This window comes from Aotus nancymaae, unplaced genomic scaffold (genome assembly GCF_030222135.1).
Source record: "Aotus nancymaae isolate 86718 unplaced genomic scaffold, 86718_ANA_hifiasm-v0.15.2.pri h1tg000007l, whole genome shotgun sequence".
In the NCBI taxonomy this organism is placed as follows: domain Eukaryota; kingdom Metazoa; phylum Chordata; class Mammalia; order Primates; family Aotidae; genus Aotus; species Aotus nancymaae.
In genome coordinates, this window is record NW_026988418.1 from 21,957,502 (window position 1) to 22,029,590 (window position 72,089).

At 37.2% G+C, this 72,089-nt stretch overlaps 1 protein-coding gene across 2 annotated transcripts; it reads right to left on the bottom strand.

Annotated features, from left to right (window-relative positions):
- Positions 1-12,457: 12,457 nt before the first annotated feature.
- Positions 12,458-57,173, bottom strand: MYSM1 (Myb like, SWIRM and MPN domains 1). Of its 2 annotated transcripts, none has more exons than XM_012442759.3 (20): positions 57,095-57,173; positions 51,590-51,668; positions 49,056-49,126; positions 46,834-46,911; positions 46,719-46,742; positions 45,502-45,577; positions 41,398-41,496; positions 38,364-39,127; positions 33,890-34,020; positions 32,936-33,039; positions 31,492-31,569; positions 29,688-29,776; positions 26,795-26,849; positions 26,447-26,497; positions 25,661-25,735; positions 24,824-25,012; positions 23,680-23,812; positions 19,138-19,243; positions 18,907-18,961; positions 12,458-17,864 (listed from the first exon to the last, which is right to left on the bottom strand). In XM_012442759.3, exons 1-20 carry the CDS (start codon positions 57,160-57,162, stop codon positions 17,706-17,708), a joined length of 2,484 nt encoding a protein of 827 aa, XP_012298182.1. In that variant the 5' UTR covers positions 57,163-57,173; the 3' UTR covers positions 12,458-17,705. The 2 variants fall into 2 exon arrangements, with proteins under 2 accessions (XP_012298182.1, XP_012298181.1); XM_012442758.3 differs by having other exon boundaries at positions 18,907-18,964.
- Between the last annotated feature and the right edge of the window lie 14,916 nt (positions 57,174-72,089).

Consider the following 72,089-nt stretch of genomic DNA (forward strand, 5'->3'; position numbering starts at 1 on the left):
ACACAAGCAAATCTGGTTAGCAAATTATCTCTGAAGTCCTGCCCAAACTTGTTTTCTGTGCTGCCATGCACTGCTCACATCTGCTGCAACCCCTTCTATGCCCAGCTTCCCCCATCTGACAAGCCTAGTCCAGCCCTACCTCTGCTGCAGCTCTGTCTGCCTCTCCCAGCCCCCCAGCTAACTCCTGCACCCATAGTCAACACTCTGGTTTATGTCTTTCCATTTATCTTTCTATATAGATACAAATAGATCCCTTTTAAAGATAAATGGCATCATAGGATACAGTGTTGTATTCCTTATTTTTCTCATATGTCTTTTCTTTCCACATGAGTTCAGGTTGTTCAAGATCAATTTTTTCCATACATGATCTGTACTATTCTGCAGTCGATATTTCCTTAATTCATTTAATCTCCTTTATTTTTCTTTAGAGTCATTTGTTAGCATTTTATCATTCTGATCCTCTTAGCAGCCCTTTTGACAGAGGTATTATTATTCTATCACATAAAGATGGAGAGTGGAGGCTTAGGCAGTTAATTCTTTGGCATTAGCTAACAACTCTACAAGAAAGGCTTGACAGGAACTATCCAGAAACAACACTCAAGACTTCAAAACATGCTCCTTACTGGGCACTGCCTTTGGCCAGAGGGAGCTGTCTCACTCTCTCCCAGCAACGGCGAGGGATCACCACCCGGCTGATGCCCGGATATAAAGTCCCTGCCCTTTCTGCCTCAATTTGGACAACTCTGAAGGATCCTCTCAACTGCAGGACCCACTGTAGGATGGGCTGAGGGCTCAGTTGCAATTATATTGCAGTTCAGCTTCTTCCTCTTCCCAATCCTGCTGTTTTCACTTCCTTAGAGTTAAATATCCTGAGAGTACCTCCCAACAAACCTGCATGCGATCTCAGACTCAGAGTGTGTCTCCAGGGAACCTAGTCTGAGATATTTAGTTATATAGCTATGTATTTACTCTTTAAATAGCACTCTCTATCATACTCTCTTTGTTCATAGCACTTTCCAGTACCTGATACACTATATATTTATTGGTTTATTCATTATCTGTTTTCCTGTCTTCAGAATGTATGATCTGTGAAAACAAGGACTTTGTTGTATTCTCTATTGTATCCCCAGCACCTAAAATAATGTCTGATACTAATTAACAATAGGGAAATTATTAAATTGATTGAATAAATGAATCATTTGAAAATTGTGGAGGCAGCATAGAAAAGTTGATAAAATCGTGCTCCTTGATAGCAGACAGGCCTGAAATAGAGTGCTAGTTCAGCCCCATTCCCAGGGGTAATCTTGGGCAAGTTTCTTAATCCATTTGAGCCTCAGTATCCTCACCTATAGAATAAGGTAAACAATAGGACCTACCTCATAGGGGTTTTGTGATAACTAAAGGAGGTAATGCATACAAAGCCTTTGGAACAGAGCATACCTATAGTAAGCTCTCAAAACTGTTAGATGATGATGATTATAATTCTGAACAGATCCCTTGGAAAAGGTTATTATAAAAATTACAATTCAAAATTATTTTTCTAGACCATTGGGTTAAAATACTGGGGAAAAATACAGTTAGACAGTGATTATCTCTTCAACCTGCTGCAGGAATATTTTCTCTAATTGCAATAAAGATTTTATTAGCTGGGCCTGCAACACACAGTCCAGGACACAAAAAGCCTACTGGACAAATTACCTCCTGTACTCACGGGGCATGGAGCCTTCCATCAGAGCAACTGGGGTCTAGGGCATGTCATCATTACTTGCAGCAGCCTGCAATGGCAGGTGTAATTTAGTAAACTAGGGAAGTTGGAGAACTGATTTTAAAGCTGGATGATACAGAATTAAGAATATGGAAAGAAGGCTTGTCTTTGGGTCCTTGTTACTCCATCTGCTGGCCATGGCATCCTAAACTGATCATCCATCAATCCATCAATGTATCCATCCATCCATGTATCCATTCATTCATGTATCCATCCATCTATCCATCCATCTATATATCCATCTATCCAGCCAGCCAGCCAGCATTTACTATGCACTTACTATATAACAGATGCTATGCTAGACCCTGGAGATAGAGATGAGCCATTTCAGCCCTCAAGGAGCACCTCCTCTTGTAAAAAAGAGAGAAAACAACAGTTTCACTTTTAAGAAGTAAGCAGTGGCGACAAGTCCAATGTTGCCGGAGCTTAGTCCTATGTTGGGAAATGAGAAGTCAGGGGAAGATTGTGAGAGAAGTTGATGCTAACTAAGTCAGGAAGACAGAGCAGGGATAAAATTCCAGGCAGAGCAAACAACACATAAATAGAAAAGTCTTGAGTGCCATGCTTTTTGTATTTTATGCTTTCTATTGATGTTGCTATTTAAAGTGACCCCCAAACAGAGGCTGAAGTATTGTGTAGTGTTCCTCTATGCAAGAAGGCTATGATGAGCCTTATGGAAAATTATGGGTATTAAATATATTTCGTGAAGGCATGAATTATTTTGCTGTTGACCATGAGTTTAATGTTAATGAATTAGCAATATATATTAAATAAGATGTCCTTAAACAAAAATGTGCATAAGATTAGGTCATGTATTGATAGATGATTGATGAAAATTCTGTGACTAGAGGCTCATAGGAGCCTAATTCTAATTCTGTATATCCTATAGGAGCAAATTTTCATAATTGAGTGTTCATAGTGATTTAATAGAATGGAAGTACTGTGAATAATGAGAATTACCTATATCCGTTATCTCCCACAAGACATAAACCAAGTCCCCTTCCTCAGTTTCTTTCCCTGGAGAGAAGCTCTCACATATGAGGCAGTGTTTAACTGGGTAGTGATATTTTCCCAGATTCCCTACAGGTCTAGATGAACCAAAACACACACATATTTCTTGCGTTTTAAATACGGGCCTCACCCTTATTTCCTTAGGCCTCCCTCTGTGTTGCCCACTTACCTGCTTCCCACTAGACAAGGTTTATAGTGTTTTGCACAGGTATTGAGACTCTATGACACTAGGGAGTTTTGCCTCCTAAGATTGCTACCTCCACATCCCTACTTTCCCTTCCTGATCTACCTTGCTCCATGCTCCAAGTAAATTAGAATGAGAGGTTCTCACCATATGCATAGGAGCACATTTCTGTCCTCTGCTTCACAAGGCCCATCTACATTTAAGTATGTACTTGAATGTCCTCCTATGGGCATTAGGCTCATTTTATAAAGCACCTCCATTCCCTTTGCCCCATTTCCCTTCAGAAGTCTGAACACCAGTTTGATCGCTATCCTCCCTTACATAAAATGTGTATCCGGCTATTTCACTCTTACCTGGTGGGTCTCCATTTTATATTGTGTGTTTTCCTTTCATGGATGCAAGCCTTGGCTTTCTCCTCTTCCCATCTCTTAAACAGTTTTACTAATGGAAAGGAGTTGGGATTCTATCTGATTAAATCAGGTTAGAGGACTTAAGGAAGAGTTGCCATGAACTACACTTGGTCCAAGGGGAACTCATTCGCATTTCCTGGGTCTTGCCTTTTTGGCCAGGGTTCTCTGTACCAAGGATGTCAATAATCTCTATTTGTGATAATTTTTACCCTCTGTAATTGGAGGAATTATTTCGTTATGGTGACCTTAGAGCAGACGCTTTCTTCTATGCAAGTCAGAAAAGTTCCTGACTCTGAATATGACTTGCCCACCCACCAATTTGTCAATCAGAGCTGGTGTATTAATAGATTTCTCCCTAGTTATCTATCTTAGGAAGGTTGTGAGAGAGTCATCAAAAGCTTTCCTTGCTCCCATCTCCAGCAACTCATGGGAAGCTGCACAAGGGACAGGATCCTAGCGTAGCTCATAAATAAATTTGTGCTGCTCTGAAGATTGAGATTTATTACAGAAAATAAGTATTTAATAATATTCAACAGTCATTCAGGACTTTTAAAAAGTCTTAGAAAACCAGGAATAAAAGGGAACTTTCTTAATTCGATAAAATGTCAGTAAACGTGGTAAGATAAAAAACATAAATAAGATGGATAAGAATTAGAAAGTAAAGCATCAGTATTTGAAGATGATATAATTTTCTAAAATTCCATAAAATCTATAAAATATTAGAATTAATATGAAAACTTATAAAGGTTAATATGTATAAAATCCATATATGAAAGTTAACTGCATTTCTATATACCAGCATCAAACAGTTAATTATAGCTTTTTTGACACAACTTACAAAAATGTCAAAAATTGAAGTAAACAAGAATAAATCCAACAACACATGTGTAAGGCCCTTATGAATAAAAGTATAAAGTTTAATTGCAATATATTAACAACATTGATATTAAAGTTGTTATAATAAATATAGAAATGGCCAGGTGCTATAACTCATACCTGTAATCTCAGTGCTTTGGGAGGCCAATGTGGGAGGATCACTTGAAGTCAGGAGTTCAAGACCAGTCTGAGCCACACGTAGCAAGACTCCCATCTCTAGGAAAAATTTTAGAGAATTAGCTGAACATGGTGGCACATATCTGTTGTGCTAGCCATTCAGGAGGCTGAGGTGGCAGATTGCTTGAGCCTAGGCGTTTGGAGTTACAGTAAGCTGGAATCATGATGCAGGATATTTTCTTGACTCTCACAGGACTCACACAGAGGTGTCTTGTTTACTCAGCCTGCCCTGCTCAACTGCTTGTGGGAGGGAGTATGTGAGTGAACTGGTGCAGGAACCAGAGAGAGCGAGTGTAGGAACCAGCCACTTTGGCACCAGCAGGAGCAAACTCTGTAGGCTCCACAGACAGCAGTGTGCTACCAGCTTAGTGGCCCCTTTGCCTCATTGCATGGGGTAGCTGCCTTCTGCCAGTGAGGACAAAGGGCCAGTGTGACAGCCTTTTTGGGTACCCACAGCTGGTACATCCCAAATTCTTGTCCAGTGCTCAAGACAAATGAGGTCACATGGACAAATTGAGGAATGGTTAATGTGGAGAATGTTATGGAGTAATGAAAGTGGCTCTCAGCAGAGAGGAGGGAGCTGGAAAGGGGACAGGAAGGAAAGTACACTCTCCCCTGAAATCAAGCCACCTCTCTGCCTCTCTCTTCTGAAGTCAAGTTGCTTAGTCCAGCCAGCCACCGTCTCTGAAGTCAAAGTCTCCTCCCCGTGATGTTCACCTACTTCCTCCTGATGTCTAGCTGTTTCTCTCTACTGGCTGAGTCTGGGGTCTTTAGAGACACAGGATGGCAGCAGGGTGGTCTATAGGAAGTTTTGGAAAGGGCAACATTTGATTGGTAAAAAGACATTATTCAGAAAGAACCAATCAGGAGACAGTGGGCGCACAGGGATTGAAGTTCTCACTTTTGGCTGCAGGTTTCAGGCTTTTTGGCTCAAAGGTGGAGTTCTGTCAGGAACCCGCCCCTCTCTGCCTGGAGTTTCTCTGCCTCCTGTCATTATCAATTGCAGCACTGGTCTTCAGCCTGGGCAACAGAGCACGACCCTGTCTGAATAGAAAGATAAAAACAAAAATAGGGACATATACTATCTCCATGAATCAGAAGATAATACTCTAAAAATGTCAACATTTTCTGTGGATTCAAATCATTTCCAATCAAATTCCCCAAAGCTCGAGGCAGTTATTATTTTGGTGATACTTGTCAAGCTGATTCTAAAATTAACATGATTTATTAGAGGACCAAGGTTAGCAAAAACCATTTTGGGGAAAAAAAAAAAAGTGAAGGACTTGCTACAACACCTGTCAGGACTTATTATAAAGCTCTGGAAACTCAAGTGGTGAGGAATTATTCACAGAAATTGACAGACTAAGGGAACAAAGTAGTGAGCCCAAACAGCCAGGCATCTATTGAAATTTGACACATGCAAAGGTGGCATTAAAAATCAGTGAAAAAGTCATAAGTGAGTGTTCAACAATGAGAACACACAAACACCGGGAGAGGAACATCACACACTGGGGCCTGGGGTGTGAGGGTTAGAGGAGGGATAGCAGGGGGTGGGGGACTGGGGAGGGATGGCATTAGGAGAAATACCTAATGTAGATGAAAGGGCGATGGATGCAGCAAACCACCACCATGGCACGTGTGTACCTATGTAACAAACCTGCACGATCTGCACATGTACCCCAGAACTTAAAGTATAATAAATATTTTTTTTTAAAAATCAGTAAAAAAAAAGATGGGCTATTCAACAAATGAGACAATTAGTACACACATGGGGAAAAAAATACACAAAAATAACATTATGGGCCTTAGTATAGGAAATTAGACTTTCCCACCTAAAATCCCATATGTCATATGTAAATAATAAAAATATTTTCAGCTCTCTCAAAATTAAAAAGCTATGTATGTGAAATGAAGTCTAAGAAAATTAACAGATAAGCTGCAGACAGGTAGATAATTTTGCAATGCATATGAACAACCAAAGATGTCTAACTCAAATATAAAAAAACTCCTGCAAATCAATGAGAAAAGTCAAACAACCTAATAAAATGAGAAAGAGAAATAAACAAGTAATTCCCGGGAATCGTTTGAACCCAGGAGGCAGAGGTTGCAATGAACTGAGATCATGCCACTGCACTCCAGCCTGGGTGACAGAGTCTCTAAAAAATAATGACATGAATAAATAAATAAGTATATGAACAACAGCACTAGTAATAATAATAATAAACAAAACACTAATAGTAAGTAACATTTATTGATGTTAGTTACATATTCCCCCAGGAAAGGAATATTCCATCACCCTCCACAAAAAATGAAAAGATATCCAAGCTCTCCAGTCACCAAATAAGTTAGAATTAAAACAGTAATCTAATACCATTTCCGTCCCATCAGACTGGCAAGGATTTAAAAGTCTGACGATATTAAGTGACACTCTGATGCAAGGGTAACAGGAGTGTCTATGGATAATATAACTTCAAAGAGAAATTTGGCAATCTCTATAAACTTGGAATTGCAGAAACCTTTGGCTCTGCAGTTCCATCTCTAGGTATACATCTCAGAGAGACTCTCACACATGCTCAAGGAGAGATGCAAAAAGGTATTAACAGCAGCACTGTTTGTCACATCACAAATATTGGAAATAACCTACATTTTCATCAAAAGGGAAGAATAACTAAACTGTAGTATGTTTATACAATGGCATGCTGTTAAGATGCATGAAACAAATTGACACATACCACTATGGAAAAATCTACAAACCATCAATAGGGGAGTTTTAGAGTTCAGGTTCTGAGACAGACTCTGATACTCTGAGATTTGCATGCAAGAGTTTTATTGGGAAGTACTCTTGGCAACAACACTTGTCTGGGGTGAGGGAGGCAGGATCGTTTGGACACAGGAAAAGCTGAACAGAGGCCATAGTCAATCCCATGAGCATCTCTGGGGCTGGCATGGCTCTACTGAGTTATCCTATTGAGGCAAGGATTCCAGGTATTTGTACTCCTATAGTTACCAGTCATTCGATACAGGTTGCTTCCAGGGAAGGGGCATAACCTTGGGCAAAGCAGTTTCTTTCTGTAGAGGTAGAAGGCTTAGCTGTCTTGGCAGGTGGAGAAACTGGCCCCTCAATCCTGAAAAGCAATCTGGCCATGCACCTCAGAATCCACCACAGAGAGAAAATCAGGCAATGCATCGAGAAGAGAGAAGATACATTACTAAGAGGGTTAAGATATTAATAGAGGGTTTCCAGGTAGGCTAGAGGGGAAATGCTCCTTTGACAGAAGATACAGCATGTACCACATACCAGTCTATGAAAAAGCATGTAGGTGACCTGCTGCCATTGAATGTTTCAATCTTATTGTCTTCAAGTGGCTCTTCACATATTATGGATTTTAATTGCTTAATTGCAAATATATTTTTTCAACCTGTTGTTTGTATTTTTATCATATACAAGTTTAGCTTTGTATATGGTTATATGTGTCCATTTTTTTCTTTGTGGCTTCTGATTTTTGTGCGTTTCTTGAAAAGCAAGCAATATAAGATTATTCTCCAGTACATTCTTAAGTGATATATTTCTACTCACAGCATAGGCCCAACTCCATAGTGAAGGCCAAGACAAATATTAGGGTCCCCTCTGTGCTCACACCTTCTCTATTCTTATCTGATCTGAGAGACCATTCCCTTCCCCAGAGGCTTATTGTCCACCACTGGTCTCTGGGCAGAGAAGCTGGGTTGCATTGATTTCCTGTGTGAAAGGAAGTGCAATTCACAAGTATCTTTCAAAGTGGAGAAAAGGCTTGGGTGTGAGCTGGAGCCGGACCTGTCTCTCCTGGCTCCCCTCTGCCAGGGCTGCCGATGGTGCTGGTGCTCCTAGTTGTTTGCCTGACAGAAAAATCACTTGCCCAGAGAATGCAAAACCCATTCCACTGCTGGACCTCAAATCACTAAAACACCTTAGTTATCTTTAAATGGATTCTACCCCTTTGCCTGTTTTTGTTTTTTTCATTTTGTTTTCTCCATGTATCAACCCCATAGAAGAGAACACAAGGTGATGGATGAAAATGTTTGAGCAGTTGCTACCCGTCCCCCCAACCCAGCTTGTATTGATAAAAATACTCAGGATATAAAGTGGTAATGCCGCTGACGCCTCATAATTACCCAAGTTATGTTGCACTTTTGATTAGAAAATGCAATTATGATTATAGTGTTATAATCTCACCTGCCTTTGTGTTTTTGAGAAAATTGCAAGAGCATATATCTCCTGGAGTAGGTTGCCTTTGCTAATCAGTTGATTCATGTCTCCTCAAGTGCTCATTGCACTTAAGTTAATGAAGAGATGCTGCTTCTCCGGGGCTCTCAGCTCACACCTAGACTCTGGGGCTCGTTTTTCAGAACAAACAGCTCTGCCTCAGTTATTTTCTACTCCTCATAGGAAATCCAGCATCTGATTGTCATAGAACTGATTTTCCCCAAGAATCTGCCTTCTATTCTTTCTTTTTGCATTCTTTCACTTATTCAATTATTTATCCATTCATCAAGCTGCTGTCAGTTAAGTGCCTTCTTACTCTATGCTAGGTAGTATACTAGGCACTGGGGATACAAAGTGTGAGAAGGCAGGGTCCAAGCCCTTCAGAAGCTTCATCTTAAAGTAGTAGTAGGAAAGAAAAGACACCAGCAGAAGGCAGTGTGACGGGCCCCGAGAGAGATAAGAACAGGGTGTGAGAGGCACCCAGTCAACTCCATCTGAAGTGAATAAAGACTCAAGGCAGTCTTTCAGGTGGAAGTGATGCTTGAGCTGAATTGTGAAGAAGGTTGGGACCAGAAAGGTGTGGTCCAAGCATGGGGAAAGGGGTGAGTGGGCCTGCAGGGGTAAAGCTGCCCATTTTGGATTTGTCTAATACAAGATGGGCAATTGAAATGAGTTGAGTGGCTGGGATGAAAAGCACAGGCAGGAGTGTATGTGTGTGTGTGTATCTGAGGGCAGAAGAGGAGTAGCAGGAGGTGAGACTAGAGAAGGGTACATCATAAGGGTCTTCTGTGCTTCCATGTTGGACGTGGTGTAGAAAGCTCGCTAAGCCATTAAAAAGCTTTAAGCAGAGAAGCGATGTGCTCAGATTTATGCTTGATAAAGAAAAAAATCCCTCTGGCTTCAGTGTAGAGGATGGAGGGGGACCTACTGGAAGCAGGATGATTAATTACTTTTGACAGTGCAGGAGGTTCTTATAGAGAATAGAGAACCACATCAGAGCAAAATTTCTATCCATAAGGTCCATTTCTTCTGTTGTCTAGGTAACAGATAATCCCTTGGTATCATCTACGATGTTTGGGTAAAGCATGACACAGGACCTGTGAGTGCAGGATTTCTTTTGTTGCTCAGAGAAGGTAAGGATTGCCATGAGGTGTGACCCAGGATCACAGGATAAGGAATGCACACACTTCAACTTCCCAATTTGGCTTTGACTGGGTCTGTGACTTTGACTTGGGTATCAGTTCTCCCATCTCAAAGTGGGGAGACTGAATGAAATTGTTCCTTAAATTTCTGCCAGCTCTGAAGTCAATAACATGATAGCAAGCTGCCTTTATAATTACATATGAATTTGAATTCTTTCCGCCACTTCTGGCTGCATGACGTTGAATAAGTTACTTAAACGCTCTCTAAGGCTAAATTTAAAATGGGGGTAGTAAGATTCTTCTTGCAAGGTTGTTGTGGAAATTAAATATGACACAGTAGGTAAAGCATTTTTAGCACTGTATCTATGTATAAATATATGGCTGTTACATGTATCAGTGGATGGCTGTTACTACTATACCCCAAAGTGAAGACAGTTAGCCTAGAGATACTATAAAACAAGGAAACTTATCTCTAGATCATTCAATATCAAGGAATTAGAAAAGTGAACGTATTCGTGTTTACATATTCAGCTACAAGTGCAGTCTTTTCTGCCTCTTAGGCTAGCCAACAATACCGGGCTGAGATGGTTGTGCTGATACACTATGACAGAGCACCCTCTAGTGGCCGTAGACATTAACATTTTCATTAAGATCGTTGAAGAACAAGGCTCTGTGAACATGGGTGCAAACATCGAGGATTTGGGTTTGTTACTCTTAATGCCAGTAAAACTAATCTTAAATATAATGAAGTCTCACTAGTTATATCATTTCTAATAGTAATTCCTTAGTTGACTGTTCCACAACGTCATGTTCTGAGCATTTATAAGAGCTTGCAGTTCTAAGACAATTACATTTTAAATTAAAACATAAATTATATCAATATTTGAATCTCACAAAAAATACTCAGAATTGTTCTTGATGAGACTGAAAAATAATGTGAAATCACTCAAAAAAATGTGCAATAGCACTTGGGTTAGGTGGCAGAGCTGGGGTCTTTCCTGGGGCAATCTTGCTACAAATGTGGCTGTGTGACTTTGGGCAACTTGCTTCATTTTTGGGAACCTGTTTCCTATTAAAATATTTAACTGTAAGCCTGAACAACCCTTTTTCCAGCTTTAACAGTCTCTGAATTAAGGGGAATAAGTTATCTATTTTAATATAAGGGCTCTGGCTTCAAAGAAATTTGATGTCAACTTTTCTTTATGAACTTGGGGTCTCAAATACAGTTTAAAGGCCATGTAAAGATGAGTTTCTAATATTTTACAAAATCAACCCTAGCCATCTGTATCAGAGATAGCTAGTCACTAACAAAGATTCATATTTCCTTTCCATAGTGTAGAATTTTGGAGAAATACCTGTCCAATGAGGACTCCATTTAGTGACTCCCTTTGCATCCAGGTGGGACTGTTAGGTTTAGTTCTTGCCAAAGGAATAGGAAAAAACGTGTATTTCCAAGCCAAAATATTTCCAAAGGAGTTAAGTACTAGGTGTGTGACCCTCCACTCTTCTTCGTTCCCCTTGTCCTTCAATGGATAACACTTACATGAAAGGAACCTGGGTACCTAAATTGCCTATTGAAGATGAGCTGCCCAGTAGGGTCACCCAATCAGAAATACCTGCATTGAATTTACTATTTCTTGTACTTTGCCACCTAAATTACTATCGTTTAGGTGCCCGAGTTCAAACTGGTTCTATAAACAAGATGGAATATGCCTGTACTACTGTAAGGAAAATTAGCTTACAGGAATTAAAAATTTTTCTGCAGATACTAACGAAATTTAAAGGATGCATAGTTCTTAGTTGATCTAGCAACTAAGCTTCTAGGACTCTTCTGAGAAGTATTAACTGTACAAGAAAAAAACTAATTATTTTTAATAGAAAAATGGAAACAACCTGAAGTCCAAATGAAGACAGATCAAATAAATTAAGGCAAATATATACTGCAGAATACTAAGTACTTACTGTTAGGGATGAATAGATTTCATGCACCAACATGGAAAGATGTCCTCAATGAGAAATATGGAAGTTAGAGATAGACAGTATGATTCTGTTGGGTTTTAAAAAAACTTTATAGGTTTTGCATATGCTAGAAAGACTGGAAAGTTAAAGATCAATTAATGAGTTAATACTGCTTTTAAGGTGAGATTTTCACTTCCTTTACACTTTCTATAGCCTTTAGTTGACAGAATATGTGTTGCTTTCTTAACAAACATCTTCATAGTACTCCACCCTTTAACCAAAACTCACCATTCTCATTCCTTACCTTCATACCTATGCTAAAGTCTTTCTCTCTGGACCATTGTCCCCCAAATGCCATTAAAAAAATCTGACTAGGTGGCTTCTTTTCCCCAGAAACTGATCTCACTGCTCATATTCCAGAGAATTTTCTCTCATTTGTTTAACCATCCATTATGCTGGAAGTCTTTTTGCATCCTAGTGTCTTAGCTATTCATGTTGGGCTTTATCTGTTTTCCCACTTACTAAATAAGGCTTCTTGTGGGAAGAAATTAAGATTTACTCACCTTTGCTTCCCCTACAGTGTTCTACATAATAGATGCTCCACAAATCTTTGATACATTAAAATGTGGCATTTTGTTTTGCAATTCAATGTGTATATTGCTAATAATTTAGAAAGAATCCAAACGATCACCATTTTATTTTCAAAATTTTATTTATATGGAATCTTCAGCATGTTTCAACTTAATTTTTAGAACAAGATAAAATCCAAAAGCTTAAAATCAGATATTTTATAATGTGTCACAATTAAGTATGGAGAGTTCTGTCATTTTTGAGGAAAATCTTTCATAATTCTAAAAATGCAGATATTTACAATATTTTTAAATACAGACATATACAACATGGCATATTTAAATGTACAAAATAGTTGAAATTATATTACAGAACATTCCAAAATTCAAACTAATTTTTAAAAGTCCACAAACACTGATAACATTTGGAAAAAAATAGCAACAAGTTTATCAATAACCATGCAATGTGTTTAGTAACTTATACGCAACACATAAATTGCATGTCAGATCCACAAATCTAAAGGTATATGATTGATCTATTTAACTCACTCATGCTACACTCTAAATACTATTTTATAATCCATAGGCTTAAATAAGTTTTACAGTAATCTATGAAACAGGAATATAAACTATGAAAACATATTTAACTGACTTAAGAGACTAGGAAACCTCAAAGATAGCAAATCAGACATTTTTTTCCCATTAAAGTTCTTATGAATACATTCATAAACACCAAAGGAAGAAAATAAAAACAACCCAGATATTATAACTTAATTTAACCTTCTCAAACTTCTATTTAGAGCTCTTGGCATAATCATAGCCCCCCTGGGATATTTTTTTCTTCTCCTGATTTAGTGGAGACAACATATTTATTCCCTTCCTTGTTCCAGGAAAAATTTAAGATGGCTTAGAAGACAGACTCAGAATATACTAGAAAGTATAATTATAGCTTAAATAAAAAAGGAACCAGATAAAGCAGAATTTGGGGGGAACAGCCATTTAAGAAAAGGTCAGGAAATACATCCTATAGTACAATATTCTCCCACAGTGATTTTCTGGAAATACTACAAAATATATTAATTTGTAAGAAAACTAATAATAAAGTACTGGTAAACTAGAGATACTGATTAAATTTCTTTGTTATTTACCCTGATGAAGCAGATGGTTATAAAAATGTGTGTGCTTTCCTTTGTGCTTGGATAAAAGAAGTTTTCCTAAATATCATGTAAGTGACTCCAGATTTAGTCTGTAGCTTTTGGTAAAGGTTAAAAAAAAAAATGGACACGCTTACTGAATTTCTACTGAGAATTCTATCAACTGCTGTCTATTGACTTGTGACGATGGCTTCATTTCAGGTGGTCACGTGTTACACAGCTCTTTTGTAAGCACAAAACAAAGCACCATCAATTCCAGGGCATCCTGACTGTATTGGTTCCTCCAGTTCACTTCATCAGGACCCAGCAAGAGCAATGGGAGGAAGGCAGTGTAGAGGAGGAGACCTGCTCAGGCATGTTGAGGCCACGGTCTCCTCTGTTGGGTGGAGAGCTGCAGAGGCTCTGACTGTGCTTACAGTCTGCATGTCACAGACCTCAACCCCACTCCTGTGGGCAGGGAAGGAATGGTACGGACGGAAGACTGGGAACAGCAGTAAACAGCTTCAGAGAAACATGCATGGTCTGTCCATCTCTATTCTACAGGCCTAGCTTTCAACAAATGATAGCAAGAATGGTCTTGTATCTATATGCTGAGAAAAAAGAAAGGAAGGAATGATGATGAAAGAAAGGGTTTGTGGGAAATGGGGAGAAAAGAAAGGTAGTAGGATGTTTCCCTTTCAAGTGTGGCATGAGTTTCAAATCTATAGATTAAGGACAACCAGAACAAAAATATCTGAAGACTAAAACAAATCACTGCCTCCTATCTTTTTTGAAGATCAATGGTCCCTAGTAATTCTCATGAGTTTTGATTAGGTTGGGAAGGAAGTAAGTTCAAGTCTATAGATCTGTAACTGTGGAAACTGCAGTGCTCTTGGTTGGGGTGGCAAAGGCTTCCTCAGGGATTGTGGTGTTAGGACAAGGGGACAGAATCATGACTGCTATTTTTCCAATGATACCCTTCAGAATACAGGCAGTGCCAGCTTATCCATTAGGCATAGTACCCAAGGCCCACAGTTTTTTAGTGGCCCACAAAAATGTTTTAATGTTTTTTTAGCCTCATAAGAAAAAACTGAACTTCTGGACTAAACAAAATGTTTTAATCTAAAATGTTAATACATTCATTTCATACAAATGCAATTATAAAATATCACTTTTAACTTTCTATGGAAGAAGGAGTCTAAGATGGCAAAACTCCCTAGGGCCCACAAAAATCATAATGCAGCTCTGAATACAGGGTCAAACAAATTGTAACTGAAGCAATATAAGTTGAACAGGAAACTGAAGACAATTTAAAAGGATTAGAGAAGAATGGTTCAAGGCTAAAGTAATAGAGATGAAGACTCTGAGCTTACTGATTCTGTTCCACTGGTTTTTCTTTTCTTGAATGTTACTTTGGAATTAGATTTTTAAAGAAAGCTAAGTCTAATATTGGGGAAGTGCTAGTGTCAATTTCCATTAGCCAAGCCAGAAAGAAAAAGTTCAGCTCATTATTTTATAGTCATTGTGCAATAACAAAGGCAGAATCAGGATGAAGACACCGCCATGTCTTTAAGTCCTTTAGTCCTTTCTCCACTTTGTAAACATTATTAGTGGCAGCTTTTCCTTTGAGACCCTGCCTCCTAAACTTCCTGTATCATAGTCCCACTCGGTTCTAGACTTCCTCTGTGCTTCAAGGCCCTGGCTCCATTATCCTTGGTAGTAGCCCAAGGCTGGCAATGCCAGCAACGTGTGTACCTGCAGTTGAAAAACTGTTTTAAGAATATGACAAAAGAAAAAAGAAGCAGCGAACATGATGGAGGAGAGAAAAAAGTAACCAATTTTAACATACTCAAATTATACTGTCAAAAAAACGGGGAAGGATTTATACTATTAACTGTGTTTTTTTAAATAGTAGCACTGAGATTTTTATACTTAATAGTTCTCTGTATTTTCAAACATATTTTACAAGATAAATGTACTCTATAGTCAGAAAATACTCAGTAAGTATTATTTTGAAAATTGTGTTCTCAAGACCCCAAACTCTTGACAATTATCATTCTTGAGATCCTCACCATATGGCTTAGGATGGCAAATATGGTTAAAATTGGCACACAGAGCAGGGAGACTCAGATTTGAGAGCATAACTTTTAACAATTTCCATTACTTTCCATCACCCAAACTCATCAGTATTACAGGGAAATGTCAATCAAGAAACCTAATAAATAACAACTTTTTAGTATTTGTTTCCCAATATATCATGAGGAAACAGTTCAAAAGGAAGATGAGTACAAAGGAATCAATCACTGCCTTTCATAGAATCACACAACTTCTGAGGTTGGAAGAGAATACTAAGTCATAAAATTCAGGCCCTTGAATTAATGGTGAGGAGCGTGGGGTCCAGGTTACGCGTTTTGTTTAAGGTCACACAGCAAAGTTGGTCACAGATTTAGGATAAGAGTTCAGGTTTCCTGACTTTTGGTCTCTCAGTCCTCAAAGCAATTGTTTTGTAAGCTGTACTTCATTATTTATCCAAAGTGCACATAGAAAAATGGAAAAATACTCCCTGTTTTTTAAAAAATGTATGTTAATTTGGAAACTGTATTAACTTAAAATATAAACTTCACATGAGTAGTCCAACGATTAGAATGAACAGTAAAATTTTAGTCCTGGAAGGACCCTAAGAAGTTAAGTTAGACTTCCGTTACACAAGAATTAAGGCTAAGGGAAAGTAAACTATGTCCCCCCAAATCACAAAGTTGAGACAAGAACCAGGTCACCTACAGCTGGCTCACTGCTTCTTCCAATACTCCTTATTCTTCATTGGCTATTGATTACAAACAAACAAAGCAAAAATGTAGAATCAATCTGGTTTAGATATAAGAAAACATTAGTAAGAATCCTTAGTGAATAGGTATAAGTCAATCCTCTAGCTACTAAGAAATAAACTAAAATCTATTGAATTTCAATAAATGAGGCAGCATGACTGCTTATTTTATTTTAAAATGGGCTTAGATGCAGATCATAATTCTGAGTTTCGGTGTCATTTGAAGATGATGTAAGCCTTAACAAATGTAAAACAAAATTCTAATGTTTAAAATTCTCTAGATCAGGGGTTGGAGAATAATAGCCAGCAACCTATGTTTTGTGAGACCTGTGAGCTAACAATGGTTTTTACAGTTTTAAGGAACTGTTTAAAACAAATACACACACACATACACACACACAGAAGAATGTCTCATAGAGATCATATGTGGCCTAAAAAGCCAAAATTATTTACTAACTGGCCCTTTACATTAAAAAGTTCACTGACCTCCATTACAGATTCAGAAAGTATATGAAACTGGGCTGAATATGCAACATGTCCTGAAAGGCGTTTTTGTTTTAAAAATTAAATCTCTGATTTTTCCAGCTTTATTATCATTTGCCTCTTTCTCCTAATAATAGATAGTAGAAAAAAAAGTTTGAGGGTTATGATTACCTATGTTCCAGTTAAATGAGGTTTTATCACATATACTAATGTAGTGGACACACAATTGAAGCTAATTATTTTATGTATGTCAAATTAGTCAAAAATTTTCAGATAGTTGGGAAAATGGCATATCTTATGATACTGTTGCTATACAATAAAATGGAAGCAAGATTAAAAACTAGCAATTCAGTTCTCTCTTTTGGGTTTCTCTTGTTTTTAAGATTTTCTTGTCACGCCTCTCCTGGCTCCCTACTGCATGTTGTTAGATTAATCAGTAGTTCTAAACCATATTAATTATCTCAGTGACCACCCATCCCTATCTCATTTGTAACCATAAACAAATCTCACCAGAACATATGAAAAGAATGGAAATGCTTCTAAATGAAACATGAGATACCACAATGAAACATAAACGGCTAGTTCAGGGAAGAAATGGCTTAGAGACATAGTCCAAATCCCAAGCTGAACCCAACAGTAAAGCCAAGCAGGCTCCTAAGTTTCACAGCCTAAGTTACACAGCATTGCTTAGTAAAGGACTAGAACACTGTGCTGGACCCTGGTTTGCAACACTCTGATAACCACTGTATGAAAGCAAGTCTGTAGCTCTTCCTTTTCACATGATTTATGTGGCAAAGTTTGGATTTTGTGAACTAGAGAAAAAATACCAAAGCCGTGCCAATGTTAACTAAATTACAATCACTTTAAGGTTATAACGTTGAAAGCAAGATCTACTGTGTCAAGATTCAAATGTCTTAACTGTAAAATAATCACATTAACAATTCCTTTGTACAGTTCTCTTCGGTTACTCCATTCTCTTGGCTGCTTTTATAATTGGAAAGGAACAAATTTTCTATTTCAGTCAAGAATTCTTCAGCCATAAAGCAATTGGTCACTTTGCTCAGAGTCTTCCTCATACACTCCAAAAGCTAGTTGAAAAGAAAAGTTTTATATTTAAATACATAAAAAATATGAGGGTTTACATTACTATCACTATTTTGTTCCTTTCCAGACCTCACATTTCCTAAGGCTCAAACAGAAACACTCTCCTTAAAAATGGTTGAAGATTAACTTGTGTTTAATAGTCACAGAGCTGGAATGTAGAAAATTGCTGCTGAGGAACACTCAGCTTAGTACCTTTACGATTTTACATAGAGACAAACCTGAGATTGTTTATGTGAGGCTTTCTACTTTATACATATCTGTGACTTTTCTCCATTTGTAGTTATACTTATAAAGCAAAATAATCCTGGGCACACACACACACGCGCGCGCGCACACACACACACACACTTTATATATATAAAAACACAAGATTCTACCATTTCAAAATGAGGATGCTAGCTAGAGTCTATTTCTTTGGAAATGTGCATATACTTTTCAACAACACACAAAAAAGTGAATATAACAGAAAGGAGTAAAAAATATTACAAAAAAAAAAAACTTTATGTTTAAATTTTCTATCCCCTAATTGCTATTTAAAAAAAGACAAATGTTGCTGATCTACTAGCCTTCAATCATTACAGAAGCAAAACCTAGAAGTGAACTGACAGAATTCAAAACACTTATTTCCTATTAGAAAGTTAAATAAAATGACTATTTAAATTTAATTGTCAGATTTATACCATCATTCTTAAAAATGATCAACTGTTAAGGCTAAAATGGAAACATGGCACTTTCAAATCTAATAAAATGAGGAAAATGCTCTCCATTGTGTATAATAATAATCTGCTAAGAAATTTATCAGCCGACACTGACAGATTTATTCTAAAATAGTATTTTTTCTATGTGCAAGCTTGGGCAACAAAACACATTACTAATTATCTCCTAGAAATTAATTTTCCAAAGGAAAAAGCAATAAAATATACAGAAAATTATCCACAAAGTATTAGGCATCATGGGAAAACACATTGAGATGAATAGCTTTAGAATTTGTGAACGATGGAACCAATTAAAATGAAGGCAGCTTACTTTCTGCAAACAAGTCAGGTCAGAATCCCGGTGAAAGATTTTATCCATGGGGACGCTGCTGTAGGAAGAAATATGAAAACAAACTGATGAAACAAATATTATAATCAGTTTCATAGTAAACTATCACAGATGCCATACATCACAATTTTATATTTAACTTGGGTTTTCTCTGAAACATAATTTAATGAGTAACACTGCAGATGTGCAACCATCTCGAACCACAGCACATACCTATGGGACAGCCTGTATTTTTCTATTATCCATCTTGTCTTTTCAAATACTAATCCCCACTGAGGTTCTTCTAACATCTGTTGTACTTCAAATTTGTAAGGTAAGCCTAGAAAAGCATAAAGAAGCACATTTTCATCAACTATTTCTTAACTCTCCAATCTCCTTTTAATTATACTTAAAATTCCCTTCAGTGTTTTTACAACCACAGCTTGACAGATCAGCTGAACAGCACTTTAAACATAGTGGGCATTCATTAAATATTTATTGCCTGACTGTGCTTGGTCCACCAAGCATATTAATGCCAAGCTATTAATACTAAAAAAGAAGAGTAAAAGTGCAATTTACATGACAATTCTATGCCGGGCACTATGATAGGATGATCACATAATTTATCACCCAAATCAAGAGACTTTTTGAATGAAAGAAGGTACTATTAATAATTATGGCTGAACCACAGGTTTAAATTGGGACTATTCTAGACAAACTAAAACATACTGCCATCCTAGTGACAATTCAAAAAAAAATAAAATACAGGTTATTAAGCTTACAACAACGCTGTAAGGTAGATAGCTTTTTACCACTCCCCCCAACAGGTGAGAAAACTAAAGCTGAGACACATTAAAAAACATATTTAGGCTAGCAAAGTGGCAGGACATAGATGTTAAAACCCAGCAGGTCTGCCTCACTTCTGAGCCCAAACTCATTCTGCCTCCCTTGATGAGCTAATCTAAGACTAAACAAGAAGACAGGATGAACCTGGGGAGGCAGCAACTACTTTGAGTCAAAGTTGTCATACTAAACTCTGGAGGAAAGAAAAAAGCCCAAAAGGTGGATATCATATATTCAGCTAGAAAGGAAAATATACCCAATGATGAGCTATCTTAGCTATTTCTCACATATCCTTCAAGACCCCATGTAAATGTATCTGTAGCATTTTTTAAAAAGCTCAGCTGATTGATTATCAAAGGCTGATTCTGTCATAATAACACTTAGAATGTGTACTATGTACCACCTAATATTTTATGTGAAATCACTTACGTGAAGCAGCTGCCATTAATTTTCCCCTTTTTATTTTTGATGAGGACACTATGTCCTAGAAAGGTTAGCCTGCTCATGGTCAGATATAAAAGGCAGAGGCAGGATTTGAACCCAGGCAGTCAGGCTTGAGCGTTCTGGTTTTAACTTTTACATAACACTGCCTCTCAACTGGGTTTCTACCATAATAAGGCTTTTCAAAACAATAAAATGCCAGCAAATCAGAACCCATGGGGGAAAAAAAAAAAAAACAAGGGGGAAAAAAATAGAATTGTTTCCTCACAATGAAATAAAGCATAGCTTAACTGTCAATATGCTCTAAAAAGCCACTTTTTTTCAGGTGTTTGGAAGAAGGGAAGGGGACAGGCAAGCCTGATGATGACTGATCTTTTTTTTATTTAATCGCTCAATTTTCCTCTTCTCCAAAAACTTAAGAAGAGTGACACATTATAGTACACGAGCTATTAAGCAAACTCCTCTTGGTGATAACAATCATTTACTTGACATGCTTTGATTACTTACTAAACAGGGATACCAGCTATATAATCATAACTACCCACTGAAAACCTATTATTTGCTAAACACTTTACATATATTACTGACAAACCTTACAAATATACACCTACTGTAAGCAAGGTAATAATTTTTTCTGATATTACAGACGTAACAAAGGAGAATGAGAGAGTAAACTGCCCAAGGAAAAAGAAGCAATAAACGTCAGAGCTGGGATCTGAATCCAGCTGAGTGACTCCTACTCTCAATGAAAGTTGAAAATAAAAATAAAGAGGTAAATAATGCATTTTCAATCTACGCTGATGGAAAAACATGAAAACAAACATAAAAATTATATACAGCTTTATTTGGTATTTTAAGAATTTTTTAAGTTAAAAAAGGTACTTTTAAAGCTAATAAAAGTTTTCTTTAATAGAGAATATTTTTATCGACTAAAGTATCAGAAGAAAATGAATCACTAAATTTCCTGCCTGTCACAAGTAAACAAAACATTTAACCATTAGAGATATCGTACAGATATGACCCGAGTTAAAAGTATTGTAGCATAAGGTAACCCATGGCTTCTAGAAAACCTTAATTCTTGCACCAGAGGATTTCTAAGGGCAAAGCAAAAGACCAAGGATTAAGATCTAATAGTGTTAACCATGGACAAGTCATTTACAAGACAGCTCTGTTCAATGGTAGCTCATGGGAGCATCATGGATAGTTCCCTCTAATGTTTTCAAGCAGTTTTTTCCCCCTATCTGGGCAGTTTTCTTCACATGCATGTGCGGATCTGTATTTTGCTAAATAGTCCAGGGATATCCTTCTACAAATCTCCAGAGTTCACTCTCCCTTCTGCTTTCTGTTCTCTTGGGGCTCGGTCTCGCAAACTCACCTGTCTTGGTCTCCTTATCTCCATCACCTTAATCAAGTCTGCCTGGCTCTGGGTGGGTTTCTCCTCCTTGTGCCATATCTGAAAACCCTCATAAGCAGCAAGCAAGGGTAATTTTGGGCTCTTTTCCTATCTCTTGTTTCCTATTTGTTTCCTGTCTCTTAGCAATTGTATTCCTTTGCTGCTCAATGTTGTATTTAAATACTAAGATTTTATATATTTTGTCCAGTTTTCTGGTAGTTTCAGACAGGTTCTTGTTACTTCATTTCTGCCAAAGTAGAATTTCACAAACTAAATTTTAAATTTCATGTAATTCTAATCAATTTACATTTAAAGTCACATGTGCCATGTGCCTACTGTATTGGACAGCACCAGAATTGATGTTTATTTCCAAAACCTAGCAGTCTGTGGGATTATAAAATGATTTAAAGAGAGAACAAGTTAATTGTCGTTCTGTTTTTTATAAAATTGTACTGAGCTAAAGAATAATGTGTATTATGTGCTATGCTCAAAATGGACATTCCAGACTAAATTTAATACCAGTAGTATTAATTCAGTAAAAACCCACATAGTGTTGACCACCTCCTAGATGCAAAGCAATTTATTAGGTGCTACTGGAGAAAAAAGAAAAGACATAGTCCCTGCTCTTTGGGCATGCAGTTTATTAGGACTTGCTAAACAGATAAACTGCATTAAAAGACAAAGTGACCATGAAGGCAGGAATAAAGTGTTGCAATACATAAAGAATAGAGCAACTAGGCCGGGCATGGTGGCTCACACCTGTAATCCAAGCACTTTGGAGGCCAAGGCAGGCGGATCACCTGAGGTCGGGAGTTCAAGACCAGCCTGACCAACATGGCGAAACCCCGTCTTTAAAAAAAAAAAAAAAGAATAGAGCAACTAATAGTAATAACATGGGGGCAGTGCTGGTAAGTCATTATCAAACATAGGGCATCCAAGTGAGATCATTAAGAATGAAGAGAAATTAGGCTGGGCTTGGTGGCTCACACCTGTAATTCCAGCACTTTGGGAGGCAGATAATGAGATCGAGTTCAAAACCAGCCTGACCAACATAGTGAAACCCCATCTCTACTAAAAATACATAATTAACCAGGCATAGTGGACATGACTGTAATCCCAGCTATTAAGGAGGTTGAGGCAGGAGAATCTCTTAAACCTGAGAGGCAGAGATTGTGGTGAGCTAAAATCATGCCATTGCACTCCAGCCTGGGCAACAAGAGCGAAAATCCGTCTCCAAAAAAAAAAGGAATGAAAAGAAATTAATTATTAAACAAACATTCATTTGGTATCTACTTTATACCAGGCCTTGTGCTAGAAACAGGATAGAAAAATAGGTACGATACAGTATTTATTCTCAAAGGGCTCAGATCTAATGGGGAAGAGTACAATGTGGGGTAACTGTAGTGACAGTGTCCAGAGGACCTGACCTAGAGCAGTGGTAGTAATGACAGAATAAATATCCTAGAGTTATTTAGTCTACTGTTTCCTCTTATTGTTTGCTTTCTGTCCACATTCCCTTCCTTTTCCTAGACCGCTATACTAATTCCCTATCCACCCAGAAAGGATTGGCTACAAGTAGATATAAACCTCAGAAGAATCAAGTCAGATGACAACCTATGCCAACCAAATTCTTTCCTGAGATAGAATAGGAACAAAGAAATATACAAATTGAGTTAGTCATTGTTAACCCTAAACTGGGAGGTGACAAGAGAGCTGGTGGTCATTTTTTTTTTCATTTGCATGCCATCACAGAGAAAGCCAGTCTGCATTTATAAAAACAATTTCCATGAGAACAGAGACTGTTTTATTTACTGCAGCATCTCTAGTGCCTAAAATACACACTGCCTGGCCTAACTTTTCTCCATATTTCAATCCTCTTGCCCAGTGGCCATAGTAACAAAAGTAGTGACTTGACTAGAGCAGGAGATTATGAAAGGGAAGAGGGTGGCTACACTAGGTGGCACCCAAATAGTAATTCCCTAGTTGAGGTCACCAACTCTGACATTAAATAATTTTGCACAGTTGCAAATCTTTTGATTTGTATAAGTCAAAGAAATGAGAGTAGAAGTAGGACAAAGTTATTTTTGTTGAAAACTTACGATAAGAGCCATCTGGGCTAATTTCCTCACTTATAACCAGGCAGGTAATTTGAGAATATGGTAAGGGATTATTTCGATTATAGGGACTAACAATCATTCCAATGAACTTTGCACCTCCTCTGGAGAAGTAACTCTACAATTACAAGAAAAATATAATTAGTTTCAACTATATAAATTCAAAAGCCAATGTTTATCCATACTAACATTTTAAACATCTAATGGGGAAAAGCAGGAACAAAAAGGTACATTAAAAAGTTCACATCTGGCCTGGTGTGATGGCTCACACCTGTTATCCCAGCACTTTGAGAGACAGAGGCAGGCAGATCACTTGAGGTCAAGTCGAGACCAGCCTGGCCAACATGGTGAAACCCCGTTTGTACTAAAAATACAAAAATTAGCTGGGGCGTGGTAGCACGTGCCTGTAACCCCAGCTCCTTGGGAGGCTGGAGCAGCAGAATCCCTTAAACCTGGTAGGCCAAGGTTGCAGTGAGCCGAGATTATGCCATTGCACTCCAGCCTAGGTGACAGAGTCAGACTCTGTCTCTTAAAAAAAAAAATTCACATCCAAACTGCAACTAAATCAAATGCCTTAGACATTCATTTCACACTATATAATTTTCAGGCAAAAATGTGTTCAACCAAATCCGAAATCGCCTTTTAAAAAAATTGGCCTACACAGTCTGTATTTGCCATGAACATATTTACTAATTATATTCACCATGCTATATCTGTAATTCTTATCAATATGGTAATAATTTACAAATACCCTACAGCAAACCCAGTCACATATCAAATGTAAAATCCCAGAATAAAACAAAACTTTTTCTTCAGCTATAAAAAATATATTATGTTTCTTATTACTTCAATTATATTTAGTCCTAGTCCTAGTTGCTCCCATTAATTTTTAAAGGCTCTGGGAGTATTTATCACTGTAACATTCAAGGCTTGTCTGTACTTAATAACTGACTTTCTAAATGTTTACATAAACATTTATCAACCTCACAGAAAAAAAATGCATGTTCTTTTAGAACTCCCAGTATAAAGAATATTAGAAATTCAAAACAAAAAATCTTTAAAGTTTATCTATTTAAAATGAAGCACTGAGGGGGTGTGCAATCACTTATAGAATATATCCATATAATACCTGGTATTTGGCTTGTGTGTCAATATCTCGTAAGGAAGGATTGGGATCAAAAGCAGGATGAGAATGATACCATCCAATAACACTGTAGCCTCTAACAGCCAAGGTTTCTGAGGCCTGTGTTTGTGATACAGGATCCATCTCACACTGTAGTCCTGTACTCAGACTGTTACACGGTTCTGCTGCACATACCTATAAAAAACAATTGATTTTCAAATGATTATACTAAAATCCTGTTAATTCTATTACTCTAAAGTTATAATTCTTTCAGAGATACAGAAACTTTTCAAGGTCAAGACTTTTATTTGACAATATCATAGTCAGCCTTTAACTTGCAAATGACTTAAACTCCAAAAGTCTGATTGTATGCTAGAAACTTAGCATGCATTTTTCTACTCAAACAAGGTCATAGTAATGACTAGTTTGCCATGTCAGCCCATATAATACCTGTACAAAGGTATTCTTTCAATGACACCTGTTACTTACGACAATAATTTCAACAGAATCATGCATACAAACTTACAACTACAAGTGCTAGTACATATTTCTGGCCTCTTAGAAGTTGTAGCTTTTTACTAATAAAGGCAATGAGGAGCCAAGGCCTGGCAATGTTCTCTCTTGGTGGTAAAAAGAAATAGGTGCTCAGAATATGGAATGTTAAGTCACTTCTGAGAACATATAACTTGCAAATGTAGCAAGTTATGCAATATTTGCATATTCTCATATATATCACAGGTAAAGTCTGTATTTTAATTATATTCACTGAATTCTATAAAAATATTTGGTATGGTAGTAGGACTAAATAATAACTAAAACATGTCTTTAAAAAAGAGAACTTACTTCAACTACTTTATCAGCTTCTGAGTATCTTCCTCCTAACAGACCAATCACTTCTGCCATAGAAACATGAGCATGCTAAAAGAAATGCAAGACAGACTTAACCCAAATGCACAGAATCACTTGACAAAAAATCCTAACAAAACTCACTTATCATAAGAAAGTCATGTATAAGTATAGTCACCATGCTTTTATAAAATAAAGTAGCATCAGAGAGGAACTAGATGCTAGGCTCAGTGCACAGAAACTAAGATTTCAGGTCTATCTTCACTGTTGGCTGAGAAGCTTTCAACCAAACAAACATTCTCGGACTCTACATTTTCACTTACAAAAATGAAGATATCATTTACTCTCCCTATTCAAGAAAGGTATTATGTAAGAATACAAAGTAAAAATCACTCTAAATCCTTCTACACAAAGACATCACAAACACAAAAACTGTTGGAGGTATTGGTAGTTTAGTATAAACAAAAAAACCTCCAAATTATAGGAGTTGTGCTTTGTTTCAGTAATCTAAAAGGTGGCAGACACAGATATTAGAAAATGAAAACAGGGTTAATGATGGTAAACAGTCTGCAAAAACTCACATTAATTTATTTTCTCTAAAATATGGAAACATGCAATTGTTTGGCTTTTCTCCAAAAGAAAAGACTTATTTTTAGATTCCTTGTAAAAGAGGATAGTTAAGATCCAAAATACACGTCTTCCATACTCTGTCTTAAGCCTGCAATAAAAATACACAAGAGTAGAAATCAGAATAACTAAGTAAACGCAACAGATTATCCTTACCAAATCCATTATTAAAAGTGCTTCTGAAGCCACTTTCACCTGAAATGGCTCCTGAAATATAAAAAACAAAACAAAATGGGGGAGCATAAAAATAGAGATTTTGTTCTCCCCACCTAGAATGCCCACCCTGTTCTTTATCCACCCCACCAAGTTCTCAGCACTAACAAAGCTCAAAACAAACTAGACTTTTAAAAAACATTATGATTTAAAACCCCACCAGGGAGAAATTCTCTCTCATCTTCAGTCTTTTCCCAAACATATGCCTTGCACATATAGAAAAAGAGTATTTCCTGTTTGTCAGAAGGAAGGGGAATTGTCTATGGTCATTCATGAATGCATTAATAGTACCTGCTTTTCTTCACTGAAAAAGTTACAAGGTATCAGTTGGAAGGGATCAAAAGAGCTGAAAAAGAAAAAAAAATAATTTTTAATATAATCTCAACAAGATTAGGAACATAGCATTTATTTGCAAATTTGAAAGTGTATATCAATAATCTAAACCCAAATTCTGTATAAATGAGAAAAATATTAAACTAGGAGAGTTTCTTAGGACATTCCATCAACCCTTTCAAAAGAAGCACTATTCTTTTAGATTTAATAAGAACAAAAAAAAAAAATCCCAGGGACTTTGAGATAAAGTCATTCTGTTGTCTTAATTTCCTTTGACACCCAAAGTAGACACTATACACCATCAGACATATGTCCCACACTAAAAGCAGATTTCAAAAATTTCAATGAAAATCCAATTATCTGTCATGAGACCCCAAAAAAAGTTCAAGAACAATGGAAGTCTATCAAAAACACTAGTCAGTTCAATAATGTGCCCATTATAGAGTAGGAACTTAAAACTTTTTTGTGAATGAATGAATGACAAACAGTTCTGTTAAAGAAATTAATGTATTAGTCCTATGATAAACTCTTAAAGTGAAAAAGTGGCCAGGTGCCGTGGCTCACATCTGTAATCTCAACACTTTGGGAGGCTGAGGTGGGCGGACCCCTTGAGCCTAGGAGTTTGAGACCAGCCTGGGCAACATGGTGCAACTCCATCTCTATAAAAAAAATACAAAAATTAGCTGGGTATGGTGGTGTGTGCCTGTAATCCCAGCCACTCAGGAGGCTGAGGTAGAAGGATCACTTAAGCGCAGGAGGTGGAGGCTGCAGTGAGATGTGATTTCACCACTCTGCTCCAGCCTGGGTGACAGAGTGAGACCCTGTCTCCAAGAAAACAAACAAAAAAAGTGAAAAAGTAAAACGAGGTAAAAAGGGGAGAACCTAAGCAAGGTCAAAAGCACACATAAATCTAAGAAATGTTAAAAAGTCTGAGACCAGTAAAGAATTGAGGCTTGAGAACTATATTAAAAACAATAAAAAGGTTTCGTAGGCTATCTTCAGGGAAAGAAAAACACACAGGAATACATTTGCATTAATACAACTGGAAGAGAGCAGGGCAACTCCGTTCCCTTTCAACCACAGATTGTTAGCTTCAAGAGAACATTTTGTTTGGCTTAATAATGTATCCCAAGTGACCAGAACCGTGACTGGCATATACAATAGACATTCAAAGTCACTTGTTGAATAAAGAAGAAAGACCTTTAAATTAGAAAGTGTTTAATCAATACAAAAAGAAACTGAAGGCCAAGAGAGATGAGAAAATAGCACAAAAGGAACATCCCAGAGTATTTAAGAACCATGGATATGGAACCGCTGTTAATGTTTGTTGTGGAACTGCAGAGAATGGGAAAGTTACCAAAGGACTAGAAATAGGCAATTATTGAGCTTGTTTCACAACACAAAAAAGCAGACTGCAGAAAAGGAGGAATTAGATATTGAATACTAGTAAAATTCTAGAAAAAAATATGAAAAAGCTGATTTGTGATCTTTAACCAAGTGAAGAGGTGACTAAGCAAAATGAGTTCATGAAAATGTAAGGCATAAGTAGACCTTATTATAGACACTACTGACGGGAATGATGTTAGAAACTAAAGACTCAAATATATTTATCTGAAATTAAACAAGACATCTGTTATGATTATCCTTCTGCATAAGATGAAGCTATATGGGTTAACTGTGGTAATCTATATAGCTGATTGAAGAATCAATATCTTTGTTGTTAACATATAAACAATGAGGTTTACATTCTCTAAGTTCAATCAGTGATTAATGGCAGGAAAGGCAAGCTTATTGAAAGGTTAATGATACAGCGCTACCAATGCTAAAATGAAAAAAGTGGATCTGGATTCAAAAAGATCCTGATGACCTGGAACAATGACTTGAAAATCACAATAAATTTAAAATTTAAGTCTTATATATTGAGTCCGAAAATCAATTGTCTGTATATTGGATGAGGAGTCCTAGCTTATGAATATTTTTTACATAGTTTATCTAATTTAGTCTCACAATAATTGTGTAAGTTTTCATTTTTATTTTAGAGAGGTAATATGTAATGATTACAGGTATGAATTCATAAGCTTAACACTTGGGTTTAATCAACAGCTCCACTACTTAATAGTGTGAGCAAGTTACTAAACCTCTCTATGCCTCTCAGTTTTCTCATCTGTAAAATGGGAGTGAGAATATTAACTAATGCATAGGGTTGTCATGAAGATTATATGAGCTTATAAATACAAAGTACTTAAAACACAGCTAACAGTGTTAGCTATTTTAATTATTGTTTTATAAATGAGAACCTAAGGTTTACCTAAGGACATATATCAGGTAAAAATAAGATCTAATGGCATTCCTGGATATCTTGTTTTAAAAGGGACACTGACAAAACTATAGTCTATTGAATGGGGCATCTGCAGGAAGAGAGAATACAAAATTGGGGCATTTAACTTATTTGGTGATCCTTAATTTTAAAAGGTTCAAATTTTAGATTATCCAAGCATTAGAAAACAACAACAAACTATGCAACAACTTGCTAACGATTAGTATCACCAAAGAAAACCCAGTCATTTTAATGAGGTCTTCTGTCCATAACGTCTAGAGTTGAATGACCAACCTGTCCTAAACAAGGCCCCTTTACAGCATATGTTGGCTCCTATGTTCACTGAATCTGAACAAATTTAAAACGTTTGTTCCAGGTCTCCCAAATTCATAATCAGTGAAACAAAAAAAATCTAAAAAAAAACTGTAGAATTTTTAACTTAATGTAAACAACATAATGCAGCTACTGAATATTTTTTCATATATTAGCCATTTGTGATAAATTTTTAAAAATCACATTTATATAACACTACACCTTTTTGTTGGTCTTGGCACTTTTAAAGATTTAACAGGTCTGCCTTTTTCCTCTTCTCTTCTTTTTGCCAGCTCCTCAGCAGAGAGATGCTAAAACAAAATGCCAATTGATTAAGGAATCCATCAACTACTAAGAGGCAGAATAAAAAATAGTCCTTTAAAACCAAATTTAAGGGCATGTAAGAACAAGACAGACTAAATTGATACAGATGGGTTTTCTTTTTTGCTGCCAACATGGTACAAAGGCTGGACAGTATTTTTTTAAAAAACTGTTTCAAAAGATATAGCCATCCCAAACTGAGAATCTACTTCTCTTGATTTGCCCATTTCAATGGTACCAGTCACCCAGGTTCGAAAACCTCAGAATCACCTGAGTCTTTTATTTCCCATTTCTACTTACCATATTCTACGGTGTTGAGTTTTCTTTTACAACTGGGACAGTGCAGAGTAACGATTAAGAACAGATTCTGGACCTAGAATGTCTGGCTATTTATTTACTAGCTGGGTGACCCTAGGCAAGTTCTAAAGCTTTCATGCTTCAGTTATGCCATTCTTAAAAATGGGAACAATAAAAGTAATAATAAAAAGTAAATAAATAATAATACCACCATCATGGTATTATGTGAAGACTGAGTTCATGTTTATAAAATACTGACAACAGTGTGTGATACATAGTAAACCCTTTATGGGTGTTTACAAAATAAAATAAATCTCTACTTATTCCATTTCTCTGACTAACCTTACACCCTAGTCCAAATGAACTATGCACCTTTTCCAGAATACATCCAGTATTTTTCCATGTCTCTAGCTTTGTTCCCTCAGCCTGAAGTGTTTTCATCTCCTTTTTGAGATTCTTTTCAGATCCTTCAGATCAGATTATACTTCACATATTCTATGAAACCTGCTCTCATCACACCCTTTGGGAAAATCTTATAATTCTTGGGACCAACATTATTGAACTTACCACAGATTTTGTCTTTCCTATTAGAAATACAAGTCCCTTACGGGAAGGATGAATTACTAATTACTGGGCCTAGAATGGTGCTCAGGTGAGAAGTTGGGGCAGGGAAGGCGGAGGAGGAAAGACAGACAACTCAAGTTTGTTGAGTACCTTGTGCACACAAGGCTTACTGAATACCTAGAATTAGGACCCTTATATAGTCTATCTCATTTCTTTCTTACAACAATCCTTTGAGGGAGGCATTACTATTATTCACAGTTCATAAGTTAAAAAAGCATGAGTCTGTGAGAGGTTAAGTAGTTGCTCAAAGTAACAAAGCCATTATGTACACATTCACACATTCTATCCATTTTACTGCACTAGCTGTTACAAAAAAAATTATATATTTAGAACACACATGTGTGTGTATACACACAAACACAAAATTCACTGTCTATGTTTCCTCTTATGATGGTAGTTTTTATTATTAGAAATAATACTTCAATATTTGCAACTCAATCGTTATCTAATGCTTAGAACAGTATTTTAATTGGTGTATCAGAACCTCATCCAATAAATGTTTAATGAAATGAATTGGGCATATCAATTTCTTGACACCCTTATCTTGAGCTAGAGATAAGAATGTAGAGACAGAGAGCTCTGAAATGAGTTAAAGTCCTAGTTAACTGTACCACCAATGCCTTCTACTTTGGTGTTTATTGGTGACTTCTAGACAAATTAACATGGGAATGAAGACATATATGTTAATGTATGAAACAAGTACAATACATATGACATTAAGATGTACAAATACATATTTAAAAAGCAGTTTTCATGGATGAGCCATTTGAAAGGTCAAAGTTACCTCAAATGTTTGTCCTTCTAAGTCCTTTGCATCACACCAGTTTCCCCATGGGTCTCGGACCCTACGTCTCCTTGTACGCTGTGATGAAATTAAAGTAAAGCAAAAGGTAGAAGGATTAACATGGAGAAATCACAGCACATTAATACACAAAATGAAAATAATAATTATCTAAAGGTCAATTAATCTATCAATTTAAATAGTATAATCTCTGGCAATACCTGACAAAATTTTATTTTATTAATTTATGTTCAATAGTTAGCACTCTGCTTACAAATATAATAAATCAGTGATGGCTAGGTAAGGGCAGGAGCACCAGCAGCAGGTGGGCAGGGTGTGGGCTGGGTGCTGGAAGCAGGTATTAAAAAATAAGATCAGTAATGATTTTCTGTATTTTGCTTGCATTCCTTCTTAGCTTCCTATTTCCTTTCATCATGTAGGAGCTAAAACACTAGGAGAAAAATATTTTTAAGATCAAAAAGAACCACCAAGAAAATGGCTTTTCAACCACTTGTGGTAGAAAATCTGCAAGAACACACAGCAAGAGGTGTAATATTGAAAACTAGAAGCAAAACAATTATCTCTCAGCTTTAGAAAGGAGATGGCCTAGTTGATCAAATAATGAAAAATTACAAAGTTGGTAGACCACATTATTAACATCCAGTTTTGCAAACCTCAATAGTGAGGCCTTTAATGGACCAGTTGCCAAAGGACAGTGTATGACTAGCACCATATCCAACAACTCCACTTGAAAGCATTCTTTAAGATAGTAAATCTAGATAGAAATGGTTTATAGCCTAAATACTCTGAGAAAAACAGCTATTCTAGCACCTATACTTTCTTTTTCATTTATCTCACCTATTACTAATTTAATGCATTAGTAAAACTAACAAGATCATATTATGACTCTGCCTTATAAAGAATGTTGGATAACATTTTATATATTTATTTTTTCCCCCAAGATGTATTTTTTTTCTAGTAGGTAACTTTAAAGTATGATTTACAAATGTTAAAATATTATAAAACTGACTCCAAGAATTAAAAAATAAGGCCTAGTTATTCCAAAAAGGTGATTCTTAAGGTTAAGAATTTTAAAAGAAAAATAAACGAGAGAAAAAAGAAAATTGAACTATATAGTTTTAAAAGACATATTAGATTTATAAATCAAAATGAAGCATCCCAAGACCATTTTAGCAAAACATTACGCTTCTGCATCAAGTCTGCTAGTATATTTTAAGGACTTTTAGGTTTGTTTTTGACTTAGAAAGCAAGATGAAATTGAATGAAAGCCAGAAATGTGAATGGCTAAAGTGAAATACAAGAGGAAACATGTTTTTCTACTAAATGGCCATTTATTAAGCAGCTAAAGAGAAGTAGGTATACCGCACTAAACAGGGTAGGCAGCAATGTGGAGAGATAGGACTGAGTGAGAGAGATGACTGCTTACCATAGACTGCAGACGCTGAGCAAGCTGATATGCTTCTACTGCATCTTTTCTGTCTCTGATTCGTACTTTGTCAACCGTTTGTGGCCTATTATATACAGCCTGTTCTATTGGAATTCAGGAAAGACAAAACCATCTATTATTTTGTGAAACTCATTTGTTAAATAGGAAGACATATGTACACTGACTACAGTGGAGATTCTATGACTCTTATTTCACAATCATATATTTAATGTGCTATTTAGCAGTCCTCATATAAAAGTAATGCTGTTATTACAAGGAAATCTCAGTAACATGGAATATTTAGAAAATGGGTAATTTGTTTAATTTTTGCTAACTTTGGCAGTCTAATACAGAAAACATGATTTAATTTTTCTTTTGGTGGCTGAGGAAGCAAAAATGCTTTAGTTTTCCTGAAAAGCTAGTCTCAATATTCAAAGCTTTGGGAAAACAAAGACACTGAAATGAAGGACCGACTACTCCAGGGCAAACTAAATTCTATCTAGCTCAGTATGAAATAGTCTTCCATGAAAAATATTTTGACACTTTTATTACATTTAAGTGTAGAGGCTCACAAATTATTTCCTTTATTTAAACAGTGCTAGGCAGCATTTCTAGCATGAATACAGTATTTGCAAATTAAATGGGCTATTACTAAACTTTTCATAAAACAATTTTACTTTTATTTGCTAAAGAACTGTATTCTTAAATTATTTCTGTTACTTAGATTAAACATTTTACCTTTAAATTTACACTCTCGATTTTCATTGTAGGTCAAATGAAAACACAGTTTAACTAACAGTAAAATCTTAATAAAACATTTATTTCGTAATGTTATAGCATCTCCAAATTCTACCTAAAACTACTTGAATTCTAACCATCATAGAAATGAATGGATGCTATAAGGATAAAAAAAAAATGTCAAGTAAAAGATGTTGTTGGATTTTTATTTTTTACCACATCCAAAATTGATTGCTCCTATCAATTCGAGGTATGTATGAATCCGTCCAATACAATTAACATCCCCACAGTTCTTCAGGCCAGGACGTACTGAGGTCTTATTTAAGTATTTCGGTTTGCATATCTCCCTAATTGAGAGATGGAAGTACAATTATTTTGGATAAATAAAAACGTGAAAAAAGATTTCTGGGGAAAACTTTAAATATTTGAAATATCTTAAAATTTTACCCTTTTCGATGTATAAATGTGTAATAAATACAATACTAATACATAATACCAAGAGTACTTCTTTCTGAAATAAAGTATCTTTAAATGATACAGTAAGTTATTAGTGTAATTTTTTACAAGCATTATTTCTTTCCCAATGTTAAATTCATAGATTCCAGTTATCCCAGGACCTTGAAGTTAGAAATTTATTTATGTACAGATACAAACTGAATCTTCAAATACAAAGAACACTCTGATAATATATAGAAAAGATTATTAGACATTTTCAATTTTTAATACATTACTTAGGTTCATCTACTCTTATTTTGCTGAACAGTTTCTTTCAATTATCAGCTATCTTATAAATGCTTAAACATTTTATATTTGTTTTTAATTATGATGACAACAAATATTAAGCACTCTCAGTGGAAAATAGAAAACAGATATGATAAGGCATTCCAAAGTGGAATCAAGAAACTCCCAAAGATTATGAAAGAAATAAAAGGTTTATATAATAAAACATGTATTTACTGAATATACTTAATGTACCTTGCTAGATGGCACAATATAAAATTCGAGTAATAAAGAACTTAGTAGAAACTAATTACTGAGTGCTTATGCCAGATTATTGTACTGAGTTACACATCCTTAATCTTCACAACTATACAAGGTAGATTTTATTAATATTATTCTCATTTTGGAAATGAGGAAACAAGGGGGTCAGAGTAAAACCCTTACATAAGGAAGTGAGAGAATCAGAATTCAAGTATAGATAAAAATTTAGGTATCCAGATATCTCATATAATGTGTATGTCTCATTCAATTATTATTTTATTCCATAAATATATTGTTCTAAGCACTAGAGACACAGAGATAAACAATGTAAAATTTCTGACCTTACAGATCTTACATTCTAATGGAAGGGACTATCAATAATCAATGAACAATATATATTACACTTTCAGGTAGCAATAGTGCTAAGTAAGAAGGTCAAAAGGCTAGGGTGGGACAAACAGGCACAGACTACTTTGGACAGATAGGGTGTTGGCCTCACTAAGCAGAATAGAGGGTAAAAATAATTTATGATGTGGGAGGGTATCACAACTCCCATAGAAACGTTGAGATTTCAGTGTGTCTTGCGATAAAAGGAAACAAAATTATACAAATGAAGGCAATAAAGCAGGCAAGAGTATGGCTACCAAGAAACCAAAGTAGTCTGAAAAAAACTAGACTGAGCTAACAGAAGACTACTCAAATTAAAAGGCTTTAAACAGAACTCAGTAATCTAGCACAGTGCTGAACAAATGGTAAGGACTCTAAAAATACCTGTTCATGGAATAATGATGATTCATATGTTCAATCTTCCCTCTCACAAATAAGAGTGCCTTCTATATTCTAGGCATTGTTTAAGAACTAGTGATTCAACAACAAACAAAACAGATAAAAATCTGCCTTTGTGTTGCCTGCATAATAAGGAGGTTGAGGGAAGAAGAGACAATACACAAATAAAAATGTAATATTTTTGGTAGTAATAAGTTCTGTGAAGAAACTAAAACACAGGAAAAGAGAATGAAAGGGAAGAGATACATGAGATGCTTTAGTTAAGTCTCTAGTTTCCCGTGACCAGACTTCAATGCAACAAGAAAGCAACACTTGCCAAAATATGGGGGAAGAACATCCAGTAAAAAGTCAGGATCAAGGCCCTGAGTTGGAAGTGTGAAAATAATGAGTCAAGACTACACACTCCAATATCCCCTTTACCTAGTGTGACCTGGAACAAGTTTTTTATCCTCTGTGAACCTCATTTTTTCTTATCTCTAAAATGAGAATGAGGTTGTCAAAAGGATTGGAGATGATTTAAATACAGTGCATGGTATTTGGGAAGCATTCAGTCATGGTACTGATTACTATTTTAATTAAAATATTTCCCTAACCAGGGAATCAACTGCATCTGCTTTTATGATAAGATCTTTTATCTATAAACAAATCTGGCAGGCTTCTTTTTATTTTAAAACTTTAACTCTTCCGTCTATTTTTTTAACACCACCTCCAGTCCCTAACCCACTCACTCTCTTCTATTTCTGAACAGATGTGAGTTCCTGTTCAAAACATTTTTTGCTTTCACACTGTTCTGCTAAATCACCATAATAAAATAGCAATACCTAACCAGTTTCATGAACCAAGGCAAATGACTTAGGAAACTACTGGCATGTAATTTACAGTACCAAATTATTCTGCCTCATTTGGAATCCAAAATTCAAAGTAACAAATATAGAATTTGATTAAAGTAACAATTAAGTATATACTGATCATTCATATGGACATTTTTAAGAGACAGGATCTTGCTCTGTTGCCCAGGCTAGTGTACAGTGGCATGATCCTAGCTCACTGCAGCCTCAAACCCCTGGGCTCAAGTGAGTCTCCTGCTTCAGACTCCTGAGTAGCTAGGACTACAGGCACACAGCATCGTGCCTAAGATTAAAAAATTTTTTTTGTAGAGACAGGTTCTTACTCTGCTGCCCAAACTAATCTTGAACTCCTGGGCTCAAGTAATCCTCCTGTCTCAGCCTCGAAAACTGCTGGGATGAAAGTTGTGAGCCACTGTTCCTGGCCAATATGGACATTTTTGAGTTAGCTATTATTTCAAGGTCTGTAAATTTTGGCCATTTACCCTCTTATTTCCAAAAACAAAAGTAGATACCAATAAAAAATTAATTTAACTAGTCTTTGTTAATAGTGTGAATTAGGCCATGTGGAATAAAAGAGTGATTTATAGTCAAGACTTGGACTGAAGTCCTTCATGTGTCAGTGACTGGTTGTAAATCAAAGGCAGGTCTCTAAACCTCTCCTGATCTCAGCATCATTCTCTAACAAATAGATATAATACCATCTGCATCTTTTACAGGATTGTTTTAAAAAATCAAATAAGATGATAGAGGAAAGCTATTTAAAAACTATAAAGCACTATGTAAAGTCAGGAGTTGTTCCTTACAAGGATACTTTACTATGATGACGCCCTGACCCACATGTTGTATTTTCAGCACCTCAACCATCTGTAAAATAACTAAGTCAAGAAAAAGGACAAAACTCCTCCTATTAGAATACAGCCATCTTTAAAAACCAGTGACTTATATTGTGTGGGTAAAATAAAGGTTACTGGTTTATTATAGCCAGTTGTTTTCCTTTGGTAACCCTTCTAGGTTATAGCAGAAAGTTATTGCAGTAGGACGGGAAGGCTTTAATACAAAAGAACAAGTAAGAGGCAAAGCAGAATCCCTGCTCAAGGAACTAGGAAGCTCTCTATAAAGATGGCCCTATGAACTTTGATAGCTTCTGAAACAGTGTTAGCAATTATGAATCCGTTTTGGTTAAATTTTTTGAGATGAAGTCTCGCTCTGTTTCCCAGGTTCAAGCAATTCTCCTGCCTTGGCATCATCAGTAACTGGGATCACAGACACCTGCCAGGATGCCCAGCTTTTTTTTTTTTTTTTTTCTGTATTTTTAGAAGAGATGGGGTTTCACCATGTTGGCCAGGCTGGTCTGAAACTCCTGTCCTCAAGTGATCCGCCTGCCTCAGCCTCCCAAAGTGCTGGGATTACAGGCATGAGCCACTGAGCCAAGCCAGCAATTACAAATGTTTAATGATGGCTTAATTAAGTTATTTTAAAAAATTCAAACTAGGCTAATAAGGTGGGAGAATTTTTGGTTTATTCCCTAGCCCTCTTTAAATAATTAAAATAAGTGGTACTGACTTAGCTTCATATATCAGAAAACCGGACCCTGATAAAGCTGAAGAAATTAATAGCACATATTGCCACAAGTTCAAAGTTAAAAGCATTTAAGATCACTATTCAGAAGAAGTGTTTCTGCAATCTGGCTATATCTAATACTATTCCTGTCATCAAATTTTTCTTTGTATTCAAAGAACATGATAAACTTAAAAGAATTATTTCCCTTTTCCTGTACAGTAGTATTCTCTTTATGTCTTCCTAATACTGTCCTAGGAGACTACTTCATAAAACATTCATCTGTCCCTTTTACCAGGCCCACAATCCAACGAATAGACAAAAAGATGGGTTATGATAGTTATAAGTGATGTTTACTAAAGCTTTCAAAGTTTCATCACAAGAAATCTTAAATCTTCCCTACTGAAGTGAGCTCTAGATTTACTAGCAAAATTCTAAGTTCTGTATAGGCCTAATTAAAATACTTCAGAATATCAGGTTTTTTAAAAACAACATCTAAAATGTAAACTCTTTCTTACCATTGATCCAAAATGTAATTTCTAATTTTCAAATAGCGTTCTGGTGTTTTAGCTTGGCGTCCCTCAAAAAACTCAGGAATTGCTTGTTTTTCTTCTTCTTGAATGATATTTCTATCTATTTCTATCTCCTGTTCTGGTGGTTTAAGCTCTTCTTCCTCATGACTTTCCTCTACCATTTGGCAAGAAGAATGAAAAAGCATTTCATTATCATTCAGATCTTTCTGAATTTCACAAGGCTCCGGAGAAGGCAACTGCCTGGCATCAACTATGATTCCCCTTCCATCATGCTTGTTGCTATTTTTAATCAATTCATTAAATTTCTGACCACTTAATTTGACTGAATTTTTGTCACTGCTGCTCTGTTCCTGTGTCCACAATGTAATTTCTGAGCTTGAAAGTGTTTCGTCTTGCTTTTCATTTTGAAAACAATCCCTGGAAGACTTAGAAAAGACAGCTTCCTGGCTGTCAGAAGCAATGAATTCTCCTTGATTGGTTTCATGCATTTTACTATTAGGGAAATCTAACAAGATATCACTGCTAGAATTCTTTTGGGGTGTTTGAGAAGACAACTCATCCACCTCATCTGTGATGTCTACTTCTTCATCATCAGATAACTTTTCAATTTTTACAGCATTCAAGTTGGGATCAGCACGTCCCCTGAAACATGATGGTGTCCATGCCTTTGTCCCTTTATTTTCATTTATAACTTGAAGATTATGGCCGTTCTTCTGATTTGGTGTTTCTTTCTCCAGGCCGCATTTGACCTTATTAAAAATCAGAATAAAATCCCCATAATATTAAGATTTAAAAATTTAATCACTGGCACACAAAAAAAGGATAAATACAGTGTTATTAAACTGAGTACCTGTTAATGGTACATTATACCTTTAGTGCACTTTTCTTTAAAGGGTTTATAACTGCATTTTAGACAAGATTGGGCGCATTCAGGGTGGTATGGCCATAGACTACAACTGCATTTTAAATATAAAGGATCACCATTTAAAATTTCTATAAATATATAACTAATTCATGGGTCTGGTGATTTTTATTAGTCAAATAATCATGACCTATATTTAACTACTACTTATTTTTCAATATTAAGTTGAAAACAGCAGCCTGGCTCAGATCAACCATGTGGAATGAACCAATAACTATTATACTATACTAAGGTACTGTACAATATATTGAAATATTTTTAAAGGCTTATTTCTCAGAACATCTGATACTGCAGCTGATTCTTTCTTATAATGTTAAAATAATCCTTACAGAAATCTATCTGACATCTTCACTGTGTACATTAAAACTATCTTCCATGTAAATAAGGGACAACAGAAACAAACTGTTTTTTGCAGGCTTATTTAATAAGCTTATATTATAGAGATTACATTTTAAGCCATAAAATTATCTCCCATACTTATTAATACAGACATAAATATCTGGTAATGTAATAAAAAAGAGATAATGAAAGTGAATGAGCAAATATGAAATAAAATCCTTATATACAAAGTTTTTGAAAAGTCTTATAAATGACTGACATACATAAGGGATATGACAGCTCTCAGAAAAAGGTGATTTATAGATCCTGAATCATAAGAAAATTCCATGATTAAATATCTGACGTTAACTGGCTTACTACATAGGGAATGAAAGGGTAGCAGGAGGGAAAAAGAGATTTGGACATATTGCCTGAAATAACTTTTAACATTGCTGCTATTTATTTCAAGTATCCTGTCTATAATTTTAAAAATTCAGATGAAATTCTGTATTGATTTCATAATATACTAATCCCTTTTACAACATGAAAAATGTACCCTTCTACGCCAGGTCTTTAAGTATAACTGGCACCCCAAGATACACAGCATGTATCTTAGAAGCCTAAGAGTAAGAATAAAGTTAAGCTTTATTCTGTCCTGAGGTATTAACTAAACCTAGGTGAGCTGCCTTGAAAATGCTTCTGTTGCCAGACTTGGTGGCTCACGCCTGTAATCCCAGCACTTTGGGAGGCTGAGTTGGGTGGATCACCTGAGGTTAGGGAATCGAGACCCACCTGACCAACATGGTGAAACCCCGTCTCTACTAAAAATACAAAAAATTAGCTAGGCTGGTGGCGGGCATCTGTAATCCCAGCTACTCAGGAGGCTGAGGGAGGAGAATTGCCTGAACCCAGGAGGCGGAGGTTGCAGTGAGCCAAGATCGCGCCATTGCACTCCAGCCTGGGTAACAAGAGCGAAACTCCGTCTCAAAAAAAAAAAAAAAAAGAAAACAAAACAGAAAAGAAAATGCTTGTCTGGTTGAAATATGGAGCATATGATCGATGTATGATGAAACTATTCCATTAGTTACTACCTATGTCTAGCTAACACTGAAACAAATCTTATATACAGGGTAGAACTTACTATTTACATGAAAAGAAAGTATCAGATTTCACTCAAGACACTTCCAAATTTATATAATTATGTTCCTAACTTCAAAGAGAATATATTTAAAAATTCTAAATATCAAGCATATAGCACAAATTACTTAAAAGATTAAGGAACCAGACCACAATTAAACCTTTCTTAAAAATGCAGTTTATTAAAGTTTCAGACAATTCTTCACAAGAATTATAAAAATTTCATTGCTATTTAACAGATTTCAGAATCATAATAGCATTTACCTCCTCTAAGTGCTAATAATTCTTAAAAGTTTCTACAATGCAAATATTTGAAAAAGAAAAGTTATTTTCCAGAGGAAACAATAAGATCACTATGGTTTTCTCTTTGGAATATAATTTGCTTTATAGGATATTTTTGAGCAGTTACTATTTTGTTCCTCTAACTTTGTAAGATTAAGAAGAATAACATGATACCTATTTAATGGCAATATTCAACACTGAAGATACGCTCGGAGGTTTTGTATAGTACTCTGTGGGCATAAACTACTTTAAAAACTTTTAACAGTAAGACTTTAATGCCTGAATTAAAGAAATACTTCTGCTTACTTTGTTTTTTCTAAATATTGTCATTATTAATTAGGATACTGATATTCTGCTTACCTTATTTTTAAAATACTGCCTTGCATAACTCTTCACTTGTAAAACAGTGCGACTTCCAATTAACTTTGAAATTTTGGTCCATCTTCGGCCAAATTTAGCCTGTATTATCAAAATGGAAAAAAATTGCTTTTGATTAATTTACTTATGAATAGTCCAAGCAACTGCCACATTTAAAAAAAAAACTAAAAAAAAAAAAAATCTTTATTTTCTGAAGCACACTGTAAAGTCTTCTATATAGACTACGCTCTTAAAATCAGAGCCTACATTCTTCTTTTTGAAATTGAACTACTGAAAACTGATGGAAATGATTTAGAAACTTTTTTTTTTTTTGAGACGGAGTTTCGCTTTTGTTACCCAGGCTGGAGTGCAATGGCGCAATCTCGGCTCACTGTAACCTCCGCCTCCTGGGTTCAGGCAATTTTCCTGCCTCAGCCTCCTGAGTAGCTGGGATTACAGGCACGTGCCACCATGCCCAGCTAATTTTTTTGTATTTTTAGTAGAGACGGGGTTTCACCATGTTGACCAGGATGGTCTCGATCTCTTGACCTCGTGATCCACCCACCTCGGCCTCCCAAAGTGCTGGGATTACAGGTAGAAACTAATTTTTTAAAAGAGTAACTATTTAAATGAAGATACCACCTAACTGTATGAATTAATATTATAAGTTATGATATTCCAAATCTAAAATAACTTTTTAAAATAAGTGCCTGAAAGGGGTGCAGGTTACATTTTCCATTTATATGATCAACTGAACATGTTCTGTGCTAATTTCAACATAACATTTTTTTAAACCAGATTCCATATTTTGCAATACCCATTAGGTGTCTCGCAGCAGAGACTTTTACTCTATCAGATATCACAGTGAACTGACCTAAAAGACTAAATCACAAATGAGGAAGTCCTATAATAAATGCCTTCTTTGTTAAAATGCTATAAGCTGCAAGAGTTCAAATTACCTATTTGATTACTCACCACTGAGTTTGTCTTGAATATGTATATGCTACACATATTAATAAACTCTGGTTTTCACCTGGTAATGTCTTTGTCAGTTTTTATTTCATTTTTGAGACAGAGTCTCACTCTGTTGGCTAAGGGCAGTGGTGTGATCACGGCTCACTACAGCCTCAACCTCCTGGGCTCAAGCAATCCTCCCAACTCCACCTTCCCAGTATCCCAGTAGCTGGGACTACAGGTACGTACCACCATTCCTGGCTAATTTTTTATTTTTTGTAGAGACAGGGTCTCACTATGTTGCCTAGCCTACAACTAATGCCTTCTGACACCTCCCGTACCCCAGGGTCAAAGGCTGTGCAACTCCTAACACTGAAGCTGTGGAGAGAAAAAAATTGAGAACTTGAGGGAGCTCCTGTGTGTTCTCAAAAACAGAAAGAAACACATAAATTGACAGCTAAAAGGGATTGTTAGGTATCAAGTCTAACTATAATACATAAATCCTCTTTAAAATATCCCCAACATAAGATATTCTCTACTTCCTAAGGTAGCTCAATAATTCTAAATTTTTAGAACTCTTAAAACTACAAAAAACAAACAACTAGTAACAACTTAGGAAAGCTGACCCTGGTGTTAGATTTACAGGCCAGGCAGTCATGCCTTACGGTAGCAAATCATCTTCAAAGATCTGGCCAAAATGATAAAGCTTAATTTAAGTAAATTTCTGATATTCATTAGAAAACATGACATATAGACAATTTCTTAAACTCCAAGTACTTCTGAAAATTATTAGCAAATATGAGTTAATTATTTAATATTGCTCTTAACACCTAGCTGAGATCAACTTACTGAAGAACTACTTATCTTTATTGTGGGATGAAGGCAAACAGGTAACACTGGTAGGTAGCATGGAGCATTTGTGGAAACAGGACACATCTGGATTAAGGGATGATTAGTAGAAAAGTAGGGACTTGGGCACTAGAAAAATTGGGGAAAGACACAGCACAGTGGCACGTGTCTGCAGTCCTAGCTACTCAGGAGACTAAGGCAAGAGGACTACCTGAGCTCAGGAGTTAAAAGCCTGGTTTCTAAAAAGAAAAAAAAAAAAGTAAAAAAAGGAGCAAAGAAAATATTGACCAGTTTCAAAACAGAGCAAAAGGAGAGTCCCATGCCCAAAAAAGGGAAGGAAAAAACCTTTCTTCATCATTCAGTACCACCCAATTCCCTATAAGCCTGAGAGAATTCAGTCTATAAGCAAACTTTATTAATGGGTAAGAAATGCTGAGAATACAACTAATAATTTCATGCTTTTTGTGTAGGAAAACATTCCAAGTTTAAAATCTCCCTTAATGTAGATAGGCAAACGTCTACGTATCTCTGTATAAATAAATACATATTTGCTTATGTATGGACAAATATCTCTGGAAGGAAAGACTCCTTTTTCAAAGAGTCTTTTAAACACTGGTTACCCCAGGCAAAGAGAACTGAAGGCTAAGATGAGAGTGAGAAGACTTAATATCCTATAACTTTAGGAACCTTTTGAATTTTAAACCATGCAAATGTAGTACCCATAAGTACCATCAACATAAAAACAAAGCCTAAAACTGAGCCTTAAATTCAATCTATTTGCATATGTATGTATATATGTGTTAGTACAAACTGCACCATGTTGTAAGCTCCCTGCTATTCTGCAGACCTTGGTCAAAGTGAAACATTTCACAGGGGTTCAGGCCATGAGAAATATCCTGTCTAACCACCTCACCACAAGGCTGACAAAGGCCCAACTAAAGAAACATCCCTATCATATCCTGCTGGACAAAGGTTCAAGAACACCTGAAACACCACAACGACATCCCTCCAGAACAAGGGCCAGAACTGCCTCATTATGGGAGCATCTTATCAATATCCTGCTGGGCAGCAAGCCATACTGCCTAGACCCCTTCTGCCTGTACCTATAAATTGCTCAGGCTCTAAGCAGCAGTGGCTCTGGCAATAGGCTGGTCCACCACTTCTGTAGGTTTTATGCTGGACCTAAATCCTGCATTTGCTGTTGAGCTGCCCTCCTTGTGTGTATCTTTTTTTAACCCCTGCCTTCCCTCCAAAACCTAATATTATGTATCTGGTCTTTGATAAAGGACAAAACACCAAAGTTGTTATGAATCTTAAATAAATAACTGATGAATTAAAGTTAGATTCTATAAATGATAATCATGCAACAGACTGAAAAATAAATACAAAAAACATCACCAGTATAGGAAAAAGTCTTTAAGAGATAAAATCTTCGAGATAGTTTATATATTTATATAAGAATATCATAGAGTATATAGATGTCATGGTGTTGACTAAAATACAAATGCAAACACATTTCTCACCATCTGTAGAAATGTTAATGATAGTTCAACTAGCATACATGATTTTATATATACAAATATTCTATACATGTAATGTATTATATATACATAATTTCAACATTACTTAGAATACTACTAGGTAATATGCACCTTAAAGGAAAAGATACAGAGTAATCTTGATAGTAAAAAAATTTTTTAAAAATCCTAAGTATTTTTTTTTTTAGTTTCTTCATATTAAGGGGTATTTTCAGAATTAGAAACCAGAATATGTATCTTTTCCACTATGCGGCATGTGGACATTTAAATACATCTCAGTGTAACAGACATTCACACAAAATAAATGTTTCTGGTCTTCATTTACAGCTGCTGAAATATTTATTTAGACAGTGTATATAATGCTAAATTCTCTGAATAAAAACTCAGCTGATCACCCAGTTTCAAATACACAAGTTTTTGTTTTGTTTCGAAAAAAAGAGACTACTAAATAATTTTGTCTTTTAATCCAGGTAGTTGGTGTTATATATACAGATACACCTCAATTTCTTAGATTTTGATAATACCAAAAGAATGTGAAAACTACAAATCTAAATCTATTTTAGTATTTTAGTACCTTAGATATGTTAAAAGAAATTCTCTTGCACTATACTATAAACATCATTATTCTAACTACAGAAGAACTAAAGGTGTTATAACTATAATTAAAATGAAAATTCAGGTCTCTATAAATTAATTTAATCTTTTAACTTTACCAATATTTGCTTCTAGAATTATTTTACTAAAAATTTAAAATTGCTCTATTTACCAGCCCTTGTTCAAACAGCTCTTTTTCTTCTATCGTCCACTTTACTGAGTAACTGGCTGGTTTTGTAGAGTGTACCCTGAGGGGAAAAAAAGGAATTGCAAAAAAAATTTCTGAAATGTAACATTCCATATTTATGTAACTAAAGGTTATAGATAGCCATGGGCTAAATTCAATACTTTGAGTCTAAGAATTAAAAACAAACAAACAAAACAAGAAGGCTACAGCCTCTACCTGGGGGCAGAGATTTACCCTGTCACGTGTCTCTAGCTCAGGATGATGGGAGCCCCAAAAGACATAATCCTTGGGTCTGAGTGAGGGTAACACTAAGAGACATCAAAGGAAGTCAACGTGATAACAAACAAAAAGGCTCCCTTAGACTGTATACAAAGCAGTCGGTGTTAATACATTCCCAAATCCTGATAGGCATGTAAGACTTTAAACTGGGTCCAGAAATATTATCTCTTTAGTTCTTTCATATAAATACATGTAAATATTAAGATAGAAAAGAAGTAAAAAACCATAGCATTGTACTTATTGCTTTTAAAATTCATTATCTGAATGAATTAAAAATAAAACTGATGAAGTTCACCAATTTAATTTAAGCAAGCCATTAATCCTTTTGTTAACTTCATTTTGTTGTTTATTCAGCAAAATACAAAAGCAAAAGCCTGCTCAGTGCTCAACCTATTGGGCAATTACAAATGTGTAAAGCCACCCTTTAAGGGACCATAAACTTCCAAATTCATAAATGCTAAATACTGTTTTTTCAATTATAGGGAAAGGGTATTTTTTAAGTAGTTAATTTCTCCAGATAATTTTTGAAAGCCACAAATCCAAATAAAAATTTGGATGAAAATTACGGACAGAACGAAAGAAATCAATTCCAATATATTACATAACAGCTTCTCACAAAACAGCTTCTCAAAATTTCCCCATAAATCCCTAGATAACTATATTTTCCACAATCTGACAGAATTTCCTATGTAGGGCTATAAAAGAAATTCTGGCAAATAAATATCATCATAAAATTATACTTGTATCATTCCAATATCATTATAAAAAAACTGTTTTCATATCTACTTAATGTTTTTGTATAACCCAAGGTCAAGAGGGCTTTTCCACAGGCCAACTATAATTAAAAAAAAAAAAAAAAAAAATTCTTCCTTAATTTTTAACTAATAAAAAAGGATTTAGAAATGTAAAACATAAGTACATACATGAGTTTTGCTGTTTTCTGCAGACTGCATCACATGAAAAAAAGAAAATAAGGAAGTGTGTAAGGTTTCTAAAAATATAATCCAGACTCTTAGAAATATTATATATTGATTTTACCTCTTCACATATTTTTTATCATCTTCCTTTTGATCAAGCCAGACTTTTTCCGGTAGTGACTTTTTAGATAAATAATACCTGTGTAATTATTAAGGAAACATTTTAAATAATATTACAGTCATGTAATTTTTATATGACTGTAATATTTACATTACTTATACAAAATGTGTGCTATATAAATGTTAATAGTTCCCTTGTCTTCCCGATGAGAAGTGACTACAAGAAGAGAGGAGGAAAGGGAGGGGGGAAAAAGAAAAAAAAAAAAGTGACTACAAGAAGAAACAGCCTCTTTAAATCAAGCTTGTCCAACCTGCTGCCTGCAAGCCACATGTGGCCCAGAGCAGCTTTAAATATAGCCCAACACAAATTAGTAAACTTAAAACATTATGAGATCATTTTGCATTTTTTTAAGCTCATCAGCTATCATTAGCATATTTTATGTAGGACACAAGACAATTCTTCATCCAATGTGGTCCAGGGAAGCCAAAAGATTGGACACCCTGGTTTAAATCTTTTCTTCCAAAACATATGGAGAATGTAATAGATGAATTTGGTTGGTTGTCCAAGGCAATTTTAATTTTCCACATTTCTAAAGCCAATGGAGAAGAATCCAGGGATCTTCTTTACCTTAATAAAAATAGCAAACATTAGGCTGGGCAAGGTGGCTCACACCTGTAATCCCAGCATTTTGGGAGGCTGAGGCGGGAGGATCATGAGGTCAGGAGATCAAGACCATCCTGGCTAACAGTGAAACCCCATCTCTACCAAAATACAAAAAAATTGCCAGGTGTGGTGGCATGCACCTGTAGTCTCAGCTACTCAGGAGGCTAAGGCAGGAGGATCACTTGAACCTGGTAGGCCAAGGTTGCAGTGAGCCGAGATCAACTGCACCACTGCACTCCAGTCTGGAAGACAGAGCGACTCTGTCTAGCAAACATTTAGGTCAAATCTACCAGGGAACCTTCCTCTCCAAGTTCTTAAAACTAGCCTGATGAAATACTGTAAGCTTAGCCTGAGATATTCTTCACTTAACAAGTATTTATTGACTGTATACTATATATGTCAGTTACTATGCTAGGTACTAGGTGCTGAACAAAGATATTCTCATTATTTGTTTCCATATCTGGAAGTGAACCACTGACTACTTAAGCATTTTATCTAGACATGCACAGTGGCCACCAACCACATGTGTGGCTTCTAACCAGTGGAAATGCTATTTGCATGAACTAGGATGTAGTCTAAGTATAAAACACAGCGGATTTCAAAGACTTAGTACAAAACAAAGAATGTAAAATATCTCATTAATGTTTTTATCTTGATTAAATGTTAAAATGAGAATATTTTAAATATTTATATAATATATATTGTTAAAATTAATTTCCTTTGTGTTAAGAAGATCGGAAAATTTTAAATTATATGCGACTTTCTCTGAAGAGCAATAATCTAGGCTATAATTGCAATGTCTGGGGAGAATTAGAGAATAAGAAAGCCTAAATGGGGTTAACCGATGACAACTGAAGGTACAGAGGCACTCTAAAATCAACATGGCAATAAGAGGAAATAGTGGGAACAGAGTAATTCTGGCTTAAATAGTGAGGAGAAATCCATAAAAATGAAAAAGAGGTTAATAAACCCCTACTTATTAGAGTATGACTAGCTATTTTTATAAATCATAAAATCAGTTATCATTTTGTTCAATTATTTTCTTTTACATGTATGAAAACTAAGCTATAAATAAGGATCCGCAAATGTAGGGGGAAAAAATCTTCATTTGATAGTATTTGTTTTGTGCTTTTTATTTAGATTCCTCCCACATAACACCTGTAAATTATGAAGTGAGAAGAACTTTTACATGTTCCAACTCTGAGTCTTTGGAACAAATTAACATCTCTGGGTTTCAGCTTATATAAGTTTAAAAATGCAAGCTTGGACTTAAGGTTCTAAATGACTTAAATATTCTATCATTTCTACTCAATATTCAGATATCATTAATAGTTAGCTAGTGACAGAAATTCAAAATATGCAATCAGATCGCAGATGTAGTAGTAATAAAATCCCTGAGGAATAAAACGTTGCTTTTTGCATAGATAGGTAACATGATATATCATAGCAGTCTGGGGCTGAATAAAATCCATCTAGTAAACAGTGGCCTCTTGTAATTTTTGCATTTATAGATTTTTCACCCTGAGACCTGTACTTTCCTCCTAATCATTAAAGGATACTCTTCTTCCAATAACATTTTCTCAATAACAGCTCTGTTCTCTTCACTGATGGTGTTATCCAAGGTCCAAGGCTATCAAAAAAGAGAATACATTTTTCTTTTTATTTATTGCTTTTTGAAATCGTCTATGCTTTGTTAAATAAAAATACAAAACACAATGATTACAAATTATAACAGCCACCATTTACTGAGCACACAGACTTACCTTTGATTACCACAGTAACACTGAGATAGGCATTAATACTTTACAGGTGCAACCACAGCACTACTAGCATTTAAGTGGAAGAGCAAAGACTTTACACCCAAGTCTGTTGGATTCCCAGGCTCATGCTCCTGCCCACGATGAGGTAATAATGGCCATCCTATACAAGGAACCATTTGCTAGGCGTCAGACACTCTGCTAGACACTTAATCTCTTTCCAAAACTCACCACTAACTCTCCTTTTTCCTCAGTTACAATCTTCATGATCCCACTTATTTTCAACTCCTCAAGTTAAAAATTTTCAGCTCATATGTCTTCTTCAAGCTCTAGACAATAATATCCAAGAGCCCATCCAAGATTTTTACTTGGATATCTAATTGGCTTCTAGAACTTAACGTATCTAAAACAGAACTCACCCATCACGTATCTCCACCTGCTTCTCCCTCTGTATTCCCAACTTTACAAAAAGCACTATTACTAAGTTATTCCATGTAGAAATTCAGGAATCATTGTGGATTCTTTCGTTTTCCCTCGATGCCCATATCCAATCTATCAACCAGTTCTACTGCCAGTTTCTACTGCCAAAATGTAATTCAAATCTATCTATTCTATCTCTTCCGCAACTATCTCAGGCCAAGTCCCAATCATCAAATCTTGGTTCAACTGCTATGAATATTTCCTAACTGGTCCTTTCAACTCCACTCTTACTTCCCTCCAATCTTTACCACAGTACCCAAAATTCATTTTATAAAAATAAATTTGCTAATCTCTATAAAATCTATATGAAATGTTTCAATGATGTCCCAGTTCCTTTAAAACAAAATTTAAACCCTTTAGCATAATCCAACTCCTAAGTCCTGCATGACAGAACTCTAGCCGGTCTCTCCAACTGTGTCACATGCTGCCACTCCTCCCTTTCCCAACATATTCTAGGCACTGGCCTTCAACCAGAGCTTCTGTGGTTACTGTTCCTTCTGTCTCTAATTTCTTCTTTTAACTTTTCACATATCTACCCTTTTTCCCATCATTTTCAACTTAAATCTTACCTCCTCTGAATTTCTCTCACTGATAATTTAATCTAAACTAAGCTCCCCACTCTGGTACTCAGTCAGCATCTTGCTTGTTTCCTTCAAAATCTATTATTAGTTTGTCTACCTGTTTATTATCTAACTCCCTTTTAGAATATAAGCTCCTTGAGAGCAAGATCATGTCTGTCTTCATTATAGTCATATCCTCTAAGCCTGACCTACTGACTGGCCCACAGTAAGTACTCAATAAGTAACTACTACATGAAGAAATAAGCCCTGTGATAATCCCATTTTCTTATTCTCTGAGACAGGGTCTTACTCTATTGCCCAGGTTGGAAGCAGTGGCACAATCAGAGCTCACTGTAGGCTGGGCACAGTGGCTCATGCCTGTAATCCCAGCACTTTAGGAGGCCAAGATGGTGGATCACCTGAGGTCAGGAGTTCAAGATCATCCTGGCCAACATGGTGAAACCCATCTCTAATAAAAATACAAAAAAATTAGCTGGGCATGGTGGCACATGCCTGTAGTCCCAGCTACTTGGGAGGCTGAGGCAGAAGAATTGCTTGAATCCAGGAGGCAGAGATTGCAGTGAGCTGAGATTGCGCCACTGCACTACAGCCTGAGCAACAGTGCGAAACTCCATCTCAAAAAAAAAAAAAAACAAAAACAACATTAGCCAGGCATGGTAGCACATGCTTGCAATCCCAGCTACTTGGGAGGCTAAGGCAGGAGAATCACTTGAACCCAGGAGACAGAGGTTGAGGTGAGCAGAGATCGCATCATTGCACTCCAGCCTGGGCAACAAGAGCGAAACTCATCTCAAAAAGAAAAAAAAAAGCTCACTGTAATCTCAAACTCCTGGGCTCAAGGGATTCTCCTGCCTTGGCTTCCCAAATAACTGGGATTATAGGCAGGAGCCAACTGGCCCAGCTACCACTTTTTTAGGTAAAGAAACTGAAGTTCACAAATTTGAGAAGTGGCAGAGCCAGGATCTGTACCTATATCTAGCTGGCTCCAAACCTGTTTCTCAACAGTCCATTTTTCAATGTCAAAAGAAAGAAGAGGTTTCTATTTTTAAAGTAAGAAAAATTCTAAATTTTTTTATTGTTTTTTCTAAATTTTTTCTTAATTCTTTGTGTAGACATCAATGAGAATAAAATTCTAAATTTCCAAAGAAGAAAAATATTACATCTGTGATAGTTGAGAACTAGCACTAAGTTTAAAAACAAACAAATAAATAAAAAAAAGCACTCTAGGCAATAAATAACAGCTTAATGCACCTGATATTTTTATAAAATACTTACAATAAGGCCATTCTCTGTTCTCCAAGATGAATCAAGATAGTGATCTTTTTGTAAAACTGAAGCTGTATTTTCATCGCTTCTGTAATAATTATGAAAATGAGTATATAAGTGAAAATTATACTAGTTAATGAATGTAAGTTACACAGCACAGAAACCGGCAGGTAGTAACAAACAGATTTAACATTGTGGAAATGCCTGCTCTACCTCTTTGGTCTATGAAATACATGGTAGTGCTAAGCTACCATATCTCAGTTGTGAAATATGTGCTAAACTACCATATCTCAGTTGTGAAATATCAAGTCTGACTGCTCACTTCTTTTGGTTCTCAAGAATAAACAATCTCATGAGGAAAGCAATACCCCAAAGCAGCAATCACAACATGCTCTGTGACTATGAACCAACAATGCAGTTTCAGCTGATTAATACCAGTACCCATGTGTATACAGGAATTCAACGTTGTGATTAAATCTTTTTGCTATATCTAAATTACAAAAACCACCATCGGCCGGGTACGGAGGCTTATGCCTGTAATCCTAGCATTTTGGGAGGCTGTGGCAGGCAGATCACCTGAGGTCAGGAGTTCGAGACCAGCCTGGCCAATATGGCAAAACCCCATCTCTACTATAAATACAAAAATTAGCTGGGCGTGGTGGCAGGCACCACACTACTCGGGAGGCTGAGGCAGGAGAATTACTTGAACCCGGGAGGTGGAGGTTGCAGTGAGCTGAGATCATGCCATTGCACTCCAGCCTGGGCAACAAGAATGAAACTCTGTCTCAAAAAACAAACAAACAAAAAAACAAAAAACCCCACCATCGATAACACCACCCATAAAATAACAAAACAAAACAAAACTAGATGAGAACCAAAACAGAAAATACTCAAAGGATAGTACAGTGAATAGGTAAGAAAAATGTGATGTTTTAGTAACAACTCATATATTTAAAAAAATTAATTTCATTTGGAGGCTTTTCAATGTCCATGGGGATCAAACTTTGTTAATTATCTCACTCTTTTCATTAAGCTAAAAAGAATTCTTTAAAATTACATTGTATACCCCATATTTGAAAAGGCAGAATAATTTAAGTTTTGGGGGGCTCAATCCATGATATAAATTTAATATTTTGCTAAGTTATTTACTTTTTCTAGACCTAATCTAGTGGTAAGAATCTTCTAAGACTGCAAAAACCTATTAATAGGTTTATAAATTTGAATCTTTAATTAGGCAGTAGTTATAATAAATTGTGGGGCTAATGAACTATTCTCCAAAAGCAACCATCTCTCGCAATTGTTGATGGCAAATAGGTTTAATCTCAAATGTCAACTATGAGGGGCCAGGCACAGTGGTTCACGCCTGTAATCCCAGAACTTTGAGAGGCAGAGGTGGGCAGAGCAGGTCAGGAGATCGAGACTATTCTGGCTAACACAGTGAAACCCCATCTCTACTAAAAAAAAAAAAAAAAATACAAAAATTAGCTGGGTGTGGCTGCATGTGCCAGCTACTCAGGAGGCTGAGACAGGATAATTGCTTGAACCCGGGAGGCGGAGGTTGCAGTCAGCCAAGATCACACTACTGCACTCCAGCCTGGGCAACAGAGCAAGACTCTGTCCCCGCCCCCCGCCCCCTCCGCAAAAAAGTCAACTATGATCTGGAAGAAGCTACCAGGAAAGCTAAATAAAGGATTCTGAGACTTCTATCAGCTCAAGGAAACCTTTGTTCAAATAACTAGGTCTGCCAAGTGTTCAGAAAGTAGAACTACTATCATTTCAAGTTTACTATAGAAATCTTTTTATTCATCAATAGGAAGAATCAGCAACACTCATATTCTGGTATGTACTTCTGGATATCTACCTGAATCTCCATAGGTACCATATGTTAGCATGTTTAAAGCTTGAAATCACCTTTCCTCCCAAATCTGCTACTCTTTCATTGTTCCCTGTCTCAGTCAGTGGCACCACCATCTCCCTAGTTACCCAAGCCAGAAATCCAAGGCTGCCCTTTTTTCTTCACAACCCACATTTAATCTGCCCCAATTCTGTTGTTTCTCCCATTTTCCAAATCCAGTCCTTCTAGTGTATTCATACTACCCCTGAGGTCCTGTAGTTTCCAATCTTATATAATTTTTCCAGGTAAATGTAAAAGATAAAGCTGATAAGTCATTCACCTCCTTCTTTATCTTTCTCCACCCATCTCCATCTGACATATATACAGGTTTTCTGTCTATGTCATTTAACTAGAACGTTCTATGAGAGTATAGACTTGGTTTTGATACATTGTTATATAACAGTGCTTGACATGTAGAAGGTACTCATTATCTTCTGAATGATTGAATGAACAAGGTAGGTGGGGCATGGATCACACAATCTCTGGTAGTTAAAGAATGAGGATTTTATCATAAAACCAATTGGGCAGTGAAGGGAGTAACATGATCAGATTTGGATGTAAGAAAGACTACTCTAACTTCAGAACAGAAAAGAAGAGGGCCAAAAAGACAAGGAGCAGTTAAGAGGGAGTGATTTTAAAAATACCAGAGAGACCGGGCATGGTGGCTTACACCTGTAATCCCAGCACTTTGGGAGGCTGAGGCGGGCAGATCACAAGGTCAGGAGTTCAAGACCAGCCTAATCAACATGGTGAAACCCCATCTCTACCAAATATACAAAAATTCGTCAGGTGCAGGTGTAACGGCACACACCTGTAACCCCAGCTACTCAGGAGGCTGAGGCAGGAGAATCACTTGAACCTGGAAGGTGGAGGCTGCAGTGAGCCGAGATTGTACCACTGCACTCCAGCCTGGGTGACAGAGTAGGATTCAGCCTTAAGAAAAAAAAAAATACTAGAGAAAGGTGACAATAACTTATAGCTAGGGGACAAACTGTGAACAGGAAGAAGTGAATACAGTTGAGAAGATATTTAGACAGCATCAACAGGCCCTAAATAACTGATAGGGTAGAGAAGTAGGAGGGAGGTAAGGAATGATAAAGTTTAGGTCTGTGCTTTGGGTGACTGGGTGAATGTAGGTGCCATTTATTAAACTAGGGAAGAGTGGAGAGGCAGATTTGGTGGGGAAAATTTATAAGGTGAAACTGAGGTGCTTGTGGGACATCCAAGTACAGATAGATTCAAAAAACTGCATAAATGGATCTGTAGCTTAAGAGACAGATCTGGGTTGATAACAGATTTGGGAAACATCAGCTGACAGGTCAAAAATGATTGAACACTAGTAAAATTTCATATGGTTCAACGTAACAAAGAGAAGTTCAAGTCTTGAGAGGGACTGTGTGGTCAGTGAATAAAAGTCCGATGAGAAAACTCCTTGCAACACCAGGATGTAAATAACAAAAGGAAGATGAGAAAGAATGTTAGGAGAAGAAGAGAAACCAAAAAGTTTTACTGCCATCTTCTAATTTTGACATCTATTAAATTAATCCTCAAGGGTTTCACAGATGCTATCACTAATTTAACTACATACTTCAGGGGGTACCATGACATGAAATTCCATATGGCTGGAACTCCAACACCACTAGGCACTATTCACCAGAATATAATATTAATGATACTTGGGGTTGTATAAGACAAAGTTGTAACCATCATCAGGAACCAATAACCTTTGTCATCCTGCTTATTACCACAAGTGCTGCCAGTACACCTAGGGCTCAACTAAAATAGGAAGAGAAAAGGGAGAAAAACTAAACACAATCAGAAAAACTGAGATAAATCTATGGAAGAAGAATACAACCGATGCCCTCAGGTAATCAATCTTTAGTGTTTCCAAGGCCAGCTCATTTTGTTCTAGACTGCAAGTAAGTATCCCTGCCAACCTATTTCATTAACTTGTTGTGAAGAGTAAATTAAATCAAGCATGCAAAAGCAATTGGTCAAGATTTTAAAACTACATGAATGTCAACAATCATTAAGGGCTCCCTACTCATCTGCATAGCTTTAGACTGCTTTACTTATAGCTTTGAGGGACAATGACTCTGTGAGTTTAATTACCCCTCACGTTTTTACAGGGCTTTAGAGTTCACGATACACTTCTAAACACACTATCTTAGTGCCTCAGGGACTGGGGTGGTACTTCTCCCCAGTCCACAGAGGCCCTAATATTAGGCTGAACTACATGAAACTGCCAATTTATAGAACAAAAAATGGTCTAAATATTGGCAGTTTCATATGGTTCAAGCTAATACAGTTCTAAGGAAATTGTTCACAATTAAAAAAAACATAACTGGCTGAGTTTAGAACTCAGGTTTTCTGGCCGGGCATGGTAGCTCACACCTGTAATCCCAGCACTTTGGGAAGCCGAGGCAGGTGGATCGCCTGAGGTCAGGTGTTTGAGACCAGCCTGGCCAACATGATGAAACACTGTCTCTACAAAAATACAAAAAAAATACAAAAAAAAAAAAAAAATTGCCACGATGGCAGGTGCCTGTAATCCCAGCTACTTGGGAGGCTGAGGCAGGAGAATCGCTTGAACCCAGGAGGTGGAGGTTGCAGTAAGCTGAGACTGCACTACTGCACTCCAGCCTGGGCAACAGAGCGAGACACCATCTCAAAAAAAAAAACCCAAAAAACAAAACAAAACAAAAACCCTCAGGTTTTCTGATTCCTGGCTAGTCTAGGCCTCCTTCATGACTAAAAGGAGACTCATTTTTCATTCGGAAAGCAAGGAGTCAAAGGAGGTTCTGTGTCAAATCACACTGGGCTGTTTGTTCTGCTGAAATAGGTATTAAACAAAATGTGATCCCTCACTCGATTCTCACAGTACTGTCCCTGAGGGTAACAGGATGGTAAAGAACAAATTCAGAGAGCACCTACCATATGCTAAAGCGTATCTCATAATCATTTCACTTTATCCTCACAATTTTAATGGGTACATATCATGATTGTCAGTTTAAATATGAGCAGTCTGAGCCTCAGACAAGTTAAATGTCTTGCCCAAGGTCACACTGCTATTAACTAGTAGGGTGAGCAAATGCAGAAGGAAAACCTAGAACTGTCCAACTCTAAAATCTGGCCCCTTTCCTTTAAGTCAAGCAGCCTCTCAGTAAGTTTTACAACTATCCCCATGTGGAAGAAGAGATGAAACGACTCGTCCAAGGTCACATGGCTAGCAAGCAAGGTAACAAGAGTCCCTGAGCTCAGGTATCGTCCGTAGCTGCTCTAGTTCTAGTTACTGTCGAGGAGATCCTGAAAAGGAGGGAATGGAAAAAGTAATCTAAATGTGAAACAAATGCAATGTGCTACGCGAAATCGGTGCCCTCATAGCATCCGACAAAAGGTGAAAGCGACACTGGAGTACCACAGACCCAGGTAACCGCCCCGCCCGCTGGGCTCGGGACAAGCCGGCGGGCGCGGCGCCTCCCAAGCCGACAGGAGACTCTGGCCCAGCAGATATCGTCTTCTGTTCCCTTTTCCCTTGCCGGACCTGCAGCTTTCCCAGGGCCCTCTCGTCGAATCCAATCCCCTCTCCGCCCCAGAGAGATCTGGTCTATAAGCCTCACCCTGGCTGTGCCCCCGCCGCCGCTACCACGTCCCCTTCGATATCCACATCCGCTTCTTCAGCCGCCATGATGGGACCTGACCCCGTACGTCCTCCCGAGAGATCCCGCGAGACGAGCATAGCCCGGGGGCGGGGCCTAACGCGTCACGGGCGGGGTTGAAGCGTCGTCATCCAGCTCCTCCCGTGCCAGAAGGCGGGGCTTCCAGAGCAAAGGCGCCCTCAGAAGCCTAGGGCTGAGTCCTTCAGAACTTATTGACATGTAGAGAGAGATCTTGGAAAGTGGCCCACGCTTCGGCTTTTTTTTTTTTTGAAACGGAGTTTCACTCTTGTTGCCCAGGCTGGAGTGCAATGAATGCTGCGATCTCAGCTCACTGCAACCTCCACCTCCCGGGTTCAAGTGATTCTGCTACCTCAGCCTTCCAAGTAGCTGGGATTACAGGTGTATGCCATCACGCCTGGCTAATTTTTGTATTTTTAGTAGAGGCGGGTTTTCACCATGTTGGTCAGGCTGGTCTCGAACTCCTGACCTCAGGTGATCCGCCCACCTCGGCCTCAAAACCCGAAGTGCTGAGTTTATAGGTGTGAGTCACCTCGCCCACCTCTTCCTTTGTTTTCTAAAGAAAAGGGTTGGGTAGCACTTTTGTGAAGTCGTTCAGTATTTTCACCTAAGTGCTGAACAACTTTTATTTTAAAATTCTACAAATATTTAAGAATATAACTTATGATTGTATAATTTATTTGTAGACATCTTGCAATTTAAAAATCACACCCATGACCATCAATCCTTGCAGTATCCCAGCGAAGCAGGCAGAGCTGGTATCATCAGTGATACTCTTATAAGGTAACTGAGGCTTGGAAAGCTGAAATGATTGCCCAGGGACAGTAGCTTCCAAGACAGAGAGAGGAACAGAATCCAGGCTTTGTTGACTCTCTACTGAGTGCTCACCATGTACAAATTATGTTGTTAGAAACTGAAGGATAAACCTCACTTCTGTCTAATTTATGGTTTCTCAAGAAATTAGATACTGCTGGCCAGGTGTGGTGGCTCACTCCTGTAATCCCAGCACTTTGGGAGGCCTAGGCGGGCAGATCATGAGATCAGGAGTTTGAGAGCAGCCTGATCAACATGGTGAAACCCCATTTCTACTAAAAATACAAAAATCAGCTGGGAGTGTGGCAGGCGCCTGTAATCCCAGCTACTCAGGAGGCTGAGGCAGAAGAATCACTTGAACCAGGCCAAGATTGTGCCACTGCACTCCAGCCTGGAAGACAGAGTAAGACTCCATCTCAAAAAAAAAAAAAGAAAAGAAATTAGATACTGCCCTTCTGCATTCCTCTGCCTTAACATGTATCACTCACACCTTGTAAAGTGTTCACTCAGTTGTCTGTCTCCTGCACTGGACTGTGAATTCCTTAAGGACAAAGACCATGTCTGCTGGTTCTTACACTACCAATATTCAGCATAGTGTATGACACATAGCAGGTGCTCAATAAATATTGAACATAGGAATTAATTAATTAAATGAGCTCACTTCTCACACTATTCCCAATTTGTACCATCTCACCTTTGTTCTCAGGCTGCACTCCGAAAATGATGACAAAAGGTGGATAGAAAAATAGCACTAAACAAGGTAAAATTCACAATGCATGGCATCCCTTTACCAGGCATGGAAAGAAGTAGGAAAATATGACCTATAATGAAGGAAAAAAATCCACTGAAACCCACCCGGTAGTGGCACAGATGTTAGAATTACTATACTGGGACATTAAAACAGTTTCTTTTTTCTTTTTTTTCTTTTTTTTTTTTCTGAGATGGAGGCTTGCTCTGTTGCCCAGGCTGGGGTGCAGTGGCGAGATCTTGGCTCACTGCAACCTATACTTCCCAGGTTCAAGCAATTCTCCTACCTCAGCCTCCCGAGTAGCTGGGATTATAGGCACCCGCTACCATGCCCAGCTATTTTTTGTTTTTTTAATAGAGATGGGGTTTCACCACGTTAGCCAGGCTGGTCTCGAACTCCTGACCTCAGGTGATCTGCCTACTTCAGCCTACCCAAGTGCTGGGATTACAGGCGTAAGTCACCTCGCCCTACCTGAAATAGCTATTATTAACTGTATTCTATATGTTCAAAATGTTAAATAGAGACATGAAAATACAAAAAGAATGACATTGTTCTTTTAGAGATGAAAACTACAATGCCTGAGATGAAAATACACTGGATGGGATTAATGGCAGATTAGACATTGTGGAAGAAAGGATTAGTGAACTTGAACACATAACAAAATTAACAATCCAAAATGAAACACATGGAGAAATTAAAAATTTTAAAAATAAATAGAGAACCACTGAGCTATAGGATAAATTCAGGCTTTCTAGTATATGTGCAATTGGAATCTCTGAAAAGCAGAGCGTGGCAAGTCAGGAAAAATGTTTGAAGAAATGACTGAAAAAATGAGGAAAACTATAAACTCACAGATCCTGAAAACTCCAGGAACCCCAAGCAGGAAAAAAATTAAAATGGAGAAAGAAAACTGTACTATGGCCCATCATAATCAAATTCTCAAGACTAGTAACGAAGAGAAAACTTTACCAGAAAAAAAAAGGGGGCCTGTTACCTGCAGAGGGAAAAAGACAAGAGTGACAGCAAATTTCATGTTGAGAAGAATGGAAGCAAGAACAGGGTAAAGCAACATCTTTAAAGTAATGAAAGGAAAAAAAAATCAGCTAACTGAGAATACTACATCTCATTAAAAATATCTTTCAAAAATGAAGACAAAGTAAGGGCTTTTTAAAGATATGCAACATCTAAAACAATTCATTCTCAATCTACCTATACTACAAGAAATGTTAAAGGGCATCTTTCAGACAGAAGGAAATGATATGAGATGGAAATCTGGATCTACATAAAAGAAAGAGGAGAATAGGGAAGTAGGTAACTATATGAGTACATATATAAGATTTTTTTCTTAATATTTAAATCTCTTTAAAAGAGAATTGACTGTTTAAACAAAAATAACATAGTGTGAGACTTATAACATATTTATGTTATAAATTATATATATGTTAAATATATACATATATGGACTGTTCATACTGATGTGAGCTTTGTGACAGTTAAGATTCTAAAAGCAAGGAACAATCTGACTATATACAACTGTAACATAAGGTCCAGGAAGGAAGAAATTACAATGCTATATTGTAAAATTCATATACTATATAAGTAGTGATATAATATCACTTGAATGTACTATTACTGTGATATGTTAAAAATATGTAGTACAAACCCTAATACAATCAGTAAAAAAAATTTGAATGTTAACCACAAAAACATATTAATATGTTACTTCTATTATTATTTTTTAAAGCAATAAAAAGGAGTTGGGAAGAGTTGCTAATTTGCTAAATGACGTAGAACTAGGAATTAATGGAGCAGGAATTCAAACCAAAGCCAATTTCAAAGCTAATCTTATTTTTTTCCCACATCAGACTTTGTGTGTGTGTGTGTGTGTGTGTGTGTGTGTGAACAATTTTTCAGCTCTTGGGTCTATAGAGAGTTGACTCTCAGAACTTGTGAATGAAACATAACAGATTGTCTTCAGAGTTAAAATGTGAGACCACCTCATCAAAGCAGAGCTAGTCAAGTAAACAAATAAATGGAAAGACATTCAGCCCCCAATGAATTCCCATGTCTAAGTTCACAGTGGTAAATGTTGTCAATGCACTTCCAAGCAATGTTCAAGGAGAAGGAAGCTGTAGTGTTATAAATTTCTGGTTCTAGTGTGGAGGAAGATTCTAATATTTTCATCCCGTTAGTCAGACCACCTATACTATGACAAGATAAGCTCTGTGAAAGGATGGACTTTGTTTCTGTTTATTACTTTATTCCTACTGCCCATGGCAGTGCTGGCTGTATAGTGGGCGCTCAATAAATATTTGTTGAATAAATGGTTCCAAAAGGCCATGACTAATGGCATGAATCCGTTACACTAGAAGCATCCTAACTCTCCTTGTTCTGATTCCACACTCAGAAAGCAACCTTCAGAATTTGTGATTTATTTTCTCACTAAACAAGAAAATGGATTGTTCATACTGATGTGAGTTTTATAGACATGTGGCAGTTAAGATTCTAAAAGTAAAGAACACTTTGACAAGCTGGTGTCCACATCAGTCTTGCAAGCATTTTAGGTAGTGTGAGTCAGCATCCTGTCATCTGACCACTCTGTACATTGAGAGAACAAGCTTTTTTTTTTTTTTAATTAAAAAAGTATTGTGACATAATATTTGGATATATTTGCGGGGTACATGTGATATTCTGTTACCTGCATAGAATGTGTAACGATCAGCCAGGCGCGATGGCTCACGTCTGTAATACCAGCACTTTGGGAGGCTGAGGCTAGTGAATCACAAGATCAGGAGTTCGAGACCAGCCTGGCCAACGTGGTGAAACCCTGTCTCTACTAAAAATACAAAAATTAGCTGGGCGCGGTGGCAGGTGCCTATAATTCTAGATAATCAGGAGGCTGAGGCAGGAGAATTGCTTGCACCCAGGAGGTGAAGGTTATAGTGAGCTGAGATAGCACCACTGCACTCTAGCCTGGGTGATAGAGCAAGACTCTGTCTCAGAAAAAAAAAATTTTTAATAATATGTAATGATCAAGTTAGGGTGTTTAGGCTATCCATTACCTTGAGTATTTACTATTTCTATGTGCTGGAAACATTTCAAGTCGTTTCTTCCAGCTATTTTGAAATATACATTATTGTTATTGTTAACTATAGCTTCCTACTCTGCTATTGGACATTAGAATGTATTCCCTCTGTCTAACTGGATGTTTGTATCTATTGACCAACCTCTCTTCATCTCCCTGCCCACACACCTGTCTGTAGGCTTTGTAAGCGGGCTGCAGGCAACCTTCCCCCTTTATACCTAGTCACATCACTTTTTACTAATTTCATACACAGAACCAAGGGCAAAATGCCAAACCCAAGTGAGGTATCTCCACAGTTTATGTTAAAAGGAACGTTTTCAGATGATCATACATTTTTCTCATCAAAATGAACTTTTTATTCCTAGTCCCCTTTAAAAAGAGAATTACATATTTAAAAATACATAACACTTACATAGGAAGAACATTTTTATGCATTATGGCACTCTGCTTTCCTGCAAACTGAATTAATGTCGGAATAATTTTAGATTGGAAGAGGAGGAAGAAGAGTTATAAACAGAATGGGTGGGTCAGGGCTAATATGATCACCTGTCATATCCCAGATATTGTGTAAGGCAGAATCTCCCTTGGACCTCCCAGGAATCCTGCCAGGTAAGTAGTATTGCCCCCATTTTAGAGGTGAGGTTAACAAGATTCAGAGCATTGGTTACACAGCTGGTAAGTACCAGGGCTGGAATTCCTACCCAAGTCTTTCTTACTCTATATTTACTCTATTTTCATATTACATTGGAAAGAATATGGTATTTTGCAATATTATTTGAGCTGGTATTTTCTCATTTTGTTTATGAATAAATTATAAGTGACAATTTTCTGATTTGTTCAAGGCGCTTCGTCTAGAAATAAGTAGAAAGTATATTTTAAAGGTTGGAACTTTGTCTTTAGTTTTACAAGTTCCTTTTCTGCCACCATCAATACATTCTATTTCCTTTGTTGATCCTAAAACAAAATTAGCAGGAGATGCCATACCTGTAAATCCTCATGGATGTTGTTAGAGGAGCATTCAGTCAATAAAGCGTCTGCCTCATATTTCTACTACATTGTATTTGAATCCATTGGGAAGGCCTTTTATTTATTTCTTGTTTTCTCCCATTTTGAGTAAAAAAAAAAAGATCGCTTCATTTTTATTGAAAAAGCAAAGTATAATTGCAATATTAATCCCTAAAAAGCTGGCATGTTGGCGTTCATGCTAATTAGCTCAGATTTGTAACATGCTTTAAAAGCAGGAAGTGTCATACAACTGCTCCTAATGTTATTATTATGTTATGATTCAAACTGTCAGCTAAATGATTGCCAGGGATTCAAAAGAGTTCCCATTTTAAAAATACAATAGCTAGTGGGCAGGGAGGAAAAACACTTTATCTATATAGAGGTGAGATAATAGATAGATGCAGATGTAGACTTATGGGTTACACTTGGCAGGCATTGGGTATGGCTTGAATTGTTCCAGGAAAGCAAGCTGCATTTTATTTTATTTCCCTCCCCAATTCCCTGAAATCACATAAGGTAGCTACTGAAAAAGCTGTTCTCAATATGTTGTAAGGAAAGTCTGCCAATGCACTTCTTACATTTTAATTACAGTAATGCTATATCCATCTGACATTATCTGGAAGGGAAAGAAAGAATGCCAGCATTAATGAGCTCCTACTATGTGCCAGGCATTTTACAGACATTATTTCTTTCCAGCCAGACAACAGCACTTTGAAGTAGGTATTGTTATTTCTGTTTACAGATGTGGTAACCGAGGCTCAGAATAGTTTAGCAATTTACCCAAGGAAATGTTAACTTATCATCTTTTCATTTACATCATGCTGTCTTAAGCTGGGTACCAATATCATTCAGATTTACATATTTTCTCCTCAGCAGCTCCCCATGGAAGTATTATACTTCTTTCCTAGTCACTATAGGTGGATGGATATGGTTGACCAGGCCTGGATCTCATGCCATTCCTGATGCCAGATGGACTCAGTTCCACCAGGGTCACATGAAAGAAGAAGGAATGGTAGCTCCCTAAGCAAAATAAGAGTGCTATTTTCAGAGAGGAGGAAAGGATGCCAGGCAGGCAGAATGACAGATGCCCACTATACTGTTCTGTGTTGTATAATTCCCCTCTGTTCCCCCAAGCCTTTAGTACAATCTGTTAACCACTGCAGACTCATGTTAGTGTTACGTTGGGCAAATTACTCAACCTCTTTAGACTTCTGATGGTTAAATGACCTATAAAGTGATCTCTTTCAAAGGTAAAATTCTTTGATCTTTTTGTTTCATTTTGTTTTGTTTTGAGACGGAATCTCGCCCTCTCACCCAGGCTCTGGAGTGCAATGGCATGATCTCAGCTCACTGCAACCTCCACCTCCCAGATTCAAGCGATTCTCCTGCCTCAGCCCCCCAGGTAGCTGGGATTACAGGCATGTACCACCAAACCTGGTTAATTTTTTGTATCTTTAGTAGAGACGGGGTTTCACCATGTTGGCCAGGCTGGTCTTGAACTCCTGACCTTATGATCCACCCACCTTGGCCTCCCAAAGTGCTGGGATTATAGGCATGAGCCACTGCGCCTGACCCATTTGGTCATGTTTTTATTCATTTCACAGACATTTTTTTGAACATTGTTATAGGCAAAACAGAAGAATGGGAGTATTGGAATGCACATGGGTTTATATATGGTTGGCTGGTTAGTTCAGCATGAACTGCCATTAAAATATACCCTCTGCCTGACAGCGCTACCACTTCCCCACTCACAGCCCATCCCCATTCACAGGGCTTCCTCCCTCCTGTTAAAAGGGCTGGTTCTGACTCAGTTCTGGCCTACTGTTGCCATTCTGGAACTCTGGCTCAGAGTTGCTGGATCTTCTGAATTTTTTTAAGAGAAGCCAGAAATAAAGATTAATTTGTGAAAAAAAAATTCAGATTTTTAAAAGGCACTGCTGAATCGAACACACACTTACACAGACTACATCTGATCTATAGTTTGTAGCGATTGGTCTGTGTCCGTCTTTCATTCCACAGGTAATGCTTCAGCGTTATTTGCTGACAGGTCTGTCTGGCCCACAGTAACGAGCTTCTTTTTTTTTTTTTTTTGAGATGGTGTCTCGCTCTGTCACCCAGGCTGGAGTGCAGTGGCAAGATCTTGGCTCACTGCTGCAACCTCCACCTCCCAGGCTCAAGAGATTCTCCTGCCTTAGCCTTCTGAGTAGCTGGGACTACAGGCGTGTGCCACCACGCCCAGCTAATTTTTGTATTTTTAGAAGAGACAGAGTTTCACCATGTCAGCCAGGATGGTCTCACTCTCTTGACCTCGTGATCTGTTCGCCTTGACATCCCAAAGTGCTGGGATTACAGGCGTAAGTCACCTCGCCCAGCCGGCTACTCTCAAAAAAACAAAAAATACCAAGTGTTGGATAGAATGTGAAAAGATTACAACTTTTGTGCATTAGGGACAATGTAAAATAGTGCAGCTGCTATGGAAAATAATATTGTGGTTCCTCAAAAAAATTAAAAATAGAATTACCATATAATCCAGCAATTCCAATTCTGGGTATATGTCCAAAAAATTGAAAGCAAGAAGTTAAAGAGGTATATTTGTGCACCAGTGTTCACAGCAGCATTATTCACAATAGCCAAAAAGTGGAAGCAATCCAATTATCTCTTAACAGATGAAGGGATAAACAAAATGTGGCATATACATACAATGGAATATTATTTTGTCTTAAAGGGAATTCTGACATATGCGTCAATGTGAATAAGCCCTAAGAACATTGTGCTAAGTGAAACAGCACAGTCATAAAAGGACAAGTAACATGTGTTTCTACTTATATAAGGTACCTAGTGTTGTCAAACTCCTAGAGACAGAAAATAGAATTATGGTTCAGGAGCTGGAGTAGAGAGAAATGGGGAGTTAGTTTTAATGGGTACAGAGCTTCAGTTCTGTAAGATGAAGAGTCCTATGGATGGTGGTGATGGCAACACAACAATGTGAATGTGCTTCATGCCACTGAGCTGTATACTTAAAATGGATAAAGTTGATACATTTTCTATTATGAGTATTTTACCATAATTTTAAAAATTAAAACTAAAAATAAAGACAAAAAATTAGAGTATGATTTTGATTTAAAAAATACAAAACCTGATAGAGAAGGGGAAAATTGTAAATGTAAATAGTGTCCCAAAGCTTTTTCCCATTAATGAGGGACAGATCTATGAAGTTCTTTTTTTTTTTTTTTCTGAGACGGAGTTTTGCTCTTGTTGCCCAGGCTGGACTGCAATGGCGCAATCTCGGCTCACCTCAATCTCCGCCTCCCGGGTTCAAGTGATTCTCCTGCCTCAGCTTCCCGAGGAGCTGGGATTACAGGTATGCGCCACCATGCTCAGCTAATTCTGTATTTTTAGTAGAGATGGGGGTTTCTCCATGTTGGTCAGGCTGGTCTTGAACTCCCGACCTCAGGTGATCCACCTGCCTCAGCCTCCCAAAGTGCTGGGATTACAGGAGGGAGCCACCATGACGGGCTGAGATTTATGAAGTTCTAGTGCCTATTTAGAGTCTATGCTTTTGGGGGAAATGAAGGGAGACAGAAGGCAAATAACTAAGTTTAGGAAAACAGTTCATTCTATGTTGATTGTAAAGGACTTTAGAAGAATGTAAACCTGTGCTGACTCCCATTTCTATAGCTTATGCATGGTAGAAGATATGTATACATACACACAAAAAGAATACATGAGCACAAAACCTAGTCTAGCCCTTCTCTTTATTGTCTAGGTACCTCCCTTTCTGCTAGAAAAGTCAGCTTTAGTCTCCTCACTTAATATCTTTCTAACCAGCCATACCCTTCCCTTCTCTATGACCCTACAGCCACTGTGCATGCTTATATCATAGTCTTCATCGCTCTGAACTGTAATGGTCTGTGGCCCTGCCTGTGTCCACACTTGCCTGAAAGTGCCTTGGAAACAAAAACTATGTCTAAGTTATTCATGCTGGCCCTTAGTAGGTACCCAATCAGTGTTTGGGGAATGAATGAATGACACACTGTCTACATTAGGAAGCACAGTGTTACCTCCAGTGCTTCAAGATATTTAATCCAATTTCTTTTTTTTTTTAAAGACGGGGTTTCACCATGTTGGCCAGGCTGGTGTCGAACTCCTGACCTCAGGTGATCCGCCTGCCTTGGCCTCCCAAAGTGCTGGGATTATAGGCATGAGCCACTGTGCCTGGCCCAATTCAATTTCGTAACTGTTTATTGAGCACCCACTATGTGTCACACACTGCTCTGGATGTTTGGGATACACCAATGAATAAAAATGATAAAATTTCTTACCCTGGTGGCGCTCACATTCCTAGCAGAGGGGAAAGAAAATAAAAAAGAGACATAATAATTTAATTATATATTTATTAGAGGTGATTGAATGCCAGGAAAAAAATAAAAAAAGGAACAGGCTAAGGAGAGGAGGAGTTTGTGGTGGTAGAGGGCTATAGCTTCAAAATAGCCAAGATTGTTCCACTGCACTCCAGCCTGGGTGACAGAGTGAGAGTCCATCTAAAAAAAAAAAAAAAAAGAAAAGGTGAAGGAGTTTGCCAAGCTGATAATGAATGGAAGAAAGAGTTCCAAGTTAAAAAAAAAAACAAAAAAAACCAGCCAGTGCAAAGACTCCAAGCTGGAATGTGCCTGGTGGAGGCCAGGGAGGTGGAGAGACGTGAGCAACAGGGAGGGCTGTAGGAGAAGACAGACAGGCAACAGGGTCACATGTGGTAGGGCTTTACTGTCATTGTAAGGACATTAGCTTTTGTTCTGAGTGAATTGGGGAGTTATTGTAGGGATCTAGTGAGATTAAAGATAGATTTTAGCAATGTGAGTTCACTGAAATTTACTTAGGATTGCTATATATATGGAGAGGTCAGTAATATATGTGATTTTGGGGGAAGGTCTGGTTTTTTAAGAAAAATAATCCCACCAACTAGAACTGATAATTTTATTAAAATAATTCCTTTCCCCATGATCATGAATGATCACATCTTTATCAATGTCAACTGTTTTTAGCTGCCTGACTTATTTTCCTTTTATTTGTACTGTATTCCTTTCAATTATAAGGGTTCATTTGAATAGACAATCAAGTGCTTGAGAAATAGACTCACTACTATAACATTACCAATTAATTTTCAACTTGAATTTTCACTCCAATGAGAGATCCGAAGACTATAACTGTGTGCTAGTTACTTACTATGCTGGATGCAGTAGCCACTGAGGTCAACAAGACCCTGTCATCACTGCTAAGGAGTTCATACTCAATACATAAACTATTTATCATCAATGCAACAAGACAACTGCTGTGTGAGAGAGGTCTGTACCTGGCAGCATGGAGGTCTTACGGGGCACAGTTAACTGTGCATGTTAGGAAAGTCACCTCTTGTGTACTGCCTCTCATCATCTCAGCACACCTTTTATGGTAGCTATTGCCATGGCAACAAGCATCATACAAGTGCAAACTGACAGCACTGTGCCTCTCCCCCTTTCTGCACCAGCGCTCTTCAGGCAACTTGGAAACACAAACTCCTAATACAACCTGGAAAAATGAAGGTGTTAATGTTCCATGAGGCAACCAATGACCAATGGGGAGCAGGAGCTGGTGAGTGAATGTTCCCTTCATCCATCTTGCGGGTATGAAGGAAGTACATCTTTTGCAGATCCTCAAGTGGTCTCCATTGGGTGGAGCTCCAGTGGCCCACAGAAAGGAACAACACAGTAATTTTCTTTTATATTGACTCTCTCCCCTTCACTGTTTCACTCTTTGCCAGTACTCCTCCATAAGCTTTGGAATCAATTCCTAAATAAATCATCTTCAAGCCCTGTCTCAGGCTCTGCTTTCCTAGGGAAGTCCCAAGCTAAGACAGTAATGTTTGGCCTGGGCTCTGAAAGTTGAGCATGAGTTTTCTAAGTGGAGAAATAGGGATAGAGAAAGAACATTCCAGGCAAAGGGAGAAACAAGAGCAAAGGTCAGTGGGCATGAACGGTACAGAATGTGTTTAGGGATTGGCAGTAATCTACTGTGGCTGAAGCGTGGGGTACACGGAGAGCCTGAAGAAGAGATTACTGGTGGGAAGTTTTGTTGGTTGAGAAATACGTATCAGATATACTGAGCTAAGAATACTGGAAAGATGTTCACCCAAAGTTATGTTTGTTATTTGCTTTTTTCTCAAGCTTCTATATTGTTCTTCATCTCTGGGCAATCAGTGACCCATGGACTGGACAATAACTTTAAGCCATGCAGTCAAAACCAATGGCATATTTAAGTGAAAGATGAGATTCTGGAAAATAAAACTGCTCACAGTTGCATATTATCTACTGGTGAATAACACAAATTTACTTCCACCATCTTAGTTTGACTAAAAGAGGGGGATCTTAAAAAATTTCAAGAAAATTAAGTAAATGGAAATGGATTGTGTAATATTCATTATTATTGATTAAAGTTATAAAATGGCAGTGCATTTTCATTGTTTCGTTGTCAACAAAAAATTTTATAAGAGCTTTTGTGTAATCATTCATTACTTCACTACCTTATTTACACATAAGGACTTTATTTTTTTCAACTACGAATAGTCTCCCAAGGAAGGTGGTGCTTTTAGGTTTGAAAGGGAATTTCAAACGTTTTTATTTTAGCATGTCTCCTGTCTCATGTAATGACCGCCATATTTAATCAAACCTAAATTTCATTGTAATGGATAGTAAGTTACTCCATTATTTTACGTACCCCTAAAAGAGAAAAAGCTCTGCCAATTACATTTTGACACAGTGTCAATTGTAAGATGCATCGTGATTTCAGGGATGTGAGAAAATACGTAGCTTAAAGTCATTTCTCCCACCTGATTATGGGTTCTGAAGGCAGGGATCTGACTTGTTCAACTTTGGCTCTAACACTTGGTACAATTCTTGGTACATATATGATTCATATGTGTTCAATAAATATTTGTTGAATTAAGCTGAACAGATCTGTATTAGTCTGTTCTTGTATTGCTATAAACAGCTACCTGAGACTGGATAATTTATAAAGAAAAGAGGTTTAATTGGCTCACATTTCCACAGGCTGTACAGGAAGCATGGATGGGGAGGCCTCAGGAAACTTAAAATCATGGTGGAAAGTGAAAGGGAGGCAGGCACATCTTAGATGGCTGCAGTAGGAGGGAGGTGGGGGTGAGAAGATGCCACATACTTTTTTTTTTGAGACCGAGTCTCACTCTGTCATCCAGGCTGGAGTGCAGTGGTGTGATCTCAGCTTACTGCAACCTCCATCTCTTGGGTTCAAGCAATTCTTCTTCCTCAGCCTCCAGAGTAGCTGGGACTACAAGTGTGCACCACCACGCCCAGCTAATTTTTGTATTTTTAGTAGAGACAGGGTTTCACTGTATTGGTCAGGCTGGTCTCTAACTCCTGATCTCGTGATCTGCCTGCCTTGGCCTCCCAAAGTGCTGGAATTACAGGCGCAAGCCACTGCACTTGGCCTTTGATGCTGCATACTTTTAAACAACCAGACTTCTTGAGAATTCAGTCAACCGCCTGAGAACAGCACCCAGGGGATGGTGTTAAATCATTAGAAACTGCCCCCATGATCCAATCACCTCCCACCAGGCCCCACCTCCAACACTGAGGGTTACAATTGAACATGAGATTTGGGTGTCAATTGAAACCCCACCCAAACCACATCAAGGTCTCTATCTTTAACTATTTTGACACAGCTCCTGTTATCCTACCTCAGACACAGGACATTTCATAGGATGATAATTTCATCATCTGTTTTAGAATTCTACATAATGTAATAAAACAGACCTACTAAGAGCATCAGCAAAAATCTCATATTGCCATCTTTTTGTTTATTCTAACCTGAGGACTTAAAGTGTACAAGATCTTCCACAATATGTTTTACATATAAACTCCATGCCACAGATTGTTTTCTATCACTTTTATGAGAAGGTCAAGAATCTTTTTTGAAAAGACATTGTTTAGGTAAATATGGTAGTGAAAATAATTTTGAAAGTACAGATATTAAGCTGGGTACGGTGGCTCATGCCTGTAATCCCAGCACTTTGGGAACCTGAGGTGGATGGATTACCTGAGATCAGGAGTTCAAGACCAGTCTGGCCAACATGATGAAACGCCATCTCTGCTAAAAAAACACACACACACACAAATTAGCTGGGCATGGTGGCAGGTGCCTGTAATCCCAGCTATTTGGGAGGCTGAGGCAGGAGAATCACTTGAACCTGGGAGGCAGAGGTTGCAGTAAGCTGAGATTTCGCCATTGCCCTCCAGCCTGGGCAACAAGAGTGAAACTCTGTCTCAAAAAAAAAAAAGAAAGTACAGATACTGTGTTAATTATTTACATACGAGGGTGTGGTTTGAAGGCCACATGCTATCCCTAACTGTTCTAACCCTTTGAAGGGATTTACTTTGGAAGAAAAAAATTAGACATCAAGGAATTATTAATATACATTTTCTGTGGTTTTCATTTAAGACGAGAAGGGATTTTTCAAAGTTTTCCATGCTTTTATTTGATTTAATTTCATGCTCACTGAAGCCCATTTCCATCACAATCACCAACACCTTGAACTTGCTGTGATTTTTCCCTGTTAAGATGATATTCAGTAAGATTCTTGGTTTCTAAGCCTCATGCCTTGGAAACAGACCTCACTGCATCAGTGAATATTCTGGGGCATTCTTCTTACTGATCCGACTAAGCCTTTGAAAATATAATATGACCACTAGGATTTTTCAGCATTAGCTTGAATCTGGCATAAAAGGAGTCAGAGACCTTGGAAAGCTCCCTCACTGGGAGTGAGTGGTTACACCTCATTAGCCGCAGACCAAGGGCCCCCTTTCTCCTTTTCCCTTGGGCCACTGCATCTTCCCATCCTGGCCTGGCGCTGAGACTGCCTGGGCCTGGGGAAGGCAGCACAGAGTCATCTGAGGCCTTCCCAGCAGAGTCCGTAGACCCACACCCACCCTTACACTCCACAGCAGGGATTTCACCTTTATTTCAATTTTATGTAATCACGGCTTGTTCTAACTTAAGAACTTAGGTGGATTCTCAGAAGGAAAAAGGTGATGTTTGCTGGCATGATCGGTGGATGGTGTAGTGGAAAGTGAACAGGCTGGAGTTCTGGCTGTACCATTTATTAGCGGTGTGCCTTCAGAAGGTACTCACCTTCCCCGAACCTCAGTTTCACCATCTGTAATGGCAGTTAAGAATGTCTACCTCAGAAGGCAGACGTTGTAAAGATGAAATGGTATGAG

Excerpts from the sequence above, each read along its gene's own strand:
- MYSM1 (XM_012442758.3), bottom strand. The coding sequence starts at position 57,162 with ATGGCGGCTGAAGAAGCGGATGTGGATATCGAAGGGGACGTGGTAGCG. Across the intron at positions 46,743-46,833 it reads GATAAAAAATATGTGAAGAG|TCTGCAGAAAACAGCAAAAC; the intron begins GTAAAATCAATA and ends CATGTGATGCAG. Across the intron at positions 26,498-26,794 it reads TTTTCAGTGAAGAAAAGCAG|GAGCCATTTCAGGTGAAAGT; the intron begins GTACTATTAATG and ends TTTATATTTCAG.